Here is a 72,089-nt window from a genome sequence, read left to right on the forward strand (position 1 = left end):
TGATTTCCTATGGTGTGTACACAGTAGACTTGTTTTGTGGGGTTGTGCGACTCGTTTGCACCCTCCATGTGCTGGATTCGGGGTTTGTGTGCACTTTATTAGTGGGGGGGTGTGCAGTTCGTTGTTTTCGTTGTTGCTGGCTCATACGGGACATTTTTGCGGTTCGTATTTGTTGGTGCGGCTGGCAGTTACGGTCCGTTTTCGGGCCCGGGGTTCGTGTACGCTTGATTGAGGGGTGTGCGAGTCGTATTTGTTGGTGCGGCTGACAGTTACGGTCCGTTTTCGGGCCCGGTGTTCGTACACGCTTGATTGAGGGGTGTGCGAGTCGTATTTGTTGGTGCGACTGGCAGTTACGGTCCGTTTTCGGGCCCGGGGTTCGTGTATGCTTGATTGAGGGGTGTGCGAGTCGTATTTGTTGGTGCGGCTGGCACTTACGGTCCATTTTCAGGCCTGGGGTTCGTGTACGCTTGATTGAGGGGTGTGCGAGTCGTATTTGTTGGTGCGGCTGGCAGTTAAGGTCTGTTTTCAGGCCCGGGGTTCGTGTACGCTTGATTGAGGGGTATGCGAGTCGTATTTGTTGGTGCGGCTGGCAGTTACGGTCCGTTTTCGGGCCCGGGGTTCGTGTACGCTTGATTGAGGGGGGCGCAAGTCGTATTTGTTGGTACAGCAGGCTGTTACGGTCTGTTTTCGGGCCCGGGGTTCGTGTACGCTTGATTGAGGGGTGTGCGAGTCATATTTGTTGGTGCGGCTGGCAGTTACGGTCCGTTTTCGGGACCGGGGTTCGTGTACGCTTGATTGAGGGGTGTGCGAGTCGTATTTCTTGGTGCGGCTGGCAGTTACGGTCCGTTTTCGGGCCCAGGGTTCGTGTACGCTTGATTGAGGGTTGTGCGAGTCGTATTTGTTGGTGCGGCTGGCAGTTACGGTCCGTTTTCGGGCCCAGCGTTCGTGTACGCTTGATTGAGGGGTGTGCGAGTCGTATTTGTTGGTGCGGCTGGCAGTTACGGTCTGTTTTCGGGCCAGGGGTTCGTGTACGCTTGGTTGAGGGGTGTGCGAGTCGTATTTGTTGGTGCGGCTGGCAGTTACGGTCTGTTTTTGGGCCTGAGGTTCGTGTACGCTTGGTGTGCGAGTCGTATTTGTTGGTGCGGCTCGCTCATACGCGATGTTTTCCGTACGAATCATGCTTCATGCGGGACTACGCTTGCCCGTACAAATCGCGTACTTGGTCCCTGGTCTGGATCGTACTTGTTAGTTCGTACGGCATGTTTACAAATCGTACGGTTGGAGTTCCGACGACATTTCGTACAGGTCTTCGATTGTGATTCGTACAGTTCGCTGATATTCAGACGTATTTTCGGAATTCGGATCGTACTACGCAATTCGGACTGACTTTTTTCATTCGTACGGAGATGGCTACGAATACGAATCGTACAACGTTTTTTTATCCCGAATCGGAATCGACCCCAGAATGTTAAAGCCAACTTCACTAAAAGATTTATTTTATCATTCTGAGTTCAGGCATACTAAACTCGAATTTCTACCATGTTCCCTGAGTCAGTTTAGGATTATAAAATGTAATAATCTAACTGCCCATTCTGGCCTATGAAGAACAGGTAGCCTTGCAATAGTGAAAACGAAAATGGCTGTAACTCACTATTAGGACATGCCACACACACCAGGGCATGTCCTACCTTATACTTACAATGCACCCTGCCCTTGGGCCTACCATAGGGGTGTCTGATACGAAGAAAAGGGAAGGTGTAGGTACTGGCAAGTGGTTGCACGTACCCAGTGAACATGGCAGTACCAGACTGCGCACAGGCTCTGCAATGGCAGGCCTTAGATACACTTTTACAGGCTACTTCTGTGGGTGGCACAACCAGTGCTGCAAGCCCACTAGTAGCATTTGGTTTACAAGCCCTGGGCACACTCAGTGCACTGTACTAGGGTCTGACAAGTAAATCAAACCAGCCAATCATGGAATCACTAATCCATACATCAATTTATAATAGGGAGAGCATATGCACTTTAGCACTGATCAGCAGCGGTAAAGTGCCCAGAGTCATAAACCAGCCAACAACAGGTCAGAAAAAATATAGGAGGAAGGCAAAAAGTTCAGGCATGACCCTGCAAAAAGGGCCGAGCCCAACAGGTACTCATACAATTTCTTTGTAAGCCGATGACATCTTGCTATATACCAGAGATCTCCACTCCATCCCCTCATCACTAGATTCAGCACTTCCACTATTTGCCACTGTCTCAGGTTTGAGGGTCAATGTGGCGAAGTCCATCCTCTTCCCATCCTCTTCCCATTCTCATCGACCACTTTAGATCCTGGGTTTTCACTGGGTGGGATCGGGGTCGAAAACATTACCAGGGCCACCTCCGCTATTTCCTCACAGATGGATTTCTGGAAAACTCTTCCGCTGTCTATCTCTGGTAGAGTGGCCCTTACGAAGATGGTGATCCTCCCACAACTTCTTTACAATTTCGCCACTCTGCCTCCCTACTCCACCCCTCCTTCTTCAACAAGTTGGAATCAATGGTCAGGGGACGTCCCAACATAGGGTCTCCATTAGGAAGCTTTATCTGCCAGCGGGGCAGGGTGGACTGGCGGTGCCTAATCTCGAGCACTATTATCTAGCCACCCAGTTGCAATGGAAATGGGAAGGACATAAAAGACAGAAGAGCAGTGAGAAAAAGGATTGGAGCTCATTAGAAACATGACATGCTGAAGCTTTATATCCACTCAGCAGCTCAGCTTACAATGAATTCCTAGTAAATTTTACCACATATCCTATCCTGTAAGACCCCCAACAGGCAAGAGTTACATTCAAACTCGCTTGCTTAACTTTCAAAGCTCTGTAAATTGACCAGTCATTCTACCTTCAATAATTATTAAACATTTCTTATAGGGAAAGAATACTGAGGAGTAAATCAACTCGAAGATGAGAAATTCAAACTCAATATTCCTCACAAAAATCATTTGCTCTCTGGAACGCATTACTGGACAACATCAGGCATGAAAAAGAGTTTTGAGACACGCAGTGGAGGAGATGCATCGAATTTCTCCACGCAAAGGCGGCAATGCGTCGGTTACGAGTGTGATGCGCTGGTTCTGAATGCGATGTGCTGCTTCTGCTCCTGCAGCAGAGGATGCATCAATTCTGAGTACAATGCACCAGTCTTGATCCACACAACGGACCATGCTCACTGCACCACTGGTTTCAAGATAGCCTGGCTGATGAAGGGTGATGCCCAAAAACCGGTCCCAGAATGCTTGTTTCTGGTCCAGAGAGGACCAGCTGTTCGGGCTGGACTGTTCCCATGAGAAGCAGGGTCAAGACTGATATGTATATGGATGTGTTCTAACTGGAGTGGCCTATTGAGCAAAAAAAGGATGGATTAAACCCAGATCTTTGTGCCTAGAGGTAAATGTTTGCATTGTTTAGCAGTCCGTCCATCATATGTTCTTTTAACTTTCTAAAGGTGGCATTTCCTGAATTGTAATTTAAAATTCAACTTCACCATAGGTTAGGATTTTAAATTAGGATTCCAGAGACACCAGACTTAGGGGTCTTATCTCTTCCCAATTGGAAATTACAATTAAAAAAATGTGATCAGGTAAACCCCATGATATCTTTTTGGGAGAACTGGGCCTTGCAGTAGTGATAAACAACATTGGGGGGTTTTCACTACCAGGACATGTGAACCATAGTAGTATATGTCTTACCTTTTAAATACATTGCACCCTGCCCTATAGGTTGTCCAGGCATACCTGAGGGGTGACTTGTATGTATAAAAAGGGAAGGTTTGGGCCTGGCAAAAATGGTTTATTATGCCAGGTTGACATGGCAGTGTAAACTACACACATGCGCCTTGCAGTGGCAGGCGTGAGACATGGTTAAATGACTACTCCAGTGGTTGGCACAATCAGTGCTGCAGGCCCACTAGTAGCATTACATGTTTAGGCCCTGGCTACAGGGGCTGCCACTTTACTAGGGACTTATAAGTAAATTACAGTTGTCAATTAGGGAATAACCCCATTTTGCCATGTTTAGGGGTGACAGCACAAGCATGTTAGCACAGGTTAGCAGTGGTAAAGTGCACAGTGTCTGAAAGCCAGCAAAAACTAGGTCGGACAAATGGAGCGGGTAGACAAACAATTGGGGGGAAGTCCACCCTAAGGCTGTCCGGTCTAACAAATATTAAGCCCTGACAATGTATTACGAAAAGACAGTTTATTAATGTGTCTTATGTGGATGGGTGACTAACCAATATCGGAAACTACCGGTGGCTCCCAGTTGTGTGTACAAAGCTTAGTTTGTGATATGAGGCATGTTTTTTTTTAAATTAAATACTCTCACTGGTTAGCCCGGTACACCTCACGCAAAGTATCTACGTTTATGCATCCAGTGGAATTTTTTTAAGTGCTCTTTCATTTTATGTTGCATGTGGGCCGACAACTTCTGCTTGGGCTTTTGAGCTACAGAAAGAACATGGGATTGCCACTGGTGGAACAATGTCTTCCTGACTCCTCCTTAACTTCAGCCTTCATGCTAATTAACTGTGGTCTCAGCAGGAGCATGGACGACACGAGCATTTCCTACATATATTTTCATAGACAGTGTTTGGGTCACTTGCGTTTGTCCAGTAACTACAGTTGTTGTACCTAGTGTATTTGCTGTCACGTGACTACCTGTACCACAATAAAACACTGTTAGACGAGTCGCACACATTCCCAAACAACAGAAAGTCGTAAGTTAATCCATGATTTTGCTTTCGCAGTCGCTTTCACATATGTTGTTCCAGTAGGAGAAGGCACATTCATTGCTTATGTGATTTGGTTGGCCACCTGGTCCATGGCAGATGTTAACATATGGCAAGTCCATTCACTGGCTCAAGTAGCAGAGTACCATACATTAGGGTCACCATGACTGTGATTCTTCTCAGGAGATGTCATGACCTCGCCCCCCCACAAAGCACACGAGAGACAGGTAAGGATCTGTGATTCTTTATTGGTTTCTTATTCTATGAGCTGCCCACGCACACGTCCGTCCCTCTTGCTCATTCCTCTGCAATGCCCATCCCCACACCCCAAATGGATGTGATGTCCGGTCCCCTTCGTGTCCCCACTGTCCACTGCAGGGTCCTAGTGCCTTTCCCCGGGTCACTACATCACCCCCTTTTGCCACAAAGAAATTATGAGAAATTTGAAACACAGAGATGTGTAGGTAGAGATAGATGCAAGTCTGCCAGGGCACATGTTGGTGTGCTTCCCATCGTTACATTTCTTCTATTAGTCTTTTTGGCCATCTGCATGGTCTTCTTGGGCCGGCCTCCGTCTGTTGCTCTTCTGCTGGTCCCTCCCCATTGTCTGTTTCCTTTCTGTTGTGCTCCGACTTCTCGTTCTGCTTTTTCATTCTCTTGGTCTTCCTCATTCTTCTCCTTCAGTCCTTTGAAGTGTGAGCTGTTCCGTGTTATCCTCTGGTGTTCTGACTCTGCCGTGATCATTGGGCGCTTCACTTTTGTTACTGTTAGCGGGTCTTTAGAGAACATGCTGTCAGATTTCCTTTGTTGTCGTTGACGCACTACCACAGTGCCTCCTTCCTTTAGGTGTGACGAGATGGCATGTCGCCTGGCATCTGCGTATCTTTTCATTTTTTCTTTCGCCTCTCTGTCTTTTGCTGCAATGCTGCTGTGATCTGGTGCCATAGTTGCTTCTATTTGCGGTAGTCTCGTCCTACTTGTTCTTCCCAGTACTAGCTCTGCCGAGCATCTTCCTGTGGAGTTATGGGGCGTGTTTCTGTAGTCACGTAGTACCTGACACAGAGCTTACCAAGTGATATCTGCGCCAGCTTTGCCCTTTGAACTGCCTTTTTTATGTTCCCCATGCACCTCTCCACCATTCCATTTGCTTGAGGCCACAGCGGAGTTATCTTCTTCTGGTTTATCCCTAGATAGGCCATGAATCTGCGGAATATTTCTCCTGAGAATGGAGGACCATTGTCTGTTTTTAACATTTCGGGTGAGCCCCATGATGCAAATATGTCATCTAGTATCGGTAGGGTTGCTGTTGCTGATGTCGATGGGACATGATGTACTATAGGGGATCGCAAATATTCATCAATGACCACAAGCAGATAGTTGCCTGTGTCCAGCAGCCCAAATAAATCAGCTGCTAATGTTGTCCACACCGCTCTTGGAAGTTCTGACATTTGTAGTGGTTCATGCTTGGCTTGTGGTCCTGTCACTTGACAGAGGTGGCATGCCATTATGGTGTCTTCCACCATGAGGTCTAGGCCAGGGAACCATACTTTCTCTCTTAGCAGTTTCTTCGTTGCTACTATGCCTCGGTGCGACTCATGAGCCAGATTGACCAGTTGCCGTCTGAGTGAACTTGGTATCACTATCCTTGTCCCTCGCTCATTATTCCTGTGTCTGTCTCTGACAGTTCTTCATGTATCTTCTTTAGAGCTAGCACTTCTTCCTTGCATACTCCTTCTCCCCAGGTGCAGTTATTGTTGACGTGTCTCCATCTCTGCCTTCTCGTTGTCTCCATGGCCATTTGCAGCATGGAATCTTCCTTAGTCTCCCTTGCTAGCTCCGCTAGTGTTATCGGTGCCGGGGTGTTTTGCTTCAGTACAAAGTTGAGGTACTCTTCTGCCATTGATGTCGTCTCTTGTGCCTGCAGTAGTGGGTGTCTCGACATGTAGTCTGCCGGGTTGTGTTCTTTTCCTGGCTTGTGCGCAATTGTGAAGTCATAGTCCTTCAGCCTTATGCCCCAGCATTCAATCCTGGGCGGCATTTTGGCTGGCGGGCTGCCATAGATCGTTACCAGCTCCTGGTGGTCAGTTATGATGGGGAATGACTTCCCTTAGATGAACATGTGATAGCGTTCACACACCCATACCACAGCTAGGCTTTCCTTTTCTGGTTGCGAGTATGCCTTCTCAATGTCAGTTAAGCTTTTGCTTGCATACTCGACAATTTTTCTTGGTGAGTCTCTCCCTGGCAGATGCTGCGCTAGTATTGCTCCTAGTCCTAATGGGCTGGCATCGACAGTCAGTTCAGTGCAGAGCAGGGGGTAAAAGTAGGCGAGATGTTCCACAGTCATCACTGCTTGTCTTATTTCCTTGAATGCCTTGTTGCATTCCTGAGACCAGATGAACTATGTCCTTGATTGGTCAATTCTCTTAGCGGTGTGCTCACTGTGGCGAAGTCCTGTATAAATCGAGCACAGTAGCTGGCAAGTCCTAGAAATGATCTTATTTCTGCGACATCCGTCGGAGGGTTTGCGTTCTTCAGTGTTTCTACTTTGCTGGGGTCTGGCCTCATCCCTTGTTTGGAGAAGATGTGTCCGAAGAACAACAATTACCCTCACCCCAGCTCGCATTTGTCTCCATTCAATGTTAGGCCCGCTTGTTCCAGTTGTGTGCACACTTGAGGCAATGCTGTGTCATGTTCTTTATCTATTTTTCCCCAATACCAAAATGTCATCACTGTAGTTTAGGCTGTTCTGTATCGGCCTTATCACCTGCCTTATTGTCTCCTGGAATATCTCCGCTGCCAATGAGATTCCGAAGCTCAGTCGCTTGTATCCAACACAAAGCTGCAAAAAACAGAAAGTGGTTGGGAGGGATCAATCTCAAACTTTACTACAGGTAAAGGGACTATAAATTCCCATACAGTGAGAAAACAATTCTCAACCTTAATTTTTAACTTTTTACACAATGATCACATGCCTAGTTGTCATCACGATCACCAATTTTATTTATGGCAATCTATACTTCAAAGTAGTGTTTCCTTTTTTATATATAATGTTATTAGTCATACAAAATACACGTATATATACACATCACTATTTCGCAATCAAATACAAATAATGGATAATAAAAGCAAACAATATTCTAATACAAAAAAGAATTTAAAAAAAATCTTTTTTTTCATTTTTTCACCCAAAGGATCATACAAAATCAAAGGATTGTCCCTCTATAAGATCAGGTGGTACACTTAAGAGGAAGTCGTGTGTTCGCACAATCAGTTCTAATAAGTTCTGAAACTAAGTTCAAAGATTGTGTACAACCAAACAATTAAATCAGGTACAAAATATCACAAAGACTCCTCTTGTCTGTAATGGCATGTCGACGCGGACGCGTTTCGGCCTCCAGGAATCTTGGCCTCCTTAGCACAAGGGTGAATAAAGAACCTATAAAAATACACAAAAAAAGGGAACCCACAAGGTATTACACCTATACACGTGGATTTTGTCCATCTCTACGTCACCTCGGTGCAACGTGGCCGCCACCATCAACGTGAGTGGGAACTCAAGGAAGAACCATTTACCCAAGGTGTCAATCATCCAAAGAAGTCAAACGAAATCAAAGCGAAAAAAATGTGCACAAGGAAAAGAATCAAAAAAGTACTAAGGTATCATAAACGTGAGCCACCTTAAACCAAAATACTCAGTGTAAAAGAAGCGAACAATGATATGAACACCTATCAAATCACACTACTTGTAAATCTACATTTTAATCTCAACCCAAGTTACTCCTACAACGGTTAAGATACACCGAGAATAGGTGGTGATCAAAAACGTACTACTCTCCCAAACTTTGCCGTGCCTCAAATAGCACCTCAGGGATTCAATCAATTCTTCTCTAACTGCAAAGAATACAATGGTATCTGATAAGCATGGTCGGAGCGGCCCCCCCATTATGCAGTTAGGAAAGTGCAGCAGTTGTCCTGCATCTACAAACTAATGCTTGGGCCAAGTAGAATCTCTTACCTGACAGACAGACACAGTCACGGCCTGTCGGCTTACCCCTTATCGCAGCAGACCAACGGCTCCTCTTCTACTTCTACGGAGTCCAACAAACCATACAGGCACACACAGTTCACCATACGAGGTGCCAATCACCTAATACAGAGTAACCACCAGTACTTCAGTCTGCTAAAACTTTCTAAGCACATATAGAGCCTCGCCCTACATACCTTCTCTTTCTGAGATTGAAACGCGGAAAACAGTCTTCATACGGCGCACTCGATCAGGGCACACACCTTTCACTCGGTCGGGCGCCTTAAAAAATACCAAAATCAGCGTCTCACATGGTCGCATCTAGGCGTACCACGTGATCGGCCCCAGAGTCACTGAAAACTAAGAACAGACTTCAATTGCAGCTACTAACAGTGCATTCCTTTCTCAGCGTGCTAATGCGGGGAACAGCAGACTATCCAAACATAATCCTCTGCGTCTAGTTAAGGGCAACAAGGAGCACTCTAATAAAGATCGGCTCGCGTTCTCATATATATGCAACAAAGATCTACCCAAAGTGTCAATCCATAGCGCGGGAAAAAAAATAATTAAAGGGAGAAATATAAAAAGAAAAATTGAAACAGCAGAGCGTATCTAAACAGGCCCAGGTGTGTGGAGAATATCGTGATGTACCTGGACTGGTGATCTAGTTCTAATTGATGGTACCCTTTGCACAAGTCCAGCTTCAAGAATCGACAGGCCCCAGTAAGACAGCTGATCATGTCGTTTAGGTGTGGCCCCGGGTGACGTTCTCTTGCGATTGCGGTGTTTGGGATCCTCATATCTACACAGATGTGGATCTTTGAGGTGTTCTTCTTTGGAACTGCCACAATCGGAGACACCCAAGGTGTTGGTCCTTCAGCAGGTTCAATTATGTCTTGTGCCAGCAAGCTGGTTATTTCCTATTCAACTTGTGGTTGTAAGTGGATTGGTACTCTTCTATGATGTTGGGCCACCGGCTTAATTGCTTCATTGATATGTAGTGTTATCTGTTTTCCTTTCAATTTGCTGAGACATTTCAGTATAGCTGGGTATTCTTTTTTTTTTTGTTTTTTGTTCCTCATCTCAACCATGGCTTAGTCCGTCAGTACTGTGGACCGGGAAGAGTGAAATATGTGAGATAGACAAGCTGTCTCAGTCCAAGACTGGTTGGGGTGTAATTGTAGTTCGAATCCGTCAAAACCCTACAGCAATGTCATTCTCCCAACTGATCCCTACCACTTATGTACCATTTGACAGATAGTTACCATTAACCAGTTTCCACCATTGCCATTAGCACCAATTCGCCTAAGAGAAAGGGCGAAGGGGTAAAGCAGAAAAGAGTGTATCATGTCTTCGTAATCATTGGAACTGGAAAAAAAAAAAAACCCAGCTCGAATTATTGGGACCAATCGAGTTTCAGACAAAAAGCTCTTTTGTCAGGTTTTCCCGCCCTGGAAAGTCCATTTTTGATATTTGTAGCATGGAGGAACACCAGTCATGTAGCGACGGAGGAGATACCTCTTTCCAACGCTTGCAGATTTCACGTTGAGCCACCAACATAGAGTAGAACAAGAGGTTGTTATTTGGACTTCGCTTTTTATCCACTACTCCAAAAATTACTAGCCGGAGATCTATAATCACGGTGGAGCCTATTGAAGATGTTAATGTATTGCCTATTGATTGCCAGTAAGATGTTAAAAGTGGGCAATCATAAAACATGTGTGCGTCCGAGGCTGCCAGTTGGCCACAACGGGCACAGGCCACTGGTTCGCCTGTTGAAAATTTAGACAATCTCTGAGGAGAATAATAAGCCCTGTGAAGGGCATGGAGGTGGTTTCTGCGAAGCCAAGCAGGTTTGACAATATCCCAGAGAACATTGCAGGAGATTAACCATAGTTCATGCAAGTTTATCGCAGGCAACAGGGAGCCCCACAACTGGTCTGGGAGAAGGAATTCCCCATCAATCTCCTCTAAAATTAGGTTGTAAAAGAAGGAGACCTCCTTAGGCGCAGGAGTCTTGTCAAGTAAAGAAGATTCCAGTTGGCTAATTCCTCCTAGAGGTAGTTGTTGGTGGCGAGGAGGCCCAGTTCTTTGTGCTTGTGCCCAGCTTGAGATTTGTAGAAATTTTAATCTGGAAAAATTAGGGCCCACCTTACTCACTAGATGTTCCCAGGAGAACATATCCCCTTCAAAAAACAGGTCTCCTCATGTAGAGATTCCAGCGTCTTTTAATGGACTTATCAGTGCGTCGTTAGCCCAACCAGGAGGAGCAGGGAGATCCCATATGGGAGATCTATTAGAGTGATAGCCTATTTTGGTGGTGACTCTGAGATTATACCATGTTCTTGCTAGGCCCTGCAACACCTTTAGCTTAATCTTTTTAAAGAATTTGGGGTCACTGAACTTGAATAAGAACCCCAACTGACTTAGACCTTCACACTGTAGTAATGTTGAAAACATCAACCCGATGCCTCGATCTGATGGAGTTTTAAGTAGCATTCGGGCGTGTGTCAACTGAAAGGCCCAAGCATAAATCTGCAGGTCTGGACCTGCCAAGCCACCCCTCTCCCTACGACGCCTCAGTTTCCTCCAATCTATTCTTGCACTCCTGTTCTTCCAGAAGAAGGAGGTGATGTCACTCTGCATCTTCGCTATCAATGTTTTATCAAAATAGAGTGGTACACTATTGAAGATAAAGGTCAACCTAGGTAAGATAGACATCTTAACTAAGTTTGACCGGCCCAGAAGCGTTAGTGGAAGATGTCCCCAAGAACTCATTAGTTTCCTGCCTTCTTTAGCCACCAAAGTGAAGTTAGTAGAGGCGATCAAATTGATATCCTTGACAATTTTTATGCCAAGATATCTCATGTTGTCACAGGGTTGCACAGGAAGCCCCGCTGCTACACTGTTCCACACCATGACCTCGGTCTTGGTGGCATTTACTTCATAGCCAGAGATGTTACCAAATTGTCGTGCTAAGTTTATGACTGTAGGAAATGCAGAGCTGATATCTGAAGTTATGATCATGATATCGTCAGCATAGAGGGATACTATTCTTCCCAATCTCTATATCTGAAAGGTATGATGTTGTTATCCTCCCGAATTTTTTGAGCAAATGGCTCAATATAGAGATCGAAAAGCAGGGGCGATAACGGGCAGCCCTGTCGTGTTCCCCTTGTGATAGCAAATGGTTCCGACAGTCCGCCATTAACCAAGACCGAAGCAGATGGATTATGGTATAGCAGTTCCACCGCTCTGTGGAAGGCCCGACCCACGCCGAATTTTTCCAAGGCCCCCGACAGGTACACCCAGTTGACCCTGTCGAAGGCCTTGGCTGCGTCCAACGTGGGAATAGCTAAGGGTCGCTACGATGATTCTTCTGTCGGCCAGCAGACCAGGGTTGGCTCCTGGCTCGGTCGCTCGGCTTTTCTAGAGGAAAATATTCCGATCCACGCGTCAGCCTCTTCTGTGGGTGGTGGTCGCCAGATGACGATCCCACCTTCGTCGCCAGTTGTAGTGTCCTCAGCCCCCTCAAAGCACACGAGAGACTGGTAAGGATCTTTGATTCTTTATTGGTTCCTTATTCTATGAGCTGCCCACGCACACATTCGTCCCTCTTGCTCATCCCTCTGCGATGCCCATCGCCACCCCCCTGACCGGATGTGGTGTCCGGTTCCCTTCGTGTCCCCACTGTCCACTGCAGGGTCCTAGTGCCCTTCCCCAGGGCACTACAGGAGAGATCTAGAGACCTCTGTTTCACTGGCTCCGAATACAATGGCAGTAAGATATTTCTTTGCTATGACATCTGAGCAGGTTTGTGATTCAATGTATCGTGCTTATTTGAAATGTTACTAGTTCGCTGTTTATTTAATATCGGTGATTAAGAGCCAGAGTTATGATAAAGGGCACATTACACAGTCATTTTTACGATTCAAGAAAATTCGCAATAGTTGCACAGTCATTTTTTTTGCACATCAGACTTAGGGCCCTATGCATCAAACCAAAAAACGGTCGCAAACGCTTTGCCACCGGTATTTTTGCATTTGGGATGCATCATCCCAAATGCAAAAATCGCAATTCAAGGAATCTCTAAATTGCGATTCCTTAAATTGCGATTGCATTTAAGGAATCCCAAATTGAGATTCCTTAAATGCAATGCATGAAAGTTAAAAAATGTGCGATTTCGCTAATAGGAGTAGCAATATACCATGAAGTTGAACATCATGGTAATTTGCAAAAACTTTGAAAAATGCACTTTTGTGCATTTTTCAAAGTTTCATGTTGCGCGCAGACATGCTCTTAGAGCATGTGTGTGTGCAACATATGTGCAGAGATCAATTTATGGGGTGCAACAGGGTGTCATTTTGACACCCGTGCACCCTTGAAATTGCATGAGCAATTTGCGAGTACCTACTGGTACTCGCAAATTGCTCATGCAATCTCCAATTCGTTCTTATGGGCCCCGTAGGCCCATAGGAATGAATGGGACAGCATTCTTTAATTGCGACTAGCAATTTGCGAGTAGCAATTAAGGAATGTTTAGGAATCGCTATTTTTATAGCGATTCCTACATACATAGGCTTTTGCGATTCCTAAATAGCGATTCCTTAAAAATCGCTATTTAGGAATCGCAAAAACCTACGTTGATGCATGTGCCAGCTTATGTGTTACAGGATAATAATTCCACCCTCATTCAAGAAGAGCTTTCAGTTTTATTTCGTCTCTTAAATATTTAAAAATGTTCCCCTCTAATCAGAGCAGAGTAGGAAAAACTTTACTCCGGGAACCCACACATTGGGGGTCAAGGTGAGGCAACAAAAATGGGTCGGAGTCATGAGGGGTGGAGTCATGAAAAGTAATCTGAGAGTTAACTTGTACATTTATTTTTTAAAGCCTCTGCCACAAATAAATTGGCAACAAGGAGAATCATGCCATTAAATAAATTCTGTCTTAATTGGTTGCAAAGGCTGCATTTTAAGATATCTTATGGCGTTAAGGCACCTGCTGCAGAGAACTCTATGGGCCCAGTAAATCTCAGGGAAATAACAATGGTAAGATAACTCAGATGGTTAATGCACTTGCTGAAGAGATCTGTGTTTTGTCCAGTCACAGCATTGACACATAAGTCGGATTGAGGATTATTGTGTCTCCTGAAAAACACACTGTGTAACATGCAGTTGGCAGATTTTTATTATATAGATAGGTAAGTGGGGCACTGCTTTTGACACAGAGATCCTATTGCTAATTGCTGTTCAAGGATTGCAATCATTCTACTATGGCACAGTGATCTGTGAACCGGCATCATGGATCTGCAGGCAAACTGCAAGGCATGGGTTTAGAACGTTATTGTTTTTCCAATTCTGTTACTATAAGGCTGCTAAAAGGGTTTCTTTGGGTGGTAATACGTTCTTGTTAGAACAGATAACCCCAATCGCATTGTTCTGTTTTAAATCCTGACTGTGTGTTTCTCCCAGCCGTACATTATGAATACATAGTCCCTACCAGTAAAGACGATGTATGACTCCTACACCTTGAAACCCTCATTGTCTTTTGTACCATGCTGTGAATTGAGTTACACACTTGCATGAAATATTGTCAATGTATAATGTGTGAGTCAGAACCCCTTTCCGAAAGCCATGGGGCACACAGGGGATACTGGGCCCAACCATGGAGGTTGAGGCATTTTACTTATGTTGTCCCAGGAGCTTGACCTGCCATGGATCTTGAGCAACTTCTATAGGTGACTCTCAATGGTAGACATGAATGGCAGTTTAAGGCTCCCTTGGAGGGGAGATGTGGATACAGATTAATAAACACGGCTCATAACTCAAAGTGCACACAAATCAATGTCGAGCCATATAATTACTTTTATAATGAGAAAGAAGTATTTTATTTCTAACTTTTCTTCTTCAAAGGAATGTTGCGCATTCACAGGCAACAGCACATTTCTCGCTTGAGGTCTGGGCCCTAGTGGTTCATTGGGACATCTCTGTCCCACTAGTTGCTCGCAATGTGATTGAAGTTATTCCCCATTAACTGGTAACAGCATCGAGGAAATGCTCACTAGTTGGTCTTAACTCATGAGTCCACTCTGACTTTTCAAATACAATCAAAAGTGTCATAGCACGGGGGCGTGGCTTGCGCGTCTGCCAGGATGGCGGCGTGACTCTCGAGCTCCGGCACCGGCCTCGGAATAAACGCAGTTTTCAGTGGCTTTATCAGGGTCCCAGCCACCAAACGGGCATTTTTACGGACCGGAACATGAGGTGAGCCCAGCGCCCTCATTGTTTCTTTCCTCGTACAACTCTGCAGCAGTTGCTCTACGTGACCGGGCCTCTCAGCTCCAGCCGCCATTTCGCGTATTCAGCGCGCGTATGCTACCGGACTGCTTGTACTCCACATGGCTGCACGCTCACCTTTCTGCACATCAGGACATTAATTTCTAATGAAAGGTGAGCCCTGCGCCTATGTTAGTTTCTTTTTTGGGCATTTTTCAGCTGTTTTGTTACTGCAACTCGGATCCTGCTGCCCTGGCCGCCATTTTGTGTGTTTTTGACACGCTCCTCGCGTTAGCTGCTTTTGCCACACATAATGCCTGGTTTATACAATGCCTGCCCTTACTTAGGGCCGTTTTTCACTGAGTTCTAGTGTGTCAGTGACTTTGCTGCCCGCATTTATATTTTTCTTCATGCTTCTGGGAGCTGTTTCTTCATTGCAACCTGGACCCTGCTGGTTCTAGCAACTATCTTCCTGTGTTCGCCTCAACACGTATCTTCACTCATCTTCTGCCGTCTCCACGTGAATGGGCACTGATTCTGGAATGTGTCGGCGTGCTCTACAGCTACGAGGCAATTCACTTTCTATTCTTCATTATTCAACGTCGCACTTTTGTTGCTAAGAACAGGGATTCACACACCTTCACCACCATTTTGTTCCTACAATGCCGCTATTCTTGAACAAAGCACAAGGAGACTGCTCTTCTTGTCTATCATCTCCATGACTTTTATCAACGGCTTTCTCTCCTCTGTTTGGCTGTTGTGTGGGCTCTACTCCTCTGCTTCCCAGGAATTTCTACCTCTCTCACCTTTCTCATCAAACACATTTTTAGGCCTTCTTACTCTTGTTAACCGTTCAGACTTTTGCTTAACCATTGTTGAATACTGGTTCACTGCTATTTATTTCTTCGGCCTCCTTCATGGGAAAACTCCGCAACTTGAAGCTCACTTCAGCCACTAAGGTAATCGCCGGTTCGGATTCAGATTCTCCTCATCAGGATATGGAAGAAGGTACAATGTCAAAGTCCGACGCAATGCATGGCGCTATTCCCAAATCTCATATTGGTGGCAAATTACCGTCATCCTTGGCTTCTTCTAAACGTCTTAAAAAAGATCCTCCATCGCCTGAAAATGCCTCATCTCCTTCCTCCATGGATCTCATTTTGGAAGAACTACGTGCTCTCAAGCCCTTTATGGAAGCTGCTACCAACAATTTGCAGACCATGCAGGACAAATGGTTGTCCTTAGACTCACGCGTTCTACTCTTGGAACAATCGACTGACTCTCTACAATCCTCTTGCTCTCATATTCCCTCAATGGAGGCTGAGATACAGCTCCTCAAAAAGCAGACAAAGGATTTAGAAAATAGAAATCGTAGGAATAACCTTCGCCTGTATGGTCTTCCTGAACTTACAGAGGGGTCTAACCCTACCACCTTCTTCCAAACTTTTCTTCCAAAAATCCTTGATGCTCCGGCCTTAGCATCCATCAACATTCAGAGAGCCCACAGTCTTGGTCTTAGAGTCTCTACTAAACCTAGAGGAGTTATCATGCTGTTTCTCCAATACACTGATCTCTTGCAGGTCCTTTCAGCCGCTAAACTCAAGAAACAAGTCATGTGGGAAGGTCACCGTCTTTTCCTGTCGCAAGATGTCTCCAAAGCTACTGCCGATCGACGGAAGAAGTTCCTGGATATGTGTCCGCAACTTAGAGCCCTCAATGCTAGATATGGTCTTCTCCATCCGTGTCTTTTCAAGGTCACCTACAAAGATAAAACCATCACCTACGAGGATCCAGCTATCCTACAGGCGTTTCTACGACAACATGGAACTGATGCTATGGATGTTTCCAGATTTTTCTGAGAGGACCTCGATAGTATTATGAATTTGCAGATGTTGTTCTTTACTTGTGGTCCCAGTTACTGTTGTCGTTTTGCCCTTCTATATTTATCCTTTGTTTAGATTCCTCTTGATTCCTGTTTCTATCTAACCCACATACTCATTCTTTTATTTCTCTCTTTCTTGCAGATGTTTTCTTCCCTCTTCTTACCCCGATGTGACCTACCTACTGTTTCTGTATGCTGCTCCTCGGTTTTTGTGAAGATAGAGGTTCGATGCCTGCTCTTGGTGTTGTCGCCGTCATCTTTCGATGCCGTCACCCTCGTCCTCGGTTTGCGTTTTTGTTTTCGTAAGTATGTTCTTCAGTCGTCTGTTTCGGACATGTACTGTCTTCTTTTTCTTATTTGTTTCTGTCTCTATCCCTTCTTTCTCCCCTCTTTTCTTATTCTTTCTTTCTTCTCGTATATCCCTCTCTCTTGGTTCCCTCCATCTCTCTTTTCTTCTTTATATGACTCTTTTTCTATTCTCTTTTTCTTTACTTTTCTCTCTCTTTGATTTCAGCAAGCATGATGCTGCTAGTTGCTTTTCCCTGTCACTACATTCCGTGTTACTACTTGGAATGTTAAAGGATTAAATAATCCAATTAAGAGGCAACGGGTGTTATCACACCTCTCCAGACTCAAAACTGATGTGGCCCTGCTTCAGGAGTCCCATCTCTCAGAAGAGGAGTCACTAAAACTTAAACGTTGTTGGGTAGGTCATGTTTTCTGTTCTCCTACTGTTGAAAAGAAAAATGGGGTATTAGTTTTGTTTCATAAAAAGTTGAATGTTTCCTCATTTTCTCATGAATGTGATGTTAACGGTCGATGGGTTATTGTTAAATTGCTTATTGATAACATTCCTATTGTGATCTTTAATGTTTATGCTCCCACTGGAATCGATAAATTGTTTTGGCCCTCCATATCCGATAAGTTAGCTTCTCTCTGTGATGATTACATTATTTTTGGTGGCGACTGTAATCAAATTATGGACCCATTCCTTGATCGTCACTCGAAAGTTAAATTTGTGCCTTCCAAGATGCACTCCCAATATACCAAAGCAATTCAAAATAATGCACTAGTTGATATCTGGAGACTATGTAATCCTGACCTCAGAGAATATAGTTTCTTCTCCCCTTGCCATCATTCCCAATGCCGCATTGACCATATTTTTCTCAGTAAATCTTTGACCCAGCACGCCATTCGCTCTGACATAGGCTCCATTTTAATTTCTGATCATGCCCCTGTTCTTGTTTACATTGACCTCCTTCCTTTTTCCCCTCACTCTGGCAGATGGAGATTCAATAACACTTTACTTCTCGACCCCATTTTTTTCTCTGAGTTCACTACTTTTGCCACAGAATTTTTCTTACTTAATCATACCCCTGACTCATCTTTTGTCATGGTTTGGGATTCTGTCAAAGTAGCCTCTATGGGTTTTATCATAAATTTTGTGTCGCGGAGGAAGATGCTTAGAGAGGCTAAATCAGCCCAAATACTCGCTGATATCAAACGTGTGGAACTTGCCTATCATTCTTCAAATTCACAATCCTCTCTTAAAGAACTGATTGATGCCAAAATTCCTTTCAATTAAATTCACGACTGAAGCTGCCTCTAATCTCCTATTGAAATGTAACTCTCGATATTATGGGGGTAGGAACAAAATGTGGACACTTCTTGCTAATTACTTGAAGATCAGGAGAGAACGTACTAAGATTGATTTGATTAAGACTTCCTCGTCAGAATCTCGTTTTAAAGATGCGGATATTCTTAACGAATTTGTAAATTTTTACAAGACACTTTACACCCCGGAACAAGTACCCACATCAGCGGACCTTCTTTCTTATTTTCATTCTCTTCCCTCTCCTCCTTCTTCCCATGTGAATTTTTTTAATGCTCTAGATTTGGATATATCACTCACTGAAATCTCCCAGGCTGTCTCTAAACTACGTCATGGTAAAGCCCCTGGTCCAGACGGATTCACTATCGAATTTTACAAACACTTTGCCTCTCTCCCTCTACCAAAACTCTTACTCTTATTCCAATCCTTCCTTCATGCTGGTTCGTCAAGCGGCTCTTTTCAGCAGGCCCTAATATGCATGATTCCTAAAGAAGACAAAGATCATTCTTTCTGTAAGAATTATTGACCTATTTCTTTAGTTAATACAGATTACAAAATATTAGCCAAGATTTTAGCTTTACGAATGGACCCCCTTTTACCTGATCTAATTGGTTCTGAACAGTCAGGTTTTGTTAAAGGCTGCCTCTCTTCCAATAACTCTCGCGTCTTTTTTAATATTCTTAACAAGCCAGCTTCTTTGGAACTTCCGTTAGCCGCTATCTCCCTGGACGCTGAGAAAGCTTTTGACAGGATTGGATGGGACTTTATGTTTCAGTCTCTTCGATGGGCTGGTTTCCCTCCCAAGCTCATTTCTATTATTTCCTTACTTTACTCGGCCCTCAAGCTTCCATTTTTGTTAATGGCAAAACCTCTGATTATTTTTCTCTCCAAAGAGGGGTTCGACAAGGGTGTCCATTATCCCCTTTATTATTTGTTTTAGCTCTGGAACCCTTTCTAACTAAAATCCGCCAAGATGATAACATATCTGGCTTTCACTTTGGTTCTCATCAGGTTAAACTCTCGGTATATGCGGACGACATTCTCTTCTACTGTTCTGACCCTCTCTCCTCTCTTCCCTCTTTCCATCAACAGGTTTCCTCTTTTTCTGCGGTATCTGGTTATCATTTAAATGCTGACAAATGCGAAATCCTCTCTTTGAATCTTCTGTGTCAAAAACATCTTTTTTCCCAATCTGGTTTTTCTTGGCAACCTACCAAAATAAAATATCTAGGTGTTTGGTTTGCGCCTCTCTTATCCAACACTCTTAAAATCAATTTTGGTTACATTTCTAAGAAATTTGATGCGGCCATCACTCGTTGGAATCCACTCTTTTTATCCTGGTGGGGTCTACTAAGTTCTATAAAAATGATGCTCTCTCCCATTCTTCTTTATACTATTTCTATGATCCCAATGCGCATTCCGGATTTTTATTTCAAACGCATTGATTCCTTAATATTGAAATTCTTATGGAACGGTAAGCGTTCTCGTATAGCCCTTGCCTCTTTACGGAAAGATAAGTCTCAAGCTGGTGTCCATTTTCCTGATTTTCAAGTTTATCACCGTGCTTTTTCTCTAAAACAATCAGCCCGCTGGCTTTCATCCGACCTTCCCTTCTATCCTCCCATTTGGTTACTTATGGAATCCTCTTTTATTTCTCCCTTCAGTTTTCGCGAATTTTTATCTTTTACATCTAAACTGCTTCTTCTTCGCAATCCTATCATTTCTCATTCTCATAAGCTTCTTCTTCCTTTCCTGCCTTCATCTTACCCTTCCTGTCTTTCATTACACGACCAACCTATCTGGTATAACACAAAGCTTAAAATTCGCAATCGTACCGTTTTCTGGAAAACTTGGCATTCTCGCGATCTATGCTGGATCTCTCAACTTCTCTCTTGTGAATCTCCCCTTTCCTTTTCAGACCTTCAATCTCGCTTCTCTTTACCTTCCAGCGTTCGGTCGCAATATAATTCATTATTCCCTGTTCTTACTCTTTATCTTCAGTCGTTACCTCTTTCTACTGACATACCCCTTGCCCATAGACCCATTTCCTCAATAATAGATTCATCTCCTTCTGCGTCTATGCCGATAGACCAAAGACTAAAGTTGAACTTGCCTGGGAATCCGATTTATCTCAAGATTGGCCACTTCCTCTCTGGGATAGAATTTGGATTAAACTTCTTAAGGCCTCTAGAGCTGCTCATACTACCCAAACTCTTTATTTTATATACAATAGAATTTTATTTACTCCAATTGTTTTGTCATCTTTCTCACCTGACACTCCTCCTACTTGCTGGTCCTGTCCCTGCCCTTCTGCAGATTTAAAACTCATGTTGTTTGAATGTCCCTCTATCTTACAGTTTTGGAACTCAGTTTGGACTCAAATCCAATGTATTTTTCATTTTCAAACCCCCTTTTCCCCTTCACACATTTTCTTGGGTTCTCTCTCCCCTGATCTTCCCCAATCCTCCCATCACTACCTCCTCATTGATCTCCTGATAGCTGTTGCTTTCCACATCATTACCTCTAACTGGAAGCAGGCTGCCAATGTTTCATACCGCTCTTGGTGGCATGCAGTTTGTCTTCATCACTGCTTAGATACTAATTACGTTCCCCCCATCTCCCTTGCAATCAAACGTGACTTAATTTGGCTCCCTCTGGTCAATTATCTTTCCTCATCTGCTCCCTCCACTACTTCCCCAGACCCTGATTCAGTTGAAGTACGCAAACCGCCTTGATTTCCCCATTGCTTTTTCCCCTCATATGTACTCTTTATTGTTATATTATTGTGCATTACTAGTTTACCTATTTATCTTGCTCTGAATTTATTATGCTTGCTGTATTGTTTCATTGAATTCTCTGCTACTATGATTGTACTCCCATTGCTCATTCTCTTTTTGTATATTTCATATTTGCAATTACTTTTCCTTTACGATGAATATTGTTATCATATCCATTTTCCTGTTTCTTCACTCCCCCCTTCCCCTCTGATCTTTTATTTCTTCAATAAACTCAAACTTAAAAAAAAAAGTGTCATAGCACTGTAGCACTTTTAGCAGCGAGTCCCCCGGGCCTGTTAGACATGTAACAAGTCTTACCCGCTTCTGCTGAGAGAAAGCATGCAAATTCTTGGAGGGTGCTCCCTAATTAGGCACTTTCAACAGCTCTGGTCCTGCTCAGGTGAGTCAGATGGGCATAAGCATTGTGTTAGCACTCAGCAGGTGCAGGCTTTCCTCTCAGTCTACATGGTCGTGCTCCGGCAGCAATTAGAGGTGTTTCTAGGCTCCTCCTGCAGGGTAAGTGTCCACGCTCCAAAGGATGGTGGTGATGATTCAAATGCCTCTGATCTCTATCCTGTTGAGGCGGCGATACTTCCACGGCATCCTCAGTCAATTCACGGGGTCAGGTCAGATGCAGTCTTTGTTGCCCCTGATGACCAATGGTCACCACTGCTCACAGTTCACTGGCTGCTGCCCGATCCGCTCATCACAATTGTTCCCAGAAGGCCCTCCTGGCATGTGAGGTTGCTGTGCACTGTGATACAAGGCTCCAGCCCTTACAGCATGGCAGTCTTTACCACATCAGCCCCTCCTGGCTTACGTGGTCACTGTTACGATGTCACACAGGCTTTGGCCCTTCTCTGTAAGGCAGTTCTTTTCCACTGCTTCCCCTCGTGGCACACAGGGTCACTGCAATGATGCCTCACAGGCTTCTACCCTTATCACACAGCAATCTTTACTCAGCTATCTTCATGGTGGCCCTCCCCTGGCATACGGGGGCCGCCGACTTAAGTCTGCAAATTGCAATGACCATATCAGTGCAGCAGTCCTCTTCTCACACCTTGCACTGGGAGCCCACTCTACAGGCAGTTCTTGTCCACTGCTTCCCCTCGTGGCACACAGGGTCACTGCAATTATGCCTCACAGGCTTCTACCCTTATCACACAGCAATCTTTACTCAGCTATCTTCATGGTGGCCCTCCCCTGGCATACGGGGGCCACCGACTTAAGTCTGCACATTGCAATGACCATATCAGTGCAGCAGTCATCTTCTCACACCTTGCACTGGGAGCCCACTCTACAGGGCTCCCCTCTGGACCTCACTCCCTCCAATGCTCTTCTCTTCTCCCCAGAGCACACTGGTCTTGGCAAGCAGGCAGGCACTTGTGCTCCAAGCTCCAGAGCAGGTGGTCTTGGTTTCCCTGGGTGATGTCCACCCACCCAGCATGAAGTCTAGCAGGCCTTGGCTCCCTGTCCAGGTCACCGGGCGGAGGTCTTGCAGAGCTTCCCCTACTCACACATCCCATTTGGCTACTTGGCAGATGAACGTTTGAGAGGTCTCAACCTCACCTTCTTATCGTCCATTTCCAGACACCAAATTTGATTTTATGTTGAGGCTCTGCTTCTTTTGAAGTACCTACTTCTCCGCTCCCTCTTCTTCTTGAAAAGCACCTGTCAGAGCAGAAGAGACTCTGAAGCTGATATGGGAGTGTCTAGAGTTCATACCTGGATGTCAGACACAGTTATATGGGCATCAAAACGTTAATCCCAGGTTCCCAGCCCTCTCTTTACGATTCCCTTAGCAGCCCATATCCTTCCTAAGAAGTATCTGGGCCCCTTCTCTGTGATCTCTCACTGAATTAAGGAGCACCCTTTAAAGTGTACCTCTCCAGTGTATCCCACAGAGCTAACGGGAATGAAACAATACACAACTCTGTCTGGGGAGGTACCTCTACGTCCCCATGTCTTCACTATGCAGGCCTAGCCTCCCAAATCAGAACCCAGGGTACCTTTTATAATGTACCATTACCGGCACACTTGCACTCAATGTATGTACACAGCACACACACTGTCCAGCACTGCTACCACCATGTATTGTGACACCACAGACACACATGCACTCAGTACACATATTCACTCTGCGCACACTCCTCAGTACTGTATTCTTTCTGAGTTGCCACTTGCAGGCAGATAAGCAGGCGACACACACATTCACCATAGCACTACATCCTTCATGTACTGTATACCTCACAAGAAGTAGGGCCTCTCATTTTACCAGGGAGGAGAGCTGGGGGCCACACACGCACACATACACACTCACATTCATGCATGCACACCCATACACATCCATTCACAGCACTCAATCCAAAACATCCATGCACGCATGCACCAAACATTAAAAATAAAATCATACTTACCCGTGCAGCTCTAACTCTGAGATCCCAGGAGTGTTGAGACTTTTGCCTTCCCTCATTGGCTTACGTAAGGTCAGCCAATGAGGGAAGGCAGCAGGCCCATGCCTCGGAGGTCTTAGGAGGGTTGGGACTGATACCTTCCCTCAATAGACCATATCTTGTCACAGACTGGGGTGGGGTCAGTGAGACTGCTGACCCTACCCCACTCTGTGATAGGTATCAGTGATTCACACTCGGCCCGGGGCACTTTAGGGCTTAGAACTGAAGCACCCAGGTCTGAGGCAATCATTGACGCTCCTCCTCGTTATGAGGGGAGGGACTCACGGTGCTTTGCTAGGCTGGAGATGTCATGCCCACAGCTGCTGTGAATTCTTCGGCCCGGCAAAGTTCCGCTCAGGCAGCCAGGAGTCTGTGAATTTTGCACATGTCTAGCTCCTGGCTGCCTTACCTGAAAATAAAGAGTGTACGTCAGGCTGACATTTACTCAGCCTGACAGACATTTTTTTTTAAACTCTTTTCATTGGCATTTCACATATAATAACAGTGGCAGGTAGATTGTATAAAATAATCATTCAACATCATACAATTTGACAAAAATTAGGCTGTTCCACCAGTAGAAGTGTTCTTTTCTCATCAACTGTTCTCCCTCCCTTCCCACCCATCCCTCATGACTTAGTGTCTAGTAATTACACATTTGTCTATCAATCTATATACTATTCACCAAGAGTGTCACATTGCCAGTTATCTTTCTCATCTATCCATCACATTTCCTGATCTGAGGTGTGTAGCAAAGCCCTCCCTTCCTCCTCATCTACTCCCGATTATTTATGCCCGCAATCATTGCGGACCATGCTTGTTCATCCTCTTCAAGTCTATCATCTTTCCTAATGTGCATCATTCGGACCAGTTCTGCTGTTGCCCATTCTTTTAAGTCTTGCATCCACCTACATACCGAGGAGAAGTTGGGCTAAGCCATGAGCTTGCTATTCTCTTCTTTGCAAAAACCAGTCCCAGAAGCACACATTTTCTACTTAACTTTTTCTTTTTCAGGGTAGGTAATAAATGCAAGAGAACAGATCGGATCATCCTGGGGATAATCCATCCAGTTGCTTCCTGTATGGTTTCCAACACTCCCCTCCATAAAATGCTCAACCTCCCACAATCCCATATCAGAAGTACAAAATGTGCTGCTGTCACTCTACACCTAGGGCAGGTGTCCGATCTGTCTGGGTAAATATTACTCAGCCTATGTGGGGTCAGATATACTTGGTGAACTATATTATACTGAATTAATTTAAACCAGGTATTGGAGCTCACCTGACAAACTCCTCCATGGCCCTTCACCCTGTCTCCCTCTAGTATGGGTTCCCCCTACTCCTCCTCCCATCTTGTCTGAACTGGGAGAGCACTGATCGAGCTATCAACTCTGAGGACCCTATAAATATGGGAGATCAGATGTCACCCTCCTGCCATTGATAATATGGTTGCAAGTACGGCAAGCAAGGAGGTTCCTCCGGGAAGGAGGTCCTGAGCTCTCTGGCCACTGTCGCTATCTTATTATATTGTAGGATTTGACCTGATTCCAGCTCAAATGTATTCACTGCTTCCTCTCGAGTTATAAAATTACTATTAATATATAGGTCTCCCACGGTAAGGCAGCTCCAGTCCATCCATCTCTGTATAGACATTGACTCGGTTCTTTTTTTTTAAGTCTTATGGTCCATAAGGGCATGTCTGGGGAGTAAGGAGATCTCCGGATCACCCTTTTAACGGTATCTTCCCAAATATTTGCTACACATTTAATCAAGTAAGGGGAGCCTTTTGGGATTGTGGACCCCAACATAAGCAGCTCAGGTAAAGTACCACCCTCATAGGTGCCCGCTAATAGGGACTTCTCCCAGTTACTACTCTCTTTCAGCCAGTGGACCGCATGTTGTAGTTGGGTGGCTATATAATATAGGCGTATACGAGGCAGCTCCATTCCTCCATCCACCCTCTTCCTTTGGAGGGTTTCCAATTTACCTTGTTTCCATTTGTTCCCCCATAACAGATCCACTAGTAAGCTAGCTAATGTTATCAAGTGTAGAGGCAGTGAGGAAGAACGATCATTTTTATAATTGCCACCTTACCTATTAAGGAGAGGGGCAGGGATTTCCAGAAACCCACAGAGGCTCGTATTCCAGATATTACTTTTCCTATGTTATGTTCCACAAATGATGATGGGGTATGCCATAATTAAATACCCAGGAATCTCAAACCTTCTAGTTTCCACTGTATCCCCACTTCACGGTATATCGTAATGCTGCACTGCAACATTTTCCCTATGAGGATTAGTGATGATTTACCATGGTTAACGGAGAGTCCCGAGAACTCCCCAAATTTCCTTAGTTCATTTAAAAGGACTGGGGCTGCCTGATCCGGGCTTCTTAGGTATACCAACATATCGTCAGCATACATGGAGACTATATGCACTGTACCTCCCTGAGGGACACAGTGGTCCTCCATATTTTATTTTTCCTACGTGTTGCCGCCAGTGGCTCCATCAGCACTGCAAATAGCAGTGGTGATGGGGGCATCCCTGCCTCGTTCCCCTCGACAAGTTTAACTGGTCGGATACCACTCCTCTAAGTCGCTTGAACCCAACGAAGGAACTCCTGATGCACCCCCATATTCTGAAGGTTAGCCCAAACATAATAACCTCTATCGAAGGCCTGCTCAATATCTAACAAGGCTAAGGCACAGTCCTCGTCATGTACTATTGGAGCATGCCATACATGAGCCAGTCTTCATGAGTTATGAGCAGTTTTTCTATTAGGTAGAAACCTGCCTGATCAGGGTGGATTAGATGGGGCATGGAAGGGAGAAACCTGGTTGCGAGAATCCAATCAGAATCTTACCATCTAGATTCCAGAAGGAAATTGATCTGTAGGAACTGAGTTGTAAAGGGTCCTTATCTGGTTTTAAGATCATGGATACCAATGCCTCTTGCTTTCATCACAAATGCCAATACTGATAACCGTTTGGATAAATTGACAAGGCACAAAAGCTGCTAGTCTAAATGTGCCGTGTTTAATCAATAAACTTTATTTTTTGCAAAGTTAAATTATTTTTTCAAATAGAGGAAGATCGCCACAGGTGAATGCAAAACATTCATTAAAGAACACAAATACTCAAGAATTGATCCATATACACAAAAATCACACAAAATACCAAATCCATTCAACCACTTTGTCACAATCAACCCACAATTCTTCATTCACACTACCCAAAGAACTAGCACTTACTGATTAGCTACTAGTAACTCCAGTTGAGTAGAGGTATTGCACAAAACGGTGGCATCTTCTTGGATAAATATGCAGAGCAGGATTCATTCTGGCACGATGCTCCTGTCACACAAATTAAACCTCAACAGGAAGCACTTACAGATATAAATAAAGCAGGTGCCCCCAGTTGAAGCACCAATTCACTAACGCATTAATCATCACAAAAAATTGGTGAGCACAGTCGAGGCTAGGCAGGTGTGCTTTCTCCCCATATCTACCGTCAACTATTTGCTGTAATCCTTGATGGAGGTCTTTGCATCCATGGGTCTCTCGAGCGCAATCCCCGTGTAGAAGAAGAAGAAGAAGAAGAATTTCATTATGCTTGATTAATTAAAACCGTTGCATACATTAAAAGGTAAAAAAGAAACCATCTTGTTCGTGTATAATTTTACAAATACAGTTAATTAGTCCACATCTTTACCATCAGTTACTTGTTAAAAAAAATAAAAGAAAGAAAAAAGAGAAGAGAAGGAAAAATAAAAAGGGGGAGGAGGAGGATGTCTGCTACCATTATTAGACCTCTTCCAATGTACCATTTAGCCTTTTTCCAATAAATCGCAGTGTTGTTTTAAGGAGGGCCGTGGCCAACATAGGGATATTCCTCAGTATCGTTGCCTTAAAACGTATTTTCCATCGACAACTTGCAACACTTCGTCAGGAAAAACCCTTAAAGAGTAATTGTAGTGATATTCACTAAGGCAGGCCTTTTTTACCACTTGTTAATATTTTAAATTTGAAAAAAAAAGAGAAAGAGTTTTTAGGGCATTGGCTCCTTTAATGAATCTTCTCCCACTTGATCTGTTTGTTGGATTAGTCCATTTGACGGAGCTTTTGTTGTTAAATATTCCAAGGGCAACGTGCTTGATTTTTTCAATCTCTTAGCGGTTATATCAAAAAACTTTGTGAGTCGACAATTTAGCTGCACTCTCTCTGGATTGAAACACAACAGTGCCGCTTGTCTGCAAGTCCTGACTCCGTACTGTCTGAACACAGGTTTTAAAAGGCTTGTTCTTATGTCCCTTAGGTTGTTGCAGATGCAGATAACGTGTAATAGGTCCTCCACTCCGCTGCCACAGAGGCGACAAAAGTCTTGACCCTGTGCCTCATGGGAACAGTCCAGCCCGAACTGCCAAGCCAGGCCCTCCCTGGACCGGAAACAAACATCCTAGGACCGGTTTCGGGGTTTTGTCACCCCGAGTGGGAAGGGTATGCCCAGAGGTGGGTCCTGTGCTCTCCATGCCACTGGAATCAAGCTATCCTGACTGAAGAGGGGTGAAACCCCAAAACCGGTCCTAGGATGCTTGTTTCCAGTCCAGGAGGACCTGGCTTGGCAGTTGGGGCTGGACTGTTCCCACGAGGCACAGGGTTAAGACTGCTTTGCATATGGCTCGGTTCAAACTGGAACGGCATGGTGAGCAAAAAAACTATGGATTTAGGCCCACATCTCTGTACTGGGGTGAATGTATGACATTTTTCTGCATTCTGTCCATCAACTGTTGGTTTTGGTAGTGTAGGAAAGGCACTATACATTTACCCAACGAGGTAGCATATACTGATTAGCCAGTAGTACTCCAGTTGAGTAGAGGTATTGCACAAAACAGTGGCATCTTCTTGGATAAATATATGCTGGGCAGGATTCATTCTGGCACGATGTTCCTGTCACAAAAAAAATTCTGCGAGCTCTTGGAATTCCACATGCTCGCAGAGTTTTTAGCGGTTTTGCTGAACTTTGCATAGTGCGACTATGCAAATTCCGCCCAGGGTTAGTGACAGGCCTGTACTAGGAGTCTGGGGGACACTTCGAGCAAGTTCCTGAGCTGGGGCCCCTGAGTGCTGGCACTTGTGGGCAATGCGGAGCTCTGTTACTACGGAGCGTCACCTCTAGTTCATGGGCTCTGTCCAGGTGTTGGAAGGCTGTGGGCTAATCTGGCACTGGAATCGGATCGGGGACCACTCTCCCTATCCTACTATGCTGACAGCATTTAATGGAGGATGATGACCCAATGGGAGCTCGTACCTTCCTCCCTCCTGCATGGCTTGTGAATAATAATGCTTTCTCCTTTTCTAATGCTGCTCAAGCACAGCGTCCGATCTAAGAGCTCAACACTCTATCCCGATCTATCAGTACTCTGGTTTCCCAGTGGTAGCTCACCTTGGGGGCTTTAGTCGATTTTCTCACCCTTTCTCAGGTTTATTATACCGTGGGCATTGATTTCAGTGTGTCAATGGAGGCCACCTCTGATCTTATTTTCCTATTTTGTCCCATACAAGGATCACTCAACTCTGCCACTGGCAGAGGAGGGTCTCGGCTTTAGCACAATGCCGGGGCCTCACCGTACGGCGTGTGTATCTGTGCCATGCCCACAAGGCCTCCTCCAGATACTAGTGTGCATACTTTGAACCCCCTCCAGATACTCCAACTCACCGGAAGGGGTTTACTTCTTGTTCCGAGTCAATTTGCGTGTTTTCCACCTCCACAGTTTCGGCTCTAGATAGACTACTCCGGCCTGCGGCCTCAGGCTCCCGGTCCCCTCCTCTTATCATTACGGCACTCACAGCATTAATTAGCTGTCCGGGATTAGCAGGCCTCAGCTCCGTGCAGTCGCGCTGCAGTTTTCACCACCCTTTGTAGTTCACTCACCAGGTGGGCTTCTTGGTTGCCGCCTGCCTCTTCTCGGACGCCTCAGCTCCTATCAGTTACTGCGCCGGGCAGACACCTACTCTCAGTGTCTCAAGATTGCAGTCTCCGCTCCACCTCCATTTATTTTATTTATTTATTTATTTAATGTTATTTTCTATAGCGCGAACATTACCCGCAGGTGTCAGAGCACTTTACAAAAGAACCAGTTGCGTTACATAAGGACTTTGGATTACATGAGTTACATAAGAGATACAAACAGAAAATAATTGCAAATGTACAAGGTGTAAAGTCACTCAAGGAAGACATAAAAACAGGAAAAAATGGCACATGTACAAGTTAAAAGTCACTCAAGGAAGAGATACAAACAGATAGACTCTAAAATCACATGAGAATGGTAGTAAGTACAAAAGTCTACTACATATACTAGTGGTTAGAGTTCTAGATAAACAAATAATACATTCACACAGGATTACATTTAACAGCAATTAGGCTTGGATAATTATATAATACATATTTACATATATATTTAAAGCCCCCGGGCAAAAAGAGAAAAACGATCAAGGGTCATCAGGAGGAGTCCTGATGGAAGAAGGAAGGGAATAAAGGTCAGACAAAATGGCGGGTCCGTAGACCATCTCAGGCAGGAAGCACAAAAGTCAGGAAAGTCAAAAATCCAGAAGAACACATTGAGCAGGATTCCATGGAATAGAGTCAGAGGGGGGACGCAGCATAGGAAAGGATTCCTTGGTGAGGGACTGGCTTTTGAGATGGTCCGGAGTTATCAGGAGGCATTATGTCCTCCGCAGGCGCCATTTTGGAGTCAGGCAGCGTCGATTTCACAGTTCGGGGGTGTCGGTATATAAAAATGATTGACCGGCATGTCTCGCCCGTTTCTGTGTCCACTGCCGCCCCAGATAGCTGCCTCAATGCCTACCTGGGCATTACCTCCTCGTCAGCCCTCCCCGTCCCAGTCCTTACCAATGAGCATAGCTCCTCCCACCAGAAACTCCCAAGCAACTAAAAACCCATCCCTTCCCTCCAGGCCACACCCACACCCTAAGGCATATAACCATGTGACCCGCCCATCCACATCCTGTTTGTTTTTTCTGCGGAATTCATTTCCTGGCAACTTCGTTGTGGGGAGGTGCTGGACCGGTGCCTCCTTTCGGGTGAGTGTGAAACGGCCTGCTGGGCGACCGTTTGTTCCCCTGATGTACCTGTTTTTTTTCCATGTACTTTCGAGTCCCTGCTTTAGCGGGATGTGGAAAAGTAAATTTTGCCATGTTCTGTGTCCCTACGTATCATCCATCATATGTTATGTGTGCATGACCAATATGCATATGTTATTCCCCATGTCTGATTAATGACGCAATTACAGTTGTGTCCACCTCTAGTATGCCAGTTTCCAGTCCTCGTGAATACTACGAATATCAGGCCTATGTAAAGCTACGTTGCCACGTTTCTCAGTGTGCACGTTATTCCATTATAAAGTCCCCGTTTCCAGGCCTCAACAGGGCCCGGACATCAGATTCAGCTCCTGTCTCCTGAAGCCTCGCTGAGGAGCGATACAGCCCCCACCTGTATCCTCGACCCTTCACTTACTTCCTGCCTCGCAGTGCCCGGTGCAGCTTGGCTCTGCCTCTGAGTCTGCCAAGAATATGTTATGATTCCCGTTATCAGTTTAGTCCTCCTTCTCTGCATTCCTAAGCTACCGAACTGCATCAATAGTTTCCGTCATTGTCTAGCCTATTCGGCTCCATGTTAAGAGAAATACTGCATTTAATGGTCATTTAATATTCTCCATCACGCACTACATGTAGAATAATGCATGGTCCAGTCTTAGAATCAAGTTAGCCTTTCCCCTCTTGACTTCTAGTTTATATCAACATGTTCTCTAAACATCAGATACTAGATAGGGTTTAGGTACATGTCGCTCCGACTCTCCAGACTTTAGTCTCTGCTCCTAGCACAGAGTTCATAGCCCCCAGCTTCTCCTAGTAACACGTCATTGCTAGTTTGCGCGCACCACCAGGTTAGAGGTCCCGGCTCCTTAGGTAGCCCCCTCCTATGTTTCCGCCCCATTCATGACATATTCTGTTACGTTTGCACCACATGTCTATGTATACGCCCAGTTACACCTCTTTTTACTCTTATCTCTCGCGACTGCTACGCGTCACACCTTCTGCTCCACCCACTGTTACGCCTACTGCAATGTAATGCTATGTGTTTGCGTTATGTATAAATGCTCATGTATTGTTATTAAAAGTTAGCGCGCTCATCCCAGACCCAGCCCCGGCAGCTGCCGGGCCCTGCCACCCTGTTCCTATGCAGGTTGTCCTGTTCCTGTCCTTATGCTGTAATAAACCTGCAGAAACTCCTACTACCTCGAATCTTGACTCTTATTTATTGAGCTATCTGTTATGATATATGCCTAGTCAAAAATAGGGTATTATTTATTTATTTACCACATAATGGCGCCCGAACAGGGACTTGCCCTTTCCCCACGCGTCGGTGAAGCCACGCCGACCCCCTGACCCTCTGCAGCCGTGACGGAACCATACCGGCCACGTGCAGATATTTCTGCTTCAAGTATCCCTCAGGCCCACGGAGGAGACGGAGGAGGCGGTCCAGCATCCAAACGAGACGGTGGAGGAAACGCGGCGAGTCCCGACCAGAGCCCAAGCCAAGAGTCCAAGGTCCGAGGTATCCGGAGGCCCACCCGTAACTGAAGTCCGAAGTTCGTCGTCCGTCGTCGTAGCAGTCCAGTCCAGTCTGAGGCTTTCCGTTCTTGCTGCCCGGTGAGTACCATTGCTGGGGTAGTATCTAGACAGGGTCAATCTAAATTGACTCTGGTCCGTGGGTTGGTGGTACCCAGGCCCACAAACGAAGTGTTCACCTAGGTGGATACGGGTCTTGATGCGTCCCTTTATGGGACCGGTATGTTCCGTACTGTTTCAGCAGTGCATCCAGTAACTCTAGTCTGTTCTGTTCTCGAGAAATTCTTGTGTTTCTGTTTTCAGTATTCCAGGTAATATTTCTGTCCGAACTGTAATGTTATGATGATGTTCAATGTATTTACAATGTCGTGGTATGCCTGAATTGTTTCCCAATTGTTATTGTTCCTCGTTTATTGTATTGTGTTCCGATTCAAGTTTACAATGTCTCTCTTTTCGAGATTACGTCAGTTAAAAACTAGAAAGGGTCTGTTAGAAGAAGCAGTTCCTGTCCCGCCTAGGGACAGTCCAGGTCACTTTATGTATCAGAAACATGGCATAAGCGCCATATTATATCTAGATTTATGGGTAGATTATACCAAACAGTTAGAAGAAAAGTATAGATGGCCCGTATCGGGTACATGGGATGCCGAATGTATCATGCGAGTAGAAGAAGCATTATGGAAAAAGAAAGCCAGACAGTCACAGAAAGATGCCATCGAGTTATGGCGCAAAGAAGCTCATAAAAGAACCGAAAAAGAAATCAGAAAGTCAGAATTAAGTAGAGAATCCCAAGAACGAGCCCAAGAAAAAGAACTAATCGAGATAGGTGAACAAGTCAAAGCCGAACAGTCAGACAGACAGAGGCATGCCCTTATTAGGGGTATGTATCCTCTTCTTGCCGAAGGCTTGCCAAAAGCGACCCCAGAGGCATCCAGTAATTTCCCGCCACCATTAGTTCCGACCAAGCTACGTCACAAACAGACCGCAGCTGATATTTTTATTTCGTCCTATCTGGACGACACAGTCCCCGAATATGCAAATCCTGTTCACGCTCCGCCAGTCCCTGTAAATCAGGTAATTCCTGCTCCTCCAGACACCGGGGTGCCCTTAACAGCCCCCCCGGGTCAGCCCGCCATACAAGTCCAGCCCACGTTACAATTACCGACCTTGCCAGGACGGAAAGCATCAGTTGAAGATTCCAGTTTAGGGGCCGCAGGGGGAGGTCTTCCTCAAACCCCACCGCCATACAAGCGTTTATCAGCACTCGAATTACATGCTCAAGCATCACAGCGTACTCCTAAAAGTAATAAGTCTGTTGCAGAAATCAGGCAAACCCTTGGCGAATGTGTCTATGACCCAGTTCCAGGCGAGTTTAATATGGTTTTATATTCCGTACGCATAAGGAGGGTGACCGAGTATCTAGTCACCTTGCCGAATATGAAAGAAGATCTAGACAGAATATATCGTTTCATCCGTACAGGGGATGATCCAGAAAGTATTAGTGATGCCATGTCTCAAAGGAAAGCCGAGATTCAGCGTATGATATTAAAGTTCTTAATTAACTGTCTAATAAGAGAACAAGATTACCCGTCTAAAGATCCAGCCGAAATGAAAACTCTGACAAAGTGGAGTGATAATATAGCCGAAGGAAAGCACAATACTATTAGTGCCATGGAAAGTATGTACAAGAAAATCCATAGAGAGATAATAAAGATACACGAACAACGTAAAGCAGCACAAGTAAGCGAGAAAGAAAGTACCTCTGATCCTGAAGAGGAAGACGACGAGAATACTGCCAGAATAGCGTATGTAGGGAAACCTAGATTTCCAGATCGCCATTTACGTCTAGAACACAAGTCTATTTTCCATCATTCAGCACCAGAACAAGGTTCCCTAGAACAAGTATTTCAAGCTACCGATCACATTCTGAAATCACGAATCGGTTATAGTGAGTTAAGTACTATGCATGAACAGGAACTAGCCCGATCAGCAGTCCGATGGATTACTGATTCTACCACTTTTCCAGACGAAATAGTGGCACAAATGTTTCTGAAAATGCCCCCAGCCGAGCAACGACTGGTGGGTATGTATATGATTCAGTACCTCATTACTCTGTATGAGGGTCAGCACTCTGATCCAGGTCCGTTACATGATATCCTGAACGAGTTACTCCAGTATAAATGGAGAGGTCTAGGTACCGATTTAATTAGTGTCATTCTAGAACAGCGCCACAAATATAGAACATTCTTGAACCCGCATTTTGTTCATGTCTCACCCCCAGAAAGTAAATCATTCTACATAGACAGACAGAATCCGCTACGAGAAGTCCACCCAGTTAGAGGAACGGGTGGCGAAATGCAGCGAGTGTTTGTATACACTCCAATAACAAAGATGGAACTCCTCGAGATGAAGAAATTAATTCCCTGTCATGACAAAGATCCAGCAGGGTTCCATAGAGAATTAAAAGACATGCTCCGTATGGGAGAATACACTTACCCAGATATCATTAAAATGTTAAAGGTCCTGTTGCCCGCAGGGGTGTATGAAACAGCCTAGAGAGGGAGGTAGGCTTGCCTCTCATCGAGATACCTGTAGATCAAGAAGGTCCCTATGTTCACAGTCAAGTATTAGGGAAAGACAGAAAGTTTTTGATCGATACAGGGGCAAGTAGGACCACAATTAGTCATGCCGAAGTTCCAGGGGCTCCGCTCTCAGGCTCAAGAAATGTTTCCCTTGGATTTTCAGGAAAGCCTATCGTTAACGAGATTTCCAAGCCAGTTACTTTAGAAGTAGGTCCATTGTCCCGTACTACTGATCTGTTACTTACTAAGTCATGTCCAGAAAATCTGTTAGGCATTAAGACACTGAAAGAATTAGGTGCAGTCATATGCTGTTCCCCAGAGGGAATACGTCTGTTCCTACGTGACTTTAAGGGTCACTATGTATTACGAGATTTTGATTCAAGACTGTCTAATGTTCCGCAGCATTTATGGGCGCAAGGTCCAACTGATGTAGGTTATATGCAAATCACACCCTATCGTGTGACTCTCAAGCCAGGTGTAGTGTTACCACGAATCAGACAGTACAGATTGCCACCCGAGGCTGTAGCAGCCTTATCCAAAATTATAGACGAGCTCATGGCTCAAGGAGTAGTTGTAGAAACTGACTCCAATGTATGTAATTCTCCGATCATTCCAGTCATGAAACGTACTGATCCAAATGCACCCCCAGTATATCGATTAGTGATTGATTTACGAGAACTTAACAAATGTATTATTCCGCAGTACCCAGTTGTCCCAGACATCTCTTCCCTATTGACAGCCATTGATTCCGAAGCCATGTTCTTTACTGTCATAGACCTCAAGAACGCATTTTTTAGTGTTCCAATTCATCCAGACAGCCAGTTTCTTTTCGGATTTTGTTTAAATGGAAGGAGCTATATGTTTACACGCGCTCCTCAAGGTTTCACAGAAAGCCCTAGTATTTACAGTCAAGCACTTAAGAGACAACTAGATAATATTCACATGCCAACTGACACTGCCCTGCTCCAGTATGTCGATGATCTATTGATCACAGCCCGTTCTGAACGTGCTTGCGAGCGAGCGTCACTTACAGTCTTGTATTTCCTAGCCGAGATGGGGCACAAGGTGTCCCCTTCGAAGCTTCAATTCTGTGTCCAGCAAGTGGTATACTTAGGACACTTGCTGTCCAAGAGGGGTAGGCAGTTGACACCAGACCGTATCCAGTTAATAGCGAGTCTTCCCCAGCCCAGAACCCAGAAGGAGGTACGTGCCTTTATCGGCCTTACTTCTTATTGTAGACAATGGATTCCCCAGTATGCATTTCTAGCTAAGCCACTGATACAGTTAACGACACAGGAGGCAGCCGCAATGACTGTCCTCCCATGGACATCTGAACATACACTTAGTTTCAACGAGTTAAAGAAAGCCCTATGCCAAGCTCCAGTTCTAGCTACACCGAACTACAGTAAGCCTTTTACACTTTTCGTCACTGAATGCGAAGGTACAGCATTATCTGTTCTTACACAAGATCAAGCAGTACAATACAAGCCCTGTGCTTATTTTTCTAGCACATTAGATCCAGTCGCCCAGGCGTTGCCTGCGTGCCTCAAGTCAGTTGCCGCCACAGCATTAGCTATCAGACAAAGTGATTCCATAGTCTTAGGACATACCTTGACAGTACAAGTCCCACATTCAGTAGAAGTTCTTTTAAACCGAACACAAACACAGCACTTGACAATTGCACGTCTAACAGGTTATGAATTGACACTGTTTCAGCCACACATAGAAATTAGACGCTGCAACGTCCTGAATCCTGCTACACTGTTACCATCAGTTAATCCAAATCCAGCCACACATGATTGCGTGGAAGTAGTTAACATTACGACAAAACCAAGACAAGACCTGACAGACATTCCGTTACCAGATCCAGACCTGACACTTTATGTGGATGGTTCATGTATGAGAACTAGTACAGGAGAACTAGTCGCCGCGTATGCAGTGACTACTGACACCGAAGTTATTGAAACACACCGTATTGATACCCTGTCCGCTCAAGCAGCAGAGCTAGTTGCTCTGACACAAGCCTGCATACACGCCAAAAACCTGAAAGTTAATGTTTACACAGATTCACGTTACGCATTTGGAGTTGTACACGACTTCGGAGTGCTCTGGCAGGAGAGAGGTTTTATGACTTCTCATGGAACCAAGATTCAGCATGGTCTCCTTATTCAAGCTCTGTTAGATGCCATACATTTACCGACATCTATCGCTATCATGAAGTGCAAAGCACATACGAAAGTTACTGACATTATCTCCCAAGGTAACGATCTAGCAGATCGCACAGCCAAGCTTACAGCACAGACTCCAGACATTCCAGTTAACCTGACACATACTCTAGATCCGGCTACATGTATGACAGTTAAGGACCCTACACAAGATGTCATAGATATCCAGTTGCATGCTACTCCCGATGAAACCAAGAAATGGTCCGAACAAGGAGGGGTCCAGACAGATCAAGGATGGTTAACAAAGGGTAGAGCCACATGGTTTCTCCCCGACTCTATGGTTCAAGTCATCATTAATACCGCACATAGTCCAGCACATTTAGGAGAAAAAGCAATGTTAGACAGTATCCAGAACATTTGGTTCAACAAGCATTTACGAGCTGCAGCTAAGCAGAAAGTCCGTACCTGTATGATATGTTGTCAGTTTAATCCAGGTAAAAGTGTCCCGGTGGAACAAGGTGGTTTCCAGCCTCCTGACCACCCTTTTGAAGTCCTCCAGATGGATTATATTCAGATGGAGCGATGTCGAGGTTTCAAGTATGTCCTTGTAGTAGTATGCGCTTTGTCCAGGTGGACAGAAGCATATCCAGTCCCAGATTACACAGCCGCGACCACTGCCAAGCAGTTGGTTCGTGAGTTTTTCCCTCGATATGGACTCCCTAGAGTCGTATATTCTGATAACGGTCAGCCATTCTCATCTGAGTTGATGAAGCACGTTTCCCTGTTGTTAGGGTACCAGTGGAAGTTCCATTGTGTACGCCATCCTGAAGCAGCCGGTCTAGTCGAGAGACATAATCAGACTCTGAAAATTCGAATTGCCAAAATATGTAAAGATAAGGGTGTGGACTGGCTAGTAGCTCTGCCAGTCGCTTTGTTTTATATGCGCATGGTCGCACATTCCAGATCAGGTCTGTCCCCGTATGAGGTCGTATTCGGCCGCCCCCCTAACATGTGGGGTACTCCTAGACCCCGAAGTATTACTGATGTTTCATGTAATATGCTGACAGATTACCTAGCTTCCTTGATGTCTGCTCTCAACTCATGTCGTTCACAGGTTGCTGCCGCATTTCCAGACAATACCGAGGTGGCACCACATGAAATCGTTCCAGGTTCTATGGTGATGGTCCGAAATTTTGACAGATCAAGTCCGCTGGAGCCTCGATGGAAAGAGCCCCGTCAGGTCCTCCTCACCACCCGTACAGCCGTGAAGTTGGAAGGCCGAAAAGGATGGATACACCTTTCTCACGTTAAACTTTTTAAAGGACTGAAACCTGTCTTTAAGAACATTTCCCAGGATATCAAGACTTGCCAGAATATTGTTCCTAAGGACTGTCCCGCAAAAGACATTGCTACAACCCCTCCCCTGTTAGAGAAAACTCCGCAGCAGGAGTATAAGCAAAAACTCCGGTCTAGTAAAATAAGTCAGTCAGTTTGATTGTCTAAGTCCTCCCCTAGGTGAAACGGTTAGACTGTTTCTGACATGTATAAAATAGACCCCCATAGTGAGAGAGTTAGTCAAAACTCAATTCAATGTATCGTTTTTCTAAGTTTCATATTATTTCTCAGCATAATGATTTCCTGCACCAGTTACGCATTTTTCCTGTATATTCCAGTTCCTCATGTAAATAAGTCTGCTAATGTTACAGTAGAGCACACGTTTAGTGATCTGCCTCCTCACGAATATTCATACCGCCTCGCTATGCGTAATAACTCATTTATCCGTATGTTACATTATTCACACCAGACCAGCAATGCCACTAACTGTTGGGTGTGTGGTCGACTCCCCCCTTTTCAGACACCGAAAGGAGTTCTGCCACTCTTTCCTTATCCATTTTCACATAATGGTTCGTGTGGAGCATGGTCCACGTTAACGTCACCCTTAACAGACTGCCTCTGCTCTAGGTAACTTAACCGAAGAGCAATCCTTTATGAGAATTGTTGTGCTCCAGAATCGTCTCGTCCTTGACGTCATACTGGCCGATAGGGGCGGGGCCTGTAGACTCATCGGATCCAGTTGCTGCATTTTCATTCCAAATAACGCGCCGTCTGTTTATTTAGCTATAACCAGACTCCATAAAATTGCCCATATGTTACACCAAGATCCAGGCACCTGGACATGGTCCGGTTGGTTCTGGAATATAATTTCTGCCTGGGGATGGAAAGTCCTGTCTTTTCTAGGTATTGCAGTAGCGATCATATTCAGCTGCTGCCTCTGTATACAATGTGGCCCTGCGATTTGCGGCATTTGTGCTACCTCTTGTATTCCTAGTCCCAAGCCCCGTTCTAAATCTCGTTCCAAGACAATTCGAGATGAGCAAATGGTACTGTATGAAATGATAGACGGTATCATGAATATTAATGTTTCCTGATGGAAACGTAGTGACAAGGAGGGAATGTGGAAAAGTAAATTTTGCCATGTTCTGTGTCCCTACGTATCATCCATCATATGTTATGTGTGCATGACCAATATGCATATGTTATTCCCCATGTCTGATTAATGACGCAATTACAGTTGTGTCCACCTCTAGTATGCCAGTTTCCAGTCCTCGTGAATACTACGAATATCAGGCCTATGTAAAGCTACGTTGCCACGTTTCTCAGTGTGCACGTTATTCCATTATAAAGTCCCCGTTTCCAGGCCTCAACAGGGCCCGGACATCAGATTCAGCTCCTGTCTCCTGAAGCCTCGCTGAGGAGCGATACAGCCCCCACCTGTATCCTCGACCCTTCACTTACTTCCTGCCTCGCAGTGCCCGGTGCAGCTTGGCTCTGCCTCTGAGTCTGCCAAGAATATGTTATGATTCCAGTTATCAGTTTAGTCCTCCTTCTCTGCATTCCTAAGCTACCGAACTGCATCAATAGTTTCCGTCATTGTCTAGCCTATTCGGCTCCATGTTAAGAGAAATACTGCATTTAATGGTCATTTAATATTCTCCATCACGCACTACATGTAGAATAATGCATGGTCCAGTCTTAGAATCAAGTTAGCCTTTCCCCTCTTGACTTCTAGTTTATATCAACATGTTCTCTAAACATCAGATACTAGATAGGGTTTAGGTACATGTCGCTCCGACTCTCCAGACTTTAGTCTCTGCTCCTAGCACAGAGTTCATAGCCCCCAGCTTCTCCTAGTAACACGTCATTGCTAGTTTGCGCGCACCACCAGGTTAGAGGTCCCGGCTCCTTAGGTAGCCCCCTCCTATGTTTCCGCCCCATTCATGACATATTCTGTTACGTTTGCACCACATGTCTATGTATACGCCCAGTTACACCTCTTTTTACTCTTATCTCTCGCGACTGCTACGCGTCACACCTTCTGCTCCACCCACTGTTACGCCTACTGCAATGTAATGCTATGTGTTTGCGTTATGTATAAATGCTCATGTATTGTTATTAAAAGTTAGCGCGCTCATCCCAGACCCAGCCCCGGCAGCTGCCGGGCCCTGCCACCCTGTTCCTATGCAGGTTGTCCTGTTCCTGTCCTTATGCTGTAATAAACCTGCAGAAACTCCTACTACCTCGAATCTTGACTCTTATTTATTGAGCTATCTGTTATGATATATGCCTAGTCAAAAATAGGGTATTATTTATTTATTTACCACAGGGACCATGGGGTTGGGGGGCCTTGACTGTCTGGTGTGGGGTGGTGTCTCCCTGCTGCGGCCTCCCCTCTTCCGGGTATGTTCCCTGCCCTAGCGGGTACACCCGGGGAGGGAGGGGAGGTGTGTTGGGCGCGGCTGGCCTCTCTGCTCGCCTGTGGCGTGGCGGTTTGGCTCCTCCTTGGTGGTGTGTTTGGAGGCTGGGTGCTCGTATCGGGCCCGTGTTTCCCACTGTATGCTGCCATTGGTTTGTCCGGGAGTTCGGGGGAAAGGATGTGGTGTCCCATGCAATGCTTCCGGCTTTGGACTCGGTTACCCGGATTCGGGTATTGGCATTGCTTCAACCTCGTATGGTTCTTAGCGTATCGCATTTCCTCCCCCGCCTACAAAACGTAATCATGAGTCCTTATGTGATATAACTGGTGCTCGTGAAAAGCGCACCAATACGTTTTACAGAGGCAGGTTCCTTTGATGGGTAGAATCTACTCTCTCTTTGTGTCCTATTTAGGGCTGCCTGTTCTTTCTAATATTCGTTCCGTTTGTCCTTACGTTTGGGGGCGCCCTGGTGTTCTGATGGTGTTGGGGTGCGCCTCATGACACATGCCTGCAGACGGTACTTTGGGGGGTCAGGACTCTGGGGCTGTGGCTGCGTGTCCTTGGTTTCTCCCCTGGCCTCTTTCTCCTGCCGTGGGTCGCTCTCTGCCCCTTTTTTGGGGCATTGCTTGTGTTTATAGCGGTGACCCGTGGTGGTGGCGCGACTTGTCTTCCTGTTGGGGCCTCCCCTCTTTCGGGTTGAATCCCTGCCCTGGCAGGTTCGACCGGGGAGGGAGGGGAGGTTTGTTGTGCGCGGCTGGCTTCTCTGCACCCCAGTGGCATGGAGGTCTGGCCTCCTTTCAGGTCGGTGTGTCACGGTCTGCTTGGCGGCCGTTTTTTATTCCCCTTGGATGCCTGTTGTTTCATGTACGTTTGAGTCCCTGCTTTGGTGAGACCATGGGGTTTGGGGGAGTCCGGGACTCCCTCTTTCTGTCGTGTTTGGGCTGGCCTACTGTCCTGTTGGGGTGTGGCATTCCCTGATTGGCCCTTGTGGATCTTGCATTGCTTGGTATGGGCGCTAATTTCTCTGTTCTGTTCCCCTAATGGAGATGTGTAGTTTGGGCTACGCTGTCACGGGGAGGTGGTGGTCGCTGGGTCTTCCACTGCTCCTTCCATGGGGCATGGTCAGGATGCTTCTGCCGCGTGGATCCAGTCTTGGTTTTGGGTGTGTCCGGGGGGGCGAGCCTTCGTGGTGTTCTGCTCCGTGATCGGGACGCTTTTTGGGTTCCATAGGCCCTGGGTGGATGGACAGTCGGTAGACTTTTTCGCCATTCGCCTGTTGTTGGGGCTTATGGGCCTCCCTTTTCCTGGATCTCTAACCTGGAGCTATAGCTCAATGGTAAGTCTTGTGCCTGTGGTGGCAAAGGATCTCACTGGTCATGGGTTTGAATCCTGCTAAATGTGTGCTGTGCTGGAGGGGGTGTGGGGGGAGGTTGTCAGACATGCCTTTCCCCGGTTTCTGGCAATGGGGTTTCCTTTGCGGTGGTTTCCTGGGGTTTCCTGGCTGTGTAGCGGGTGGTTCCCAGTGGCTGGTGTGGCGTCTCGGTGCCTGGTGGTGTCCGTGGTTGCGGTTCCTTCTTCTCCTGTGGTCGTGCGGGATGGGGGACCTTGCAGCAGGCTTTTGCTGCCTCTGGTATTGCGGTTCAGGCTGCGTCTTGCCCTGGCTTTCGGATTCGGTTGCTTCGTGTGACTGTCCGTTTGTTCTGTGCTGGATTGCTGGATGTGGATCCCTCGGACTCTTTTTCCGTGTTGGGACTGCAGTTGCATTTCTTGGCAGTTTGTCCTTTGTTTCCCTGGGAGCTGTGGCAACGGCGGCTGGTCCTCTGTGTCTGCTCGCTGGGTTTTGCCTTGGAGGGCGGTACTACTCGGAGGGCTCCCATAATGGGGCTTCCCTTCGCGGGCTCTTTACTGTTTGGGGATCCGTGGGATTGTGGGCCAGCTTTTTGGCGGTGTATCGTTCTAGTTTGGCGGCCCCGCCCTTTGGTGGTGTGGAACAGGGCTAGGGTGTCCCTTCCTTCCTCTTGTCCCGGGGTCAACGGAGTGCTTCCTCTTCTTCTTGTCCCTCCTTGTTGGGCTGGGCTGCTGGCTGTGTTCTGTGCTGCCCCTTTTCCCATTTCTCGGGCGCTGTGTCGGGCTCTTTTGCTCAGAGCTTGGGTCTTCGTTTCTGTGGAGGCGGTGTTGTGGGTGCAAGTGTTTCGGCAGGGTCGGGGGGTGACTCGGTCCTGTTTCTGTTCCAGGGCCCTTCTGGGGTCTACCGTCCCGTGCTGGTTATGGCGGCTGTACACTTGTCTCTCCCTCGTCGGTCCTTCAGGTTCTCCGGGACGCGTTCTTCTTATGCCGGTTCACGCGGCTTCACGGTGGTTCCTGCATTTTGGTGTGGGTGTTGTTCATTGTCGTTTTCTTTGTTGCCTTTTGGATCGGCATCTCCTGGGGTGTTTGCTGGAGTTTTGGCACCCTTGGGGGTTTTTGTTGCCTGCTCGGGGGATCCGGGTGTTCCCTGCCTTGATCGGTTGGTTGATTCTTCCTCTTCTTTCCTTCCGGTTCCGGCCCTTTTACTGGGTGTTTGCTGGCTCCTGCGTCGGTTTGGGTGGTTTCTGTTCTTGGAGTCTTCCATTCTTTGCATCACTCGGGTGCTGCTGTTCGCTGGGTGGTTTCGGCACCTCGGTTGGTGTGGTGTGCCCCGCGGACTACGGTGGTGGTTGGGGGCTCGGTCTTCCTCTACTCCCCGGCGGCTCCATGTTCGGCAGCTGTTGTCTGCTGCTGTGGGGTTTGTTTTTTGGGCCCGTTGGCTCTTGTTCCCCTGGCATGTCTTGCACTGGGCCTCTTGCGGGGCTGTCCTTTTGGGTCCTGAGAGAGGTTGGTTCTGTGTCGGTCTTGGATTTGTTGGGGGTTCGTTTACCTGGGATCTATTGCTCTGTGGGGTGTCTTGTGCCTCTGCTGTTGCGGGCTCCCACTGGACGGTGGGTTAATTTCCTGCCTCTGCTTTCGTAGTGTCCCAGGATGGTTTTGTGCCTGCGGCCTTGCCAGCCTGAATGCACCTGATCTCGTCTAAAGGATCTGGAGTTATTCAGATTCTGGCCTGGATGGGAGGTCGCCTGGGTATGCCAGGTGCTGTAGAGTTCATGTGGTGCTTTCATTTGGACCGGGATGCTGTTGCTACTGTCTTGTGCCTCTGGTGGCGCTGGCTCGCACTGGTCTGGGTTTGGATCCTGAAAGCCTGTGCTCTCTGCATATCCCATGGTCGGTTTGGTTGGCCTGGCCTCTTTCTGCCTTGGGTCCTCCTGAGGTTCGTGGTGGTCTGGTCAGACTGTGTGATGGTGGTGTGTTGGGTCATCCGCCTTTGGTGTGCGGGATGGCTTCTCTTGCCGGATCGGCTGTTATGCGGGGGGGGCGAGTTCTTCCTCGTGGCCCCTTTGGACTTTGCGTCTGCCGGGGGTTTTTCTTCCTGTGGCGGCTCTCCTGCGTGGGGTGTTTCCCTCCCTGTCCGAGTTATGCCGCTTGCTGTCCTGGTTCGGGGTCCCGTGGTTGGCCCTGTTTTGCATCTCCGGGGATTGCCTTGGGTTGAGGTTGTTCTCTGGTTTGGTCAGGTGCTGTCTGAGGGGTGGTTGCCCTGTCCTTCTGTTGTACGGGAGCCTGCGGAGTGCTATTCCACCGATTGCGCTGGTTCCGCGGGTCCTGCTGCGGGTTGGACTGGGTCGGGCCTCGTTTGTCCTGGTGGCTCCGGTTTGGTCTGGGTGTCTTTGGCCCTCTCTGTTGTGGTTGGCGGTGGGGCCTTGCTGGTGTTTGCCGGTGGTCCCTTGTTGTTTCCCCTCTGTCTCGGGGTGTCTGGTCCGCTTGCGGGTAGGATGTGGTGTGTCTGGACTTCCTGGCTTTGGGGGGTTCTTCTGTGGCTGAGTTTTTTTCTCGGTTCGGGGGCCCTTCGCCTCTCCTGTCCTGTGCCTGTCATGGGGTTTTCTTTCCTGGATTGCTGTCTGACAAGGGTGTTTCTGCATTAGATTCCGGGGAGTGTCTTGGGTTTCTGGGCGGTTGGCTTCAACTTGGGTTGGGCTGCGTCCTCCCTGCGAGCTCTGTGGGCGGATGTGTTGGCCTTTCGGGGTTCGGGCGTTGGGCCGGTGCGCCCCTTGGTGTCTGGGTGGTTATGGAGTTGTTTCCTCCTGGCGCTGTTCTTTCGTTCCTTTGCTCCTTGTTGGAGTTTCTGGTTCAGCCTGTTTTCTGTCCAGTTCCTCTTTCTGGGGTTTGGTCGCAGCTACTCTGTTTGGCGGTTGTGCGGGCTCTGGAGGTGTGCCTCCTTCCTGCTGTGCCTTTTTTATGGGGTGGTTTTCCCTTTTTGTTGCCTTTCGGCTGGCTGGTCGTGTTCTGGGGCCTTCTGTGGTTGCTCTCCATCAGTGTCTGTGTTGGCTGTGCGACCTGCTGTTGGGCTTGTGGTGTGTTGGCGCCTGGGTCGGTTCGAGGTTCCTCGCCTTGGGGGTGGCTGCTTTTTGTGCTTGCTTCCGGGGGGGCCTCCCTGGCCGTGTTCTGCGTGAATGCTGCTGGGTGTTCTCCTCGAGCTTTTATGTCCTGTAGTCATTGAGTGATGTGTGGGACTGTGTCTCCTGGGTTTGGGGACGCTGGGTTGCGTTCTGCTCGGGTTGTGTGACTTTCTGCTTGTGCGGCTTGAGTCTGTTTTACTACTATGTGAAGCCGATTCTTGCTTTGGTATCTGCTCATTGGTAAGGACTGGGACGGGGAGGGCTGACAAGGAGGTAATGACCGGTTACTCACCGGTAATATTCATTGCTCCGAGTCGTAGCCCTCCCCGTCCCAGTCCTGGTTCCCATCCCTCCCTCCCTGTTCGGCTTCTTGTGCTTGGTAGTACAGGATGTGGATGGGCGGGTCACTTGGTTATATGCCTTAGGGTGTGGGTGTGGCCTGGAGGGAAGGGATGGGTTTTTAGTTGCTTGGGAGTTTCTGGTGGGAGGAGCTATTCTCATTGGTAAGGACTGGGACGGGGAGGGCTACGACTCGGAGTAATGAATATTACCGGTGAGTAACCGGTCATTCCCCTTCTCTCCCCGTGCTGTTCTCGGGTGCGTCACAACGGATGCGTTTCACTGCCACCCGGGCCCCAGAGCGCTGGGCCTGCGCCTCGTACACCACTCTGTAGCTGCCTCGCCCGTTCTCAGCCAGCAGAGTGCAGCGGGGACGGGAAGGTCCTGGAAGGAAGCTCGGCATCAGCAGCCTCCGCGGCTGCTGCTTCAAGCCGGTCTCCATGGCTTCGGGCTCCGATGAGTTCACTGGCCAGGACCCTGTGACACAGGCGAGGAGCTGGGAATCTCGAATTGGCGCATGGGAGCCCCCGGTGGGTAGCCCATGGGGGCAGAGAGCATCCGACCCGTGTCCGGAGTACAGGGCCACTTCTGGGCTGTTTCCATCTGACGCTCCGCGCCACCGCGCTTCCGAGATCAAGTAGATGTGCGGAGAAAGATGATCACGAAAATAAGGCCGCACAGCATCAACGCCATGGCCATGGTATTTATAGAGAACGATGCTGAGGTTTAACCTATGTTATACACCTGAGAGACCGACTCTCGAACCTTCAACACCTAAGGGGCTAAGAAAAGTGACAGGTTAGTCGTCCAGATCTATAGTGCCAACAGTACGGATCGGCAGCACTCCGACGCAGCGCCAGGGTCTTGTTGTCACAGGGCGTCTCAGCTCTGCTTGCCGTCGTTTTCGGGTGAGCCGCCAATCGCTCACCTCTCCCTCTCGTCTGCAATCAGCTAGGCCCTCGCCACCACCCTGCTTTCTGCAGCTACTAGGCCCGAGACACGTATCTCCCTCCAATCCGCACACGGAGGGTCACAAATAACCCTGACGGGCTCTCAGGTGAGGTGGTGCTTTTACCATGCCTTCCACCATACCATTGTGCAGGACTACTATAGGATTATCTTCGTTTTACGTGTGGGTCCCGGGGAGCTCCCACAGACACATCTACGTGGCCATCTTGGCAAGCCATGCCCCTCCTGACAGACATTCTTTATAGTGGCCAAAAGGTGAGGTGTGTTGCCCCTCAGCCCATTAGAGCGGGCTGTGGCTGCTCACAAGTACACATGCACCCAGTACTTGCCATGCATGCTCAACATGAAGTACTTGCCTTGCATGCTCACCATGCACTCACTGAACAACACTGCTCTATGCCTGTATTGTACCCTTTCCAGGCAGGGAGGCATCACTTTACATCTAACTGTTGTAGGCCAAAGTACGAGGTAAGCACATTGTAGCAGAACTTTAAAAAGCATGTGGGCCTCACTCCAGTGAAACCGATTAAAAAGGACCTGTTCACTCCCTCTGATCACTACTCGGTATCCTGCCACCTCCACACTCATGTTGCTTAACTCCTGGAGAAGGTAGTAACCTTTCACCACTATGAGGTTAGCACTTTTGGTGCTTCTCCTGGTCCAACAAAACTACAATCCATGAGACAGACCTATGTCATGGCACACACACATGACCCGAGTTCACCTATGTGAATAAAAGTCACCATTAGGGATCCAAATAACAGTACAGTTGGACACTAAGGCCAAGAGTACACATCCCTTAACATGCAGAGGATTGTTCCATCCCAACAGTGTGCGTGTGATGTAGAGTGTTCAGACACTGTACATTTGGATGAGTAACACTATAAAAGAATTACATTAAAAAAATTAGTAAGTGCTATTTAAATTATTTCTCATGTAAATACTTGTACGTGCTTATCTCTTATATACAGGAATTGAGCAAAGTCAAAAGCTTGCTTCCAAATTGTAATTTCTCTTAAGTACTTGTGAAGTGATAACAAGCTGCATGCCTTTGTTTGCCCTCCATTACATTGGTATATAGGTGTTAGGCTCCAGATAGCTCCCAGCCAGGATTATACTCGTCCAAAAGGAAGGCTGATGGCCCTTTAAGTTCAACCATTATTTTGGGCCAAGCTGCAATTTGAAATAAGAGAGCCCCCTCGCTGCCTTCACGTTGCTGCTCCGAACAGAAAGCAAACAATGAGCGGGTGTTGCTGAACTGGGACCTGGTGTTTTCAAATTACGTCAGGATACATTCAGCATATTTCACTGGGACAGACAGAGTATCGGTCTGGCTGAATAGTAGCTGCCAGATCGGGGATCCGACTGGATCGTCCTTCATTCCAGCAATGTCTCTAATTTCAAACAATGCACAACTTAAGTGATGCCAACTGTGTCTGATTTTTCCTTTTCAACTTAATTCTAGTGTTGCCTACTTCGCCCTTTGCAAAGTAAGCGAAGCAGGGAAGTTGCCCGCCACCTGCCTACCTCCCGCCCTCCCTAAATGCTTAAATGACATTATAAATGAATTATAAAACCACTTACCTTGTCCGCCGCGTCCCCGGGGCTCCCTCTTGTCATTGCGCCGCCGGCGCTCGCGTCTTAGATACTAATGCGCATGCGCGGCCGCCCGCGCATGCGCATTTCTCGCGAGAAATGCGCATGCGCGGGCGGCCGCGTAGCGTAGAGAAAAAGGGTGCTAACATGCAAATTTGCGTGTTAGCACCCTGTTGCTGATAGGGAGATAATTTTATCTCCACTTTTTTTGGCTTTTAAAGCCAAAAAAGCGGAGATAAATCCCTTGATAATATGCCCCAAGGTTCCTCTGGTATTCAGCAACCTCGGCATTCATCAACCCTTGCATTTAGAGTGCCTGTGGCAGGCTCCTAGGAAAAAGAATGCACCTCTGCACTTATTTCCTAATTTACAAATTAATCACGCTGTGGAGCTTCATAAACATTTATTTATTTATTATTGCAGATTTATATATCGCAAACTCGAACCAAAGGTATTGGAGCGCTTTACATGAGCACCACTTACGTTACACAAGGACACATTCATTAAGTGATTTGCCCAGAATCACAGGATGTTGAACGTCCCTGCGGAGACTCGAACCCAGGGGCATATTACCAAGCAATAGCAATAATTATCGCTATTGCTTGGTTAGAGACAAAAATTTACCGCTGAGCTGGGGCGATTTTTATCGCAGATAAACCTTGGTATTACCAAGGTTTATCGCAAATGCGATAAAAAACGGCCGCAATGCATGAATATCGCTAAAAAGTCAGCGATATTCAGACATTACCGAGCTAATGCTCTTAGCCATGTTATCCACCTCCCATTGGATAACATGGCTAAGAACTGCTCAGGGGCATGTGTTAGCTTTTGGAGATATTCGCACTTAGCGCGAATATCTCCAAAAGTTGGTAATAGGAGATAGCGATGTTAGCGACTGTTTCCAGTCGCTAACATCTTGGCACGCCCACTTTGCATGTCATTAGTGATAAATATCGCTGACATGCAAAGTGGGGCCCAAGATGGTCGCTATCTCCTACTAGCTGTCGCTAACTGGTGTTAGCGACAGCTAGGTAATAGGGAGATAATTTTATCTCCGCTTTCTTGGCTTTTAAAGCCAAAAAAGCGGAGATAAACCCCCTTGATAATATGCCCCCCAGTTCCGAGGTCGGCAGCTCTAGCCGTAAGGCCAAATCCTCTGCACACATTGTAGTGCAAAGGGGAAACATGGCGTAATAAGGATGGTTTCAACATCTCAGAGTTTTCAAAGCACAAAGAGCACACCAAAACAGGAAGCTGACATCAGAGCAGATGTGTCTCGTGAGGGAAAGTTCAGCGCTAATCTTGCACGAATAAAACGGTCTCAATCTGTTTCCCGCTCATTTGGCCTTCATCTCGTGAAATAATATCGGGGTATATTATCAAGGGGTTTTATCTCCGCTTTTTTGGCTTTAAAAGCCAAGAAAGCGGAGATAAAATTATCTCCCTATTACCAAGCTGTCGCTAACACCAGTTAGCGACAGCTAATAGGAGATAGCGACCATCATGGGCCCCACTTTGCATGTCAGTGATATTTATCACTAATGATATGCAAAGTGGGCGTGCCAAGATGTTAGCGACTGGAAACAGTCGCTAACATCGCTATCTCCTATTACCAACTTTTGGAGATATTTGCGCTAAGGGCGAATATCTCCAAAAGCTAACACCTGCCCTGAGCAGTTCTTAGCCATGTTATCCAATGGGAGGTGGATAACATGGCTAAGAGCATTTGCTCGATAATGCATGAATATCGCTGACTTTTCAGCGATATTCATGCATTGCGGGCGTTTTTTATCGCATTTGCGATAAACCTTGCTAATAGCAAGGTTTATCTGCGATAAAAATCGCCGATGTGCGGCGATAATTTTTGTCTCTAAACAAGTTAGAGACAAAAATTATCGCTAGTTGTTGATAATATACCCAATCGTTTTTTATCCTTCTCTACTACTGACGTGTTCACAGTGTATTATATATAAAACGCATGCCCTCTTTAAGTCCATTGCTTTTATTAGGAATTAATATTTCGTACGCTGCTTCTTTAGAAATGGCCTCGTTAATATTCGACTGCGCTCAGCTTCGGGTGGCGTTTTGAGCTTGCATCACAGAGAAAAGGGAAGTTATAGGGGGTATTTACCAAGATGCAGGCAGTGCTGTATGAAAATCAGCTGCACTGTGCGAACCAGGGGCCTCATTTATGAAGCCCTTGCGCCACTGGTGCGTCACTTTTTCCCATTTTAAAAGTGACGCACCGGCGGCGCAAGACCTTCATAAATAAGGCCCCAGTAATTTAGCTCTACTCGTATTTACCACTTGTAGTGTAGGGATAAGGACGTGACTGACGCAAATGCTAATAAAGTGGCCAGCGTATGCAAAACAGGAACCATCGTTGCTCAACATAAGCCAAGGCGTCGTGTCATCACGTTTGTATTCTGGGTGTAACCTCATGCACAATTACTCGTGTACAATTAGCTTCTCACTGACAACTGCCCGACGACACATTGTATAACCCAATAGAGACATTACACCATTTCCTGGCCCCTCCGAATGTTAAATACTAAGAAATGTCTAGTAATGCTCTGAAAAAAGGTAGTAACTGTATAAGTGAAAAATATACAGCACTACTGGGGTGTACTGGAAGCAACTTTTTCCATTCTGTAGTTCCTTAATAATATGACCAAACTTGGCCTCGCTAGTGGCATGACACTACAGTGGGCAGTCAAAAAGGGATGAGGGATCTGGGATTTTCAGTGACAAAATGTATTTGTACAGCACTAGCGCATGCCGGAGCTGTTTTTGTGATATAATCCTGATCACTATGTGGCAGCATATTTTGAAGCTGTCTTGAAATGTGACCCCAGACATTGCGTATTCTATAAGATGTTCGTGCTGCTGGTAAATCAGAGTGGAGGTGCTAAAAGTGAAAAGAAAAGGGACTGCGTCTTTTGCTGTTCTCTAGAAACTTGACGGTTGTCATTTTTCTATTGTATACACTCTAGGCTGATCCTTTTATTCCCTCATAGAAAAGATATTTTATGAGATCTTTGTAATCCCTCATCTCCCCTCACCTAATTTGCACTTGTCCGTTCATCCTTTCCACCTAACTCTTGGTAGAGCCCTCCCATTTTTGTCTCTATGGTTTTGTCCTTAGAACGTTGGGCTCGTGACAGCTGATTGAAGGAGGGCAGGGAGTGGTGGAATGGAGCTTTGAGAAAGTGTGCTAACAGGGCTTGAGATGGCATAATTGATAGACTAGACTGTGTGGCCAATTCACTAACTCCCTTTTGCAGTACATTAAGTGGTATTTATTCATTTATTTAATGCGATTTTTTATAGCGCGAACATTACCCGAAGGTGTCAGAGGGCTTTACAAAAGAACCAGTTGCGATACATAAGGACTGTGGATTACATGAGTTACATAAGAAATATAAACAGAAAAAAATTGCACATTTACAAGTGGAGTGAAAGGAGGGAAAACCTGTAAATGTACAAGTTGTAAAGTCACTCAAGCAAGACATCCAAACAGATAAACTCTAAAATCACATAGGAATGGTAGTAAGTGCAAAGGTCTACTACTTATACTAGCGGTTCGAATTATATATACAAGTGGAGTGAAAGGAGGGTAAAGTTGCAAATGTACAAGTTGTAAAGTCACTCAAGGAAGAGATACAAACAGATAAACTCTAAAATCACATATAAATGGTAGTAAGTACAAAGGTCTACTACATATACTAGTGGTTAGAGTTATATATATATATAAATGGCAAAATCACTCAGGATTACATTTTAACAGCGATTAGGCTTGGACAATTATATATATTACATATTTATAGAGCAGGAAATTCTTGACATCTTTTAGCCAGGTGTTCAGGTAGTGTTGCACTCAAGGGTGGTGGTCTTGTGTCTGGAGGGATCCCCGAGTTGGAGATGTCCATAGGGGTAAAAGACTGGATGGTGGTGGGGAAAGCAGCATGCTGGATCCCCGAGCTGATCTTTTGGTCATGCTGGTGATAGGCCATCTTGGTAACTCCAATCTAGCACAGCCAAATGCTGGGTGTTAACCATTTATCCTCCCTGGGCAAGACGCCGCTTGTGTGGAACCCCAGGATCACCACAGCTGGCCAGTATGGTGTGCCCCCGAACTCCGCTCACGTCCCGGTCGCGCCGACTGCGTCGGTGAGATCACAGGACGCGGCCTCAATCACGGCGCGTCTTTGTCCAATACATCATCGGTGCATTCATCCTGAGCGAGGGAAACCATCTCTGGCTCTCTGATAGCCGATGTGGAGATAGGGGAAATGCCTCCTCTGTCGCCGCAATCAGTGCAGCCTCCACGGGTTAACGCCGCCATTGGAATCTCTGTTAAGCGCTTCGACGTCGCCAGGTACAGCAGGTGCTGCATGAAGAGGAATAAATGATAATTAAGAGGGGGAAGGGGCTTCAGAGGCCCCCTTGTGGCTCTGGAGGGGGGGTGGAGCTCCGAGGGGGAGGGCCCCCTTTGGCTCCCGGGGGGGCGGGGATCCGGGAGGGGCTACTGGAGTTCTGCAGGGGGGAGGGGCTACCATAATACAACATATATGCTATCAAATGCAATTCAGAAGCCTCCACAGAGGTCTCTGCATCCTTGTCTCTTATCTTTTGTATGCTGAGGCAGTGGTGGCTTGCACAGGTAACACTGTGGGGCAGTAAGGCGGGGCAGGGGAGGGGCAGGCGGTAGTGGAGTTTGACATACGACAGGAAATATCAAAGTAAACAAATAAATAAATAAAACCACTTACCTTGCGATCGCCGCTTCGCTGAGTTGGAGATGCAGGGAGCGCAAGGTAAGTTGTTTATTTACTTTATCCTTCACCTTTCCCATTGTATTTCAAATTCCAATACCCTCCAGCCTCACCTCTCCACCCCACAGCGTTAACTGTATGAGCCGCCACTGTGCTGAGGTCTCCTCCCTGAGTGCGATGATCTCTACGTTTTTGTAGTAAATGTGGGAGAGAGAGGGGAGTGACTGGAAAATAGGGAATATATACTACAAAATGGGAGGGGTTTAAGGATGGGTAATGAGGGTATAAGGGAGGGACAAAGATCCACCTACAAACAAGTAAGACCATTGCTGTTCACAAACTGCACTTCTAAAGTTGCTACTGCCAAACATTATTCAAACAGTTCTAAATATACTCCACCTCAGCCTTGGAGTAAGTCCTGCACCATACATTTATAACAAATTATTCTGCAACACACGCCCATAGATAATAATGGATCCAACAAATAACTAAAGAAATATATTGCAAAATATTTTTGGGGGGGCTTTTTGAAGATCCTAACTAGTGAAACTTCATATGAAATCTGAGTAATGTAGTTCTTTTCATCATCCAGTCTTTGGTACACGGCTAATTTATTAATTTTTACATTATTTCTGTTCAAAGTAAATGCTGTTGAATTATGTAGCATGGCTTACAAAACTTACAAAACATCTGTTAATAAAAGGAGTGCATATTCTGAACTCCACCACCAAACTCCAGCTGAAACACAGTTCAACTCAAACTAATAACAGACAGGCTGACCACATAAGAAAAGAAGTCACACAAAGCAAGGCTAGTAAACATGTAGTCGGTTTTCCCTTCACTTTGGGGATTGATTATTTGAGGAAGAGAAGGGAGGGTGTACATGCGAAGGACCAACATCTTTCAGATATCCATGGAAGCTGTTATTGCCAGATAGTGCTTCTCGTCTGGTGTGATTCTTGACCTGGTTGCAGACTAGGAGCTGGAGCTTAATTTACTACAGGCTATCCCTGCCTATCTTTCATGCCCACTGGATCTTTCCAGGCAGGCCAGTCCTGCTACTTCCATCAGGTATTGAGATGTATCAACAGAAGAATGCACCAGTTTATTGCCACACCACAGTCACTGGGGCAGGGCCGGATTGGCCGTTGCAAGCATTGGGCGTTTTCCCCTGTGGGCTGGAAGGATGGGAGTCAGTTTTGGACTGGTGGGGGCCCTTTGTTGCTACTGGCTGGCCGATTTTGCAGTAGTGCTGAAATTTCGGCCCTCAGTAACCAAACTAAAGCAGTAGTGCTAGGGGCTGGTTTAGTGAACGAGCGGTGCTTCATACTAGCCCCTACGCATGTTCGATTGAGTGGAGCAGCAGTGTTTCACACTAGCCCCCCCCCTTTTCCGGCCAGTCCTATTGCATTGCAAGGGCTGCTTTCTGTTCTCACTCCGGCCCTGACTTGGGGAATGGTATAGGGTGGCAATGGAATTCTGTTCCTTTGGCCATTTCCCTCGTATGCTGGGTGCCACTGACTTGCACCCATGTGGGACTTCAGCCACCTTACCACATAGCACAACCTTTCCACAACAGACACTGCTGGCACTCCATCAATATGCAAGCTGTCTGGGATGCATGATTCTGCTTCAGTGATATGTATGCTGCCTTTCCTGGAATCACACGTGTGCCACATCTTCCGACAGTCCCCAGTTTCATGTTGCTTGGTTTAATGGTTACATGGCTCCTAGATTAATAACAACACTTCTCACTGGGGCTACATGTGCATCTGAGGGTGGCATCTCGGACATACTCGATAATCAGTACAACACTGTACACACATATTACACCCACTAAAATCTGCTCTCTATTATCTCTCCCACACCTTGCAGCAGGCTTGGCTGCTGCAATGGTTCTTATTGTAAAACGGAGTGGAAGGGGATTACCTTTGAAGCAATATTGTTGTAACTTGGACAATCCTATCAAGTGCCACATCAATCCAATCATTTAGCAGGTTAGGACGATGCAAAGTTCAGGAGGCTAGGCTGTTAGAAGCAATGTTCAGCCAATCCCATGACAATGGCAAAGACAGAAACCCCTAAAACACTGTACAGCTGTTCCACCCTGCATATTCTTTTTTGACAACAGTTTGAGAGCTCATAATACTCAGGGACTCCCTTTTGGTGAATACTGTGAGTGGAGACAGTAAACGTGTCTTCTCACACTGTAGTATTATGGCACTAGAGGCCTGCTCCCCCAGCCCCTGCCGGGGTCCTTTCTGACGACAACTTAATCCTGTATTTGGGGTGTACAGTTGCACCAGGAACGTTGCCTTCTGGATTCACGATTGTTTGTTAAAATATCAAAGTTTTGCAGAGTGCATCACGTTGAGAAAGGTATCTTTTTTCCTTCTCATGCTGAACTCTATTCAGCCTGCTGTAAAAAGCTGTGTCTTATATTCTACTGTACAGTGAATATGGAAATATGTTCTTTTGCGGAAATATAGCAGGTTTACACATCTTTTTCTTTTTTTTATAAAATAGTACTTTTGTTTTGGTGGCAGTGCAGTGCTGCTTTGAAATCAAGTTAGGTGAATCAAAAGCTGGAAAAATGAGCTCCATTCCGATACGCAATATAATGTTAAATTTCAGATCAGTAAATTGTACATGGTGTTAGAAATTCTGCTTTTACTCCTGTTAAAATAATGGTTTTGGGCTATATAATGACCATTCAGCAGCAAGCCTGCCGGGGTCGCATCAGTATGGGCTTTTCATTTACTAATTTGCAATGCACTGTCAATTTCTTTCTCCGCAACAAAACCCTGCCTTACCACCATTGTGTTACCCCAAATTGTAAATGTCATAAACAGTGGACTTTCTAAAATCCACAGTACTGTATTGGTTAATTCCAAATATGTACGTCACTTTGTATGCTATAGCAGCAGTTTTAACTTCTGAAACACTCTGAACCTCAGCAATAATGGCTTAAGTGATGCAAACTGTGTCTGATGTTTCCTTTTCAACTTAATTCTGCTTGCTCTTGGGCACCCTTCTCTACACTAGTACATAAGCATGAATTTACAAAGCGGGATGATGTTGCATCTGGACAGTGTACTAGAGACTTCTTGGCAGGCTATGGCTATGGCTGGTAGAAGGAGGTTTAGCAGTGTACCCCCTTGTAAGTAATTATGCTTCAGACAAATTCCAGGATGACCAAAAGGAACTGCTTTGCAAGGGAATGAGTTTAGGATAAGTGTGGAATTTTCGAATGAAAGTAGAATCCTCCCAGATAGATGAGGTGCAAGGCTCTTGGGGGGGCATGGCCAATGGAGCAGCCATGCTGGGGTTTCGCCAGAATGGGTCACTCTTTCTGGAGGAGCTTGAAGATGAAGTGGCGATACTTCCAGCAGCGATGCCCATATTCCTGGGGCTGGACAACCTGGAACTAGGCTCAGTTAAGACACTGAGGCTCTGCATGGCATGAGCAAACTAGACCAGAAAGGAAACACCTTCTGTGCAGTACAGAACCAAGTCCCAGACCCAGATATATCACCCGTGTATGGATAGTTATTCCATAGTTTGGGATGCCAGGATTACTCTTCATTATTAATTACTATATATCCAGTCAAGGGATTGCCCTAAAAAGTAATCTTTTTAAGAGCCACCACGGCATCATGAGTGATGTCAAAGCAGCGATCAACTGAGATCTTCATTCCTTTAGAATACTTTTTGTCAGCTCTCTTCTTTTCCCCCGATTCACCCATTAATTCCCTTCTTCCTTACCCTCCCCCTTTCCCCTTTCTACCTTGCCTCAACTTTCTCTTCCCTCCTTAACTGAAAACGTTTGTTCTAGAAATGTTTTGTTTTGTATACATATATTGTTTTATTTGGAATATTTAGTTCGGGTGACAGGATTAATTAGCCCAGTGCTTAGGTTTTAGATCACCAGTAACCCATCCGGTGTTGTGTCCATATGGAAATAAACTTTACATGATCTGGTAAAAAGAACTCCTCCTTTGAAAGAGATCAGTCCACTCTATTTAATGGATGAATCTGTATTCCACTTCGTTGGTTCCAAAGTGTAGTTGTAATATCGTTTATCCAAAGGGTATTTTATAACTGACACAACCAACACGTGTTTCCCAACACTGTCGCTTCTTCAGGGGGTGTTAAATAAAAACACCACAGACCTTTAAACATATGATCGTTATGTAAAGTGAATCGTCACAAAAAAAAGACAATCTCTCATTTAAAATAACTAAAGTTGGGCTTCCCATTGGTGAGTCCATGATCTGAAACTACCACCAGTCAATATACATATTATCATTAGGTGAGATAAACAACCCCAACAGACACAGGAGCATATTATCAAGCACGGCGTTAACATTATCTCCGCTTTAGCGGCAGAAAACTGCCGCTAAAGCGGCGATAATGGGCTTGATAATACGCCGTAGACAATTCCCATAGAAGCCCATGTTCACAACAGAACATGGGCTTCTATGGGAATTCACAAGGGCGTAATATAAAGCCCATTATCGCCGCTTTAGCGGACGTTTTCTGCCGCTAAAGCGGCGATAATGTTAACACTGTTTCTTGATAATATGCCCCACAGTCCCTTTCACAACCAACGATAATTGGTATCTACAATAGAAAATCTAGAATGGGAAAATGTTAAACACGAATTGCCAAAAGGCTGGAGGCCAAAGCAGACCTATTGGCTTTGCCAATGCTTGTTGGAGTTGATAACCTTTTGTTTCCAATTCCTAAAATGGTTTTAGAAATAGATAAGAAATCACTATTTGGAAAGGTATCCCTTCCAAATAGGAATTCTTATCCATTAATATCTATGGTTTAGGAGCTAAATACAGTTTAAACCATTGAAAAGTTACTGACCCCCTGGTATAAATGGTAACCGCTTTGCAAAATAGAAAGGGTCCACTTGGGGCCCCTTTCCCTTTCTGAATGTTATAAAACGTGTGGGAGTAGGCAGCGGTGTCAGCACCACTGTCAACTCCCAAACCTTTTTTTTCAAACTTTTTTTCAAACTAGGTCCCATTTTCTTTAAGGAACAGGGCTACATTAAAAAAATCCTATTTTTAAAATCAGCCACAATCATAGACATGGTAGCTTGTTGAACCCTGCAGGCTACCATACCATCCCCGTGATTGTTGTCCATTGGATTAAGTGACAATTTGCAAATTATATAATAAATATTAAAGAGGTAGGTTGGATTTTCACTCAATCTGTTGGTTTTTTATGAATAAAACTAGTGGTACATACGTAGGTTCATAAAAATATGTAATTGTTGCAAATTGCAACTAGTGTTTTTTACAGTAAACAGTACATCTGGCTCTAGTTGTTGTGCATTAACCCCTTTCATGCTGATGACGGTCCCCGGCCGTCATGCATCACGGTGGGCGTGTGCTGATGACGGCTGGGGGCCGTCATGATCCCGCCCACTCTTCAAAACGGCCGCACAGCACGAAAATTTGCGCCACATGCAAGGGGTTAATGCAAATTGTGAATTTTATAGGAGCTCTGCGACTTCTATTAGATGAATAGCCAACCCAATAATTTTAGTTGAAAACGGTATTTTTCAAAACAGTTGCTTTAAGTATTGGTGTTTGGAGGTTGAGTGGACTAATATATCCATTGCAGAAAACAGTATATGACCTTTGGTCACAGGTTCTAATCCCAATTGGTCCATGCAGTCTTCCATCCTTGTTATGTTAACATTATGTTAGCCTGCCAGGTTCATGAAAACTGAGATTAGGTTCTCAAGAACAACAACAACATTTGTTGTACTACAAGATTAAACTTATGCAAGTTCATTGCCTTCCAGTTTGTCAATGCACAGAAGAACATCCTCAGGCTCTCAGCAGAATACGTTTAATCTTCTTCGGAACTGGGTAGGTTCTCATCAGGATACACGATGAAGGCAAAAGATTGTTCTAGATCTCGTCAGCGAACAAATCAAAGCAAGGTCACTTTGTGTTAAAAACGACTCAAAATAATTGAAACCCCCCCCATTTAAACGCAAACCAAAAAGTGGTCCATTCTTTTAAAATTATATTTACCTCTGAGAAGTTAAGCACTTAATGGTTTGTAAATGGGTTATTCCTAGACAAGTGCTTAATTTGTGACAATCATTTCAAGTGGTGTAGTAGCCACCACGGCTCATTTTTAGGGATCAGGACCTTGAGGCAGATATACAAGCCCCTAGTGACACTTTTGCGCCACTGTAGCGTCACGATTGTGATGCAGCAGCAGCGTAAACAATGCCGCCAATTTCCAACGTGAAGCATCTAGGGAAATGTGTCATGCTGTAAAGCGTCACATTGTACCTGCGTCAGATATAATGTATGCAGAATGGGCGTTCCCACAAAGGAATGCCACGTAGGAGTGATGCAGTGAAATCTACAAGATTTCGCTGCGCCACTTCTATGATGCCACTGCATCAAAACCATACGCCTGCTTGAAGCAATAAGGAGTGACGCAGTACAATACGTTTAGGCCTCAACATGCATTGCTGGAGTTGCGTCATGCTTGCGACACGACTCCAGCAATGTATAACTTTTGGGCCAATAGATGTGTCAGAATTTGTGGCGCATCTGTCAATCCTAGTACCACGATGCGCCGGCACATCCATGGTGGCACAAGGGTATTGCGGCTGGCGCAAGGAAACTGACTCATCTCTACAGATGCGGCAGTTTCTTGTAAATCTGCCCCTTGGTTTTCATGATCAAACTTTGAGCAAGAGAAAGGCCGAAAGAGAAGAGCGAAAAGGGAAAAAGAAATATAGAAAGCAGTGACATAAGGGAGAAAGCAAGGATGACAACCAGCAAAAGTGAGACAAAAAGCTAGGCAGTAGGGCAGTGGTTCCCAAACTGTGCAACGCGGCACCCCGGTGCGCCGTAATGAGGTGCCAGGGGCGCCGCGCGCACAATGAAGGAAATTGCATGCTAGCCATGTAATGGGCAGGGAGGGAGTGGGTATCAGAGGCTAAACTAGAGCCACATTTCGGGGGGAGGGCTGAAGCTTTAAGCAATAGGCTGAGTGGAGCTGCGGGGGTCTTAGAAGGGGTGAAACCACATCGCTAGATGCAGACGGCGGGGCAAGCCTGCTGGAGAGGCTGGACCTACCCAGTATAAGCGACGAACAAAGAGAGGCCCTAGACCAAAACATAACTAAAGCGGAAGTTGGGATGGCCATAGACTCACTAAAACCTAACAAGGCCCCAGGACCGGATGGCTTCACAGCCTCCTTCTATAAACAATTCCAACTGTTACTCAAGGACACGCTGGTCAGAGTATTCCAAGCATGTGCGGAAAAAGGCAATATGACAGACTCAATGGCTGAGGCAAACATTATTGTCATCCCCAAAGAAGGGAAAGACCCCCAATTCCCACACAATTATAGGCCAATCTCTCTAATTAACGTGGACTGCAAAATCTATGCAAAAATCATGGCAGCCAGACTAAATGCACTTCTCCCCGCTCTCATACACAAATCTCAGGTGGGCTACCTGGAAAACAGACTCTCGCAAGACAACACCAGACTGCTATGCCATTTAATTAACCGCACGGCCAACAGCGCGGAGAAGGCGGTCATGATCGCATTGGATGCGGAAAAAGCTTTCGACAGAGTCTCATGGCCCTTCCTTAACCAATGCATGCTCAAGTTTGGACTAGGCGAGAAGTACAGGGGCATGGTCATGTCCCTGTACAAGAATCCCCGGGCACGAGTGGTGGTTAACGCAGCCACATCGGACACACTCACACTAGAGAGAGGGACAAGGCAAGGCTGCCCCCTCTCACCGGGGCTATTCCTGCTTGCTCTGGAACCACTCCTCCACATGATCAGGTCAAACGCCCGGATCACGGGGGTGCAGATAGAGGGTCAAGCTTTCAAGCTAGCGGCATACGCAGACGATATTCTGATCACCACAAACAACCCACAAGAGTCAATTAAGGCACTCGTGCAAACAATAGAGGAGTATGCACATGTCTCAGGCTACAAGCTCAACAGGGAGAAATCCGAATGCAAACCTATGAACTGCCACACCACCAAGACTGTCCTGGGGGCATCCGGCCTAGCATGGCAAACGAAACCCCTAAAATACCTAGGCCTCCTCTTCGGTAGGGACTTAAGATCGACACTGGACCATAACGAGGAAGCGATGCTAAAAAAAATTAAGTCCAAGCTAGACACGTGGGGCCCCAAATTCATAAGCTGGTGGGGAAGAATCGAGACAATAAAGATGATGGTCACCCCCATGCTAAACTACCTGCTCTCCATGCTGCCTCTCACACTCACATCCGAATTCCACAAACGCCTAGACAAAAGCATCAACATGTTCCTCTGGGGAGGGAAAAAACCAAGAATGAGCTTAGCGTAACTCAGACTCAAAAAAGAACAAGGCGGACTGAACCTCACAAACTACAAAGCCTTCCAGACGGCATCCCTGGCCAAACAGGGACTACACTGGATAGCCCCCACGCCAGACTACATGCCGGTATGGCTAGACCTGGAAAGGTGTATTCTGGGTGGCGCAGACCCAATTATGGCCCTCACGGCTCACAAGCACCCAGAAGCCAAAAACGCAATAATTCACAACACAAAGACAGCGCTGCTAAGAGTAGACAGGGAAATGGCAGTAAGTATCAAAGGCACCAAATGGGAATCTCTGTGGCATAACACCAAAGTCACATACAAAGGGAAAACACTAGACAGCAAGGAATGGCGAAGCAGAGGCATCACAACGCCTTCGCAACTAGAGGCAGGGAACAACCCACTCTCCTACACGGCACTACAGCAGACAACCTCCCTACCTAACAAGGAGTTCTACGAATTCCTCAAAATCAAAGCAGCTGTCACCAAAGCAGGACTCACGAAACAGACACCCACCATCATACAATACGCGCAAAACTTAAACAAGACGGGCCACCAAACAGCACAAATCTACAAGCTAATTACACCACGCACCACAACCCTAAACAATAAGACGCTGGCATTCTGGGAGGAGACCATACAGAGACAGCTGAACGAAGTAGAAAGAGCCAAACTATGGACGGCAGCGTCCAAAAACAAAATCACGCCACAGCTAGCACAAACCAAATATTGGCTACTCCACAGGTTGCACTGGACACCAGCGAAGCTAGGGAGGGTTGGAGCCAGTGAAAGCAGCACATGTTGGAACTGCCAGATGCCCACGGGAGACCTATCTCACATGTTATACGAATGCACCAAAGTCAAAACATTCTGGGGCAAGGTCTATAACGTCATAGACACAATAACGGGAAGTAAGATACAAAGAGGACTAGCCGGGATAGCCACTGCCTTCCTAGCAACAGAACTCCAGTCCAAAGAAGTACGAGACCTGGTCGATGTACTTCTAACGGCTGCAGTGAAAACGATTTTGGGTAACTGGAAGGACACCAGCAAAGCCACCTTCAAGCGCTGGTTCAACTGGGTAACCTTCCTCCGGGGGGCAGACAATATCACTGCCAAGCAAAAGGCGGCAAATCATACTGCCAAGGAGAACATGTGGGAAGCTCTCGACGCATACTTGGAACGTTGAACCCCCCCCCCCCCCTCCTCTCTTTTCCTTCTCTCTTCCTTTTCCTCTCTCTCTCAGGCCCCGCCAGGCCGCAATCTTGCAAGAACAGTACAAGTATTAAGAATGTTTGCTATGGATATGTAAAATTTATTTTCAATAAAAATATTTTGAAATAAAAAAAAAAAGAAGGGGTGAAACAACAAGGAAGCCTCATTCACATGCAAACCATCTTTTAAAGACCTGTGAAGTGCTCGTTTGCGGCTGTTTGTGTCCATAGGAAGCTGTCTCAGCTCGGGCTGACACACACATACGAGAGGGGCGGGTGGGGGGAGGTGGGGGGGAGGGGGCTGAAGCTCTTGGAGTACAATGGGTGTTGCGCTGGTGGGTATGTGTTGTGATAGCCCACCAGCTCATTTTGGGACGGTGGGGTCCCTGGGTCACACTGTGACTGACTGTGTGTGGTGCCCCTGTCGTCAAATTACTTTCCGTGCCAGCAGCGTCATCAAAGTCAGCAGAGCCTCTGTGATAGTCTGTGAGTCATGGTGTGATCCGTGCCACTGACTGCATAAATAATAAGACTGCCATTTGTGACATAAGAAATAAACGATTAACCCAGAGAGGTCCGCCCCAGTTTGCGCGCAGCTTATTAGTTTTTAAGTGGAGTTCACTTTTTAAATATTACAGTTTTGTTCACATGTGCTGTACTTGTTTGTGTTAAGTGTTTTTTACTCGGTCCTATGTCTAATTCCCTAGTCTTCAATGCTTGATATGGTGCGAGAGAAAGTGTCACTCATAGTCACTAAAATGTCACTCATAATTAAACTGAAATTATGAACATGTCACACATAGAAATCTGAAACCTTGGCAGCTATGGACGAGCGTTGTGTTGGTCCGGCAATTGCTGCTCAAATCTGCGTGCAGTGTGAAAGGTTTTCATTTCGGAGAGAGAGAAGACTGGGCGACAGTATCAGTGGGTAATGGCGGCACTTGTGATTTATAGCTGTACAAAGCTGCAAGTGTGACTGTGAGGCAGAAAGTGCATGTCGCCTTTGTGTTCTTGAATTTCAAGATCAGAAAGAAATGTATGCGAATGGCAGGATTACGAGTTTGGGGTCAAGCTGCGTGTACATTGCGAGGTTTGGAGGCAGAAGGCTGACTACTCTAGGCCGCAGGGGTCAGGCTTTAGATGGGTGCAGGGGCCTGTCTGCTTGCTCCAGAGTGGCCAGGGGCCCGGTTCCTGGTTCTACAGTGCCTAGGGGCCCGGCTGCTGGCTCCACAGTGCCCAGGGGCCAGGCTTGGCGCGCCAAGCTGCAGGAGTTACAAGTCTGCAGGGGTCACGCTGAAGTGCTACAGCCTGCAGGAATTTGATGGCGCAGGGGTCAGGCCAGGCGATCCAAGCTGCAGGAGTTATATTTATATTTGTCAGAAACATAGGTTGCAGAAGTGGGCTGTGTACAGAGTCTGTCCACGGTGGGAGGGAGGTAGGGGGGCAGCAACCGGCAGTCAATCGACCATGATGAGGATTCTAGAAACAAACGCCTGTTACTGAAATAGTAAAAGGTCGCCTCTCGAGGGACTATTCATGGATTCTTCTGAGAATGAGATTTAAGTTCTAACGGGCCACACTGCGGTGATGGGCCTGTGGTCTTTGAGCTTGTTGAAAGCTGCCGTGGGCCCTAGCTCAAGCACGGAAAAGGGTCCTGATACCTTGCGTTGGCCGTTAAAGAGCATCTACAGCTGGGGTCGGAGAGCAGGGGGTCCCTCAGAACTCTGGGCCCTGGTGCCCCTACCCCGGCTGCACTACTGAACGTTATGCCCCTGCCGTGGCATCAGAAGGGCAGGAGAAAGGGCAGATTGCCTCAGCTTCTCGAAATAAAGACAGGAATACAGAGAACTTGAAAGGTGAATTAACTCAAGAAGCAAAAGTCAGAAATGAGAACTGATGTACACATTCGACATTGTTCTGCGACATGGTGATAGTGGCAGCACATTATAAAGCACGGGGGCTGGGGTTACCACAGACACCAGAGGCCTCTTCGTACGAATGGAGGGGTTTAACCAGTGTTTTAAGTGGGATCCAGAGGGGGGCTGTGGGTGTGGGGCGAGTCACTTAAAGGGGCGTGGTAAAAAAAATGGTGGGAGCCATGACCAACTGCCGATTAGGTCAAGGGAGCCACAGGGCAAAAAAGTTTGGGAACCACTGCAGTAGGGTGATGTAGGTTGAATCAAAACAAGGTACCTCTGGTATTCAGCAACCTCGGCGTCGATCAACCCATGCACTTAGCAGTGCCTTTGGTAGGCTCCTAGGAAAAAGAAGGCCCCCCTGCACTTATTTCCTAACTTACAAATTAACCACGCTGGGGAGCTTCATAAACATTTATTTATAAATTACAGATTTATATATAGCACAAACTCGACCCGAAGGTATTGGAGCGCTTTACGTGAGCACCAGTGACGTTACAAGAGGACACATTCATTATGTGATTTGCCCAGAATCACAGGATGTTGGAGGTTCCTGCGGAGACTCGAACCCAGTTCCGAGGTCGGCAGCTCTAGCCGTAAGGCCACATCCTCTCCACACATTGTGGTGCAAAGGAGGAACCTGGCGAAATAAGGATGGTTTCAACATCTCACAGTTTTCAAAGCACAAAGAGCACACCAAAACAGGAAGGCTGACATCAGAGCAGATGTGTCTCGTGAGGGAAAGTTCAGCGCTAATCTTGTTCGAATAAAACTTTCTCAATCTGTTTACCGTTCATTTGGCCTTCATCTTGTGAAATAATATCGTTTTTGTATCCTTCTCTAGACTACTACTGACGTGTTCACAGAGTATTATATAAAACGCATGCCCTCTTTAAGTCCATTGGTGTGGTTCCCAAGAAAGAAGCAGGGCAGGACAGATTAATACATTTGTCATGGCCGGATGGGTCCTCCGTTAATGATTTCATCGATGAGGAGGCAGCTTCTGTGTCGTATTCTTCTGTGGCTGTGGCTATGTCACTGGTAGTGGCTGCGGGCCCTTTTGCAGAAATGGCAAAATGTGATATTAAATCTGCATTTCGATTGCTTCCAGTCCATCCTGAAGATTGGAATCTTCTGGGGATCCATTTCCATGGGAAGTGGTACGTGGACAAGGTATTGCCAATGGGTTGTTCGATGTTCTGCGCCCTTTTTGAAACCTTTAGTACTTTTCTTCAATGGTTCTTTACACAACACTCTGGCCATCAGTTAGTGACACACTATTTAGACGATTTCTTTTTCGTTGGGTCCCCAGGTTCATCTGAATGTCAGACAGCTTTGGTTACATTCCAGAAGCTTATGGAATTTTTGGGAGTACCATTGGCACCAGAAAAGACAATGGGTCAGTGCACGACCATGTCCTTTTTAGGTATTGAGATTGATTCACGGGCAATGCAGGCCTGTTTGCCAGTGGAAAAGAAGGAAAACATGCTGCGGCTGTTGGAGTCAATGTTGGCAAAAACAAAGGTCACAGTCAAAGACGTGCAGGTTCTGTTGGACCATCTTAATTTTGCATGTAGGGTGGTCAGAGCTGGCAGAACTTTCTGCAGGCGCCTGGGTAGGGCTCTATCCGGTACGCACTTGCCTCACCACCATGTACGCCTATCAGCAGGGGTCAAGGAAGATCTCCGTATGTGGGTGGCTTTTCTGCATTCTTTCAATGGAGTTCCTTTGTATAGGGAGGAGGACTGGGTGTGGGACGTACAGATCTTCTCTGATGGGTGGCATATGAACTGGCTTGGAAATAATTTTTGTCGTCTGGGGCTTGTAGACGGGATCCTGGCTGGAGTCGGTCGGAAGATGTTGTTCAGTTTATCCTTGCTTTAATGGATAAAGGCTTATCCAGGGTCACCATAGCGGGAAAGTTAGCTGGTATTTCGTTCATGGGCAAGCTGTTTTGGGGTTACTCTCCCTCTGCTGGGGAGGTTGGGAAGAGGATGTTGGAGGGGTGGTCTCGGAAGCGGGGAGGGGAACGGTTGGTTAGGAGCCCCTTGTCATGGTAGAATTTGGCACGGGTGTTAGAGGCATTGCCATGTATTTGTAGGGATGATTTTGAAGCGTGTCTTTTTGCAACACTCATGGTTTGGATGTTTTTTGGTGCCTTTAGAGTTTCTGAATTGTTGGGTTCCAAGTTGTATGGGGGGGTGGGGTGGGGTGGGGGATGTTCATTTGTCCGAAAGAGGTGTGCATTTATGGTTATCTCGTTCGAAAACTGACCAAAGAGGCAAAGGGAAAGGTATTTGGTTGGAAGCGTCCTCTCCTTCTGGGACATGTCCTTTACAGTGGGCTCGGCGTTTGTGGGTGGTTTCTGGGGGGGACCTGGAAGCTTGTGTATTTCAGCATGCAGATGGAACTAAGGTCACAGAATATCAATTACGTATGGTGCTGCGAAAAGCTTTGCGGAGTATCGGTCTGGACGATAAAAAATATGGTACTCATTCTTTTAGGATTGGGGCAGCGACAGAAGCTCATAACAGGGGCTGGTCGAGGCAGGACATTATGCGCTTAGGGCGTTGGTCATCCAATTGTTTTCAGCGCTATGTGAGAGATGAAGCGGGGGAGGCGATTGCGTCATCCTCTTTATCATAAATCTAATACTGCTTTTCTTTTTCAGGTTCCGTGGCTGGCCCTCGTTCAGCGGCTATGACTATATGGATTATGGGACATTCCTTCGTGAAACGAGCCCATGTTCAAGCATGCAATAGCTATTTTGGTTCTATGCTGGGTTTTAATGATCGTTTGTTCAATGTACTGTGGAAAGGCAAAGGGGGCATGCGTTGGAAGGAATTAATTCCTGCTTTAAATTCTTGGTTGGTAGGGGGTATCTGCCCGGATGTGTTGGTTATCCATTTGGATGAGAATGATCTGTGTGGGGTTAAGGGTGTTGTTCTGTTGCGAGCAATGAAGAAAGATCTTACTCTTTTGAAACAGCAGTGGTCAGGTTGCAATGTCCTGTGGACGGAGTTGGTTCCACGGAGGCCTAGAGAGGCGCGATTAAGCCCAAGGCGATCGATAAGGCGCGTAAGAAAATTAACCTTGAGGTTTCTAGGTTTTGTAGAGGCTTGGGTTTTGGTCGAGTGTCTCATAGTGATATTTGGTATGATACTGTTGAGTTCTTTCGTGGCGATGGTGTTCACCTTTCTAGGATCGGGATGGATTTATATCTTTTAGAGTTGAGGGAGGTTTTGTCTCGTTGTTTGAAGATTCAGGAGTTTGCTAGATAGGATTTTCCTTTCGTTGCTGTTCAGTTTGTCTCTGGTTTGGGGGGCAGAAAGGGAGGTCTTGATTTCCCCACCCCGCTTTCTGGGTGGCAGAAATTAGTGTTTTTTTGCCAGGCTTGGCATGATTGTAGTTGGCATTTGTTGAGTTGGGGTTTGTCAGGGGAGATTGGGCAGGATGATTTGTTGGGGCAGTTCATAGGTTGGGATACCAAGAGTTGTTAGAGGGCAAACGGGGGTGTTTGTTTTATGGTTTGGGGGATTGGAAAAGTTGAAATGATTATGCGGGTTTTTTTTGCATTGTTTGAATTTTTAATAACGTTGTGTACGGGCGGGGGCGGGTTTGATGATGTTTTAGGGGCGGGGCCGTGATTGGGGTTTAAGGAATTGGCCTATTTAGTGAGGACTAGTTTTGTAAGGCGTTGACCGAGGTTTTAATGTGTAAATGTGCACCTGTTTCAATAAAGCGGCCTTTATCACACAACATCTGTCTGTTGGTCTGCTCACCCCCCCACCCCTCCCTCCCAATGCTAATAACGTGGCCAGCGTATGCAAAACAGGAACAATCGTTGATCAACAGAAGCCAAAGTTATGCTGCGGCGTCCTGTCATCACGTTTGTATTCTGGGTGTAACCTCATGTACAAGTACAATTACTCATGTACAAGTAGCTTCTCACTGACAACTGTCCAACGACACATTGTATAACCCAATAGAGATATTTACCCCATTTCCTGGCCCCTCCAAATGTTAAAATACTAAAAAATGTCTAGCAATGCTCTAATTAAGGTAGTAACTGTACAAGTGAAAAATATACAGCACCACTAGGGTGTGCGGGAAGCAACGTTTCTCATTCAGTTGTTCCTTAACAATATGACCAAACTTGGCCTCACTAGTGGCATGCATGGCACTACAGTGGGCCATCACAAAGGGATGAGGGATCTGGGATTTTCAGTAATCGAGCTACAAAATGTATTTGTACAGCACTAACGCATGCCTGAGCTGTTTTTGTAATATAATCATGATGAGGCAGGTAAATACATGAACCACTATGTGGCAGCATATTTTGAAGCTGTCTTGAAATGTGTCCCCCGACATTGTGTGTTCAATAAGGTGTTCGTGCTGCTGGAAATTCAGAGTGGAGGTGCTAAAAGTGAAAAGAAAAGGGACTGCGTCTTTTGCTGTTCTCTAAAAACTTGACGTTGTAATTTTTCTATTGTATACACTCTAGCGGATCCGTTTATTCCCTCATAGAAAAATATTTAATGAGATCTTTGTAATCCCTCATCTTCCCTCACCTAATTTGCACTTGTCCGTTCGTGACAGCTGATTAAAGGAGGGCAGGGAGTGGTGGAATGGAGCTTTGAGAAAGAGTGCTAACAGGCCCTGACGTGGCATAATTGATAGACTAGACTGTGTGGCCTATTCACTAACTCCCTTTTGTACAAGTTGTAAAGTCACTCAAGGAAGAGATACAAACAGATAAACTCTAAAATCACATATAAATGGTAGTAAGTACAAAGGTCTACTACATATACTAGTGGTTAGAGTTATATATATATAAATGGCAAAATCACTCAGGATTACATTTTAACAGTGATTAGGCTTGGACAATTATATATATTACATATTTATAGAGCAGGAAATTCTTGCCATACTTCAGCCAGGTGTTCAGGTGGTGTTGCACTCAAGGGTGGTGGTCTTGGGTCTGGAGGGATCCCCGAGTTGGAGATGTCCATAGGGGTAAAAGACTGGATGGTGGTGGGGAAAGCAGCATGCTGGATCCCCGAGCTGATCTTGAGGTCATGCTGGTGATAGGCCATCATGGTAGCTCCAATCTAGCACAGCCAAATGCTGGGTGTTAACCATTTATCCTCCCTGGGCAAGACGCCGCTTGTGTGGAACCCCAGGATCACCACAGCTGGCCAGTATGGTGTGCCCCCGAACTCCGCTCACGTCCCGGTCGCGCCGACTGCATCGGTGAGATCACACGACGCGGCCTCAATCACCGCGCGTCTTTGTCCAATACATCATCGGTGCATTCATCCTGAGCGAGGGAAACCATCTCTGGCTCTCTGATAGCCGCTGTGGAGATAGGGGAAATGCCTCCTCTGTCGCCGCAATCAGTGCAGCCTCCACGGGTTAACGCCGCCATTGGAATCTCTGTTAAGCGCTTCGACGTCGCCAGGTACAGCAGGTGCTGCATGAAGAGGAATAAATGATAATAAAGAGGGGGAAGGGGCTTCCGAGGCCCCCTGTGGCTCTGGAGGGGGGCGGAGCTCCAAGGGGGAGGGCCCCCTTTGGCTCCTGGGGGGGGCGGGGATCCAGGAGGGGCTCCTGGAGCTCTGCAGGGGGGAGGGGCTACCATAATACAACATATATGCTATCAAATGCAATTCAGAAACCTTCACAGAGGTCTCTGCATCCTTGTCTCTTGTCTTTTGTATGCTGAGGCAGTGGTGGCTTGCACAGGTAACACTGTGGGGCCGTAAGGCGGGGCAGGGGAGGGGCAGGCGGTAGTGGAGTTCGACATACGACAGGAAATATCAAAGTAAACAAATAAATATATAAAACCACTTACCTTGGGATCGCCGCATCGCTGAGTTGGAGATGCAGCGAGTGCAAGGTAAGTGGTTTATTTACTTTATCCTTCACCTTTCCCATTGTATTTCAAATTCCAGTACCCTCCAGCCCCACCTCTCCACCCCACAGCGTTAACTGTACGAGCCGCCACTGTGCTGAGGTCTCCTCCCTGAGTTCGATGATCTCTACGTTTTTGTAGTAAATGTGAGAGAGAGAGGGGAGTGACTGGAAAATAGGGAATATATACTACAAAATGGGAGGGGTTTAAGGATGGGTAATGAGGGGATAAGGGAGGGACAAAGATCCACCTACAAACAAGTAAAACCATTGCTATTCACAAACTGCACTTCTAAAGTTGCTACTGCCAAACATTATTCAAACAGTACTAAATATACTCCACCTCAGCCTTGGAGTAAGTCCTGCACCACACATTTCTAACAAATTATTCTGCAACACACGCCCATAGATAATACTGGATCCAACAAATAACTAAAGAAATATATTGCAAAATATTTTTGGGGGGGCTTTTTGAATATCCTAACTAGTGAAACTTTTTATGAAATCTGAGTAATGTAGTTCTTTTCATCATCCAGTCTTTGGTACAAGGCTAATTTATTAAGTTTTGCATTAGTTTCTGTTCAAAGTAAATACTGCTGAATTATGTAGCATGGCTTACAAAACTTGCAAAACATCTGTTAATGAAAGGAGTGCATATTCTGAACTCCACCACCAATCTCCAGCTGAAACACAGTTCAACTCAAACTAATAACAGACAGACTGACCACATAAGAAAAGAAGTCAAAGCAAGGCTATCGGACATAAATATGTTAGTAAACATGTAGTCGGTTTGCCCTTCACTTTGGGGATTGATTATTTGAGGAAGAGAAGGGAGGGTGTACATGCGAAGGACCAACATCTTTCAGATATCTATGGAAGCTGTTATTGCCAGATAGTGCTTCCCGTCTGGTGTGATTCTTGACCTGGTTGCAGACTAGGAGATGGAGCTTGATTTACTAAAGTCCTCTCCCAGGCTATCCCTGCCTATGTCAACATACTGGCTACACTCAATTTCATGCCCACTGGATCTTTCCAGGCAGGCCAGTCCTAATACTTGCATCAGGTACTGAGATGTTTCAACAGAAGAATGCACCAGTTTATTGCCACACCACAGTCCCTTGGGGCAGGGCCGGATTGGCCATTGCGGGCATTGGGCGTTTCCCCCTGTGGGCTGGAAGGATGGGAGTCAGTTTTGGACTGGTGGGGGGCCCTTAGTTGCTGCTGGTTGGCCGATTTTGGAGTAGTGCTGACATTTCGGCCCTCAGTAACAAAAGCAGTAGTGCTAGGGGCTGGTTTAGTGAACGAGCGGTGCTTCACACTAGCCCCCCCTTTTCCGTCCGGTCCTATTGCATTGCGAGGGCTGCTTTCTGTTCTCACTCCGGCCCTGACTTGGGGAATGGAATAGGGTGGCAATGGAATTATGTTCCTTTGGCCATTTCCCTCGTATGCTGGGTGCCATTGACTTGCACCCATGTGGGACTTCAGCCACCTTACCACACAGCACAACCTTTCCACAACAGACACGGCTGGCACTCCATCAATATGTAAGCTGTCCTGCCGTGGCCCGCGGAGGGAGTTGCAGTGGTGC

The sequence above is a fragment of the Lissotriton helveticus genome, chromosome 9 (genome assembly GCF_964261635.1).
Source record: "Lissotriton helveticus chromosome 9, aLisHel1.1, whole genome shotgun sequence".
NCBI classification, from domain to species: domain Eukaryota; kingdom Metazoa; phylum Chordata; class Amphibia; order Caudata; family Salamandridae; genus Lissotriton; species Lissotriton helveticus.